Source organism: Anas acuta, chromosome 4 (genome assembly GCF_963932015.1).
Source record: "Anas acuta chromosome 4, bAnaAcu1.1, whole genome shotgun sequence".
Taxonomy (NCBI): Eukaryota; Metazoa; Chordata; class Aves; order Anseriformes; family Anatidae; genus Anas; species Anas acuta.
Genome location: NC_088982.1, coordinates 25,684,184 through 25,756,272, shown reverse-complemented (window position 1 = coordinate 25,756,272; position 72,089 = coordinate 25,684,184). Strand labels below are relative to the sequence as shown.

The 72,089-nt window shown below is 37.8% G+C and overlaps 2 protein-coding genes across 6 annotated transcripts; one reads left to right on the top strand and one right to left on the bottom strand.

The window, feature by feature from the left end:
- Nucleotides 1-40,355: 40,355 nt before the first annotated feature.
- Nucleotides 40,356-54,683, top strand: GNPDA2 (glucosamine-6-phosphate deaminase 2). 5 transcript variants are annotated; one of them, XM_068680250.1, is made up of 7 exons: nt 40,356-40,491; nt 41,500-41,668; nt 41,983-42,080; nt 42,589-42,771; nt 43,108-43,292; nt 43,386-43,560; nt 47,078-47,750. In XM_068680250.1, the coding sequence occupies exons 2-7, from the start codon at nt 41,541-41,543 to the stop codon at nt 47,134-47,136; spliced, it is 828 nt and encodes a 275-aa protein (XP_068536351.1). In that variant the 5' UTR covers nt 40,356-40,491; nt 41,500-41,540; the 3' UTR covers nt 47,137-47,750. The 5 variants fall into 5 exon arrangements, with proteins under 5 accessions (XP_068536351.1, XP_068536347.1, XP_068536348.1 ...); XM_068680246.1 differs by lacking the exon at nt 47,078-47,750 and adding an exon at nt 52,528-54,683 and having other exon boundaries at nt 40,371-40,491; nt 41,500-41,664; nt 41,979-42,080; XM_068680247.1 differs by having other exon boundaries at nt 40,371-40,491; nt 41,500-41,664; nt 41,979-42,080.
- GUF1 (GTP binding elongation factor GUF1) lies at nt 49,611-66,546 on the bottom strand. The gene is made up of 17 exons (XM_068680241.1): nt 66,293-66,546; nt 65,220-65,331; nt 63,683-63,831; nt 63,347-63,427; nt 62,838-62,915; nt 62,352-62,435; nt 61,977-62,041; nt 60,720-60,923; nt 59,102-59,241; nt 57,767-57,890; nt 57,044-57,176; nt 54,739-54,882; nt 53,891-54,024; nt 52,871-52,972; nt 51,969-52,088; nt 51,060-51,096; nt 49,611-50,099 (listed from the first exon to the last, which is right to left on the bottom strand). Exons 1-17 carry the CDS (start codon nt 66,428-66,430, stop codon nt 49,962-49,964), a joined length of 1,983 nt encoding a protein of 660 aa, XP_068536342.1. The 5' UTR covers nt 66,431-66,546; the 3' UTR covers nt 49,611-49,961.
- Nucleotides 66,547-72,089: the final 5,543 nt, after the last annotated feature.

Genomic DNA, 72,089 nt, shown 5'->3' with positions numbered 1-72,089 from the left:
GAACTTTGAAGGAGACAAGTACTTTTCCCAAAAACTAACTACATTTTACGCTACATTATTTGAAAGTCCCAAAATATTTTCTAGATGTGCAAAACAGCTGAAAGGATCAGCAAAGTTTGTGTGTTTTACCGTGTCTAAGCTATTTATTAATGGTAAACTGAAAGTCCAAAGTAACCACCAGAAGCATTATAGTTACTTAAAAATTGAATTAGATTATTGAAAGAATAGATGTCAAGCCACTCAGGAAGTAAATTCTTCTCCAGTTCTCATATCTGAATTCCAAAAATTAAACTTAACTGCTTATACACATTCTGTGTTCACTATTTACTTGCAATAAATGTTTCAGTCTTCAGAAAGACATGCTATTTTGCAAGTTTTGCATTTACTGGAGTATTGGACTATACACATAGAAAGAGTAGGATGCAAAGTGAGTTCTACTTTATTATCTTATGGAGTATTTTTACCCTTGTGTATTAACAATTCTAGTCAATAATATTGAACATTTGTTTTGAATGTGAGTTGTTATTGGTTTGATTGTTATTTTTTTTTCTTTTTTTCTTTAAAGAAAAGACACGTTCTGCATTTAATGTCATTTTAAAAAATTTCAAATTGAATGCTTTCACTCTTGCATTTAGAAAGAAGGGTTGTGCAGCCATGATTGTGCATATGAAGGCTGAAATGCAGACCAGTTAAAAGGACTTCTGGACACACAGCAGCATCCTGGGAAGTGTTGGCATGACTTTGGACAGTTTAGCACACATCTGGTTCATATTCAGGTAGTTTGCTTTCAGAAATTGATGTTCCAGACACAGCCGCACAAAAGTCACACTGCCTCTGCCTCTTAACTCTGACTTCTTCCTACCGCTGGTATTGTATCCCAATTCTTCTGCCACTTCCCCAGCTCTGTGTTGTTCCTTGATTCCAGGGTGCTAAGAGATTCCTGTCTTGCAAAATTATTTCCTAGAGTCAGAGACAATCAACTGTGTCCAGTGAAGTGGAAAACTAATAAGACAGACACCCTGATAGAGCTCCTATACAGTTATCCCATTATTTCTGAGAAAATGGAAAAAAAAAAAAAAAAAGAGAGAGAGAGAGAGAGAGAGGATACTACAGAAATATCCATCATTGCCAGTCACTGTCTTCTTTGTCCATGGGGTAAAGCTAGGCAGGAGTTAGTGACATAAATATTTTGCTGAATTTGGGATAGTTTTGGATGTTAGAACTCTTAAAAGAAAGACAATAAAATTAGGAGTCATTAGTTTTAAGACCAGAAGTTCTGTTTTTGTAAGTCTCACCTAGTAAAATCAGCAGAAAATGTATTTGTACTTTGTGTACTCAGTTGTACAGGATGCTCACAGGATGTACGACTGAGGTCCCCACCCAAACAGAGCTGATTTGGGTGATAAATTGGGAAATTTGTCATACTATTTTCACAAAGTGCTGTTTGTTCATTTTTCATTTTTATCTCAGAAAATATTAAATGTCTTGAAGGAGCCATGGCTTTATTCATACAGCTTGTTGAAGAAGTAAGAAAGCTTGGTGCAACAATGTCTCTAAGGTAGCAGGTGTTGTGAGTAATAAGGTTATTACATGATTTGTATTTGGGTTAAACTGCATAATGGTGAAATGTGGGTGCTACAGGTGTTTCCTGAAGGATGATGAAATGTGCTGAGAAATTTAAGAAGACGAACCACATTAAATCCAGCTTGAAAACAGAATTAGACCCCAAAACATACATTCATGGTTAGTTTTTATTTTTGAAGCATTACTGTATGTTGGTTGGTTACCTAAATTTCCTTCTGCATTCTTAGCTTGTGTAAAGTTGTCGTGGAACATCTGAAGATGTTAGAGGTTATATTTCAATGCTTACACTCCACACACTGAAAAAATTATTCCATTTTTTTCTCTATTTACTTCATCCCATCCCCCACAAGTTCCTGTTATTGCACTCTTCCCCAGGAAAGGAAGAAATACATTTCATGTAGTCATCTAAATAATATCAGTAGAAGGTTTAGGAAAATTTCTTTTTCTGAGCACTGGGGAGGGAGAAAGGAACTCTTACTGCTCTAGTTTTAATCTACCAAAACAGGAAATGGAAACAATAGAACAATAGTCAATGGAGAAGCCAATGGACAACAACGATGTTGCAAATAATTAACTATCACATATAATGTTCTGTGTTTTTCCATTAAATGTTTGCTTTTCACTTGGACATAAGATCAGACTTTTAGAATTTTTTCAACGTGTAATTACAACTCCACGCAAAACGAGACAAATAAACAAACAAAAAAAAGCCAGATGATTATGGGAAATCAAGGTGTTACATTTGATTGCACTTTGGAAATATGAACATCATCTGTCACTTCATTAAAAAAAAAAAAGGTATGAAGAGAAATGTTCTCAACAGACTATGTGCTGAATAAACATTCAGTATTTGAATATTTGAAGTTAAGAATACAGACCTAGCATAATTAAAAATTATCTTTCATTTGTAGGAAATCAAAGAGAAGTAAAATAAGAGCATATATCAAATAATCATTACACCAAAGATAAACAGCATTTGAATTTGTTTTTCACTGAAGATAGATTTCTATCAATACAGGAAAAGAAAAAATAAATAAAATCAGTCTATCCCAGCAGATTATTATCCTTTGAATACTAGCTAATCTTACAAATGTATTTTATATGTTCTAGACATTTTACACATGTGTTTACCAGGAATTTGTTTCTCCAGTGTTTCTATGCACTGCGTTTTTACCCCATATAGATGGGTTTTAAATTTGATTTCTTACAGAAGCAGACATACTACTATTACTGAATGATTTGGATTCTTTTCTGGTGGCTACATGATTTGTGTATATATTACGATTATATTTCATTATGTAATATTGATTATTTATATTTTGGAATATAGTTTGACAAATTGCATATTATTTATTTTGTTCAGTTTTCTCACAGCTTTTTGTTGATGTTGTTTTCTGGTTAATTGGAGATATTTTCTCAGAATTCCTAAGTAAAAACCAAAAATGAATGCAAGAAGGAGAGACATGCTGCTGAAGATTCAGAAGTAGAAACAATGAACAGTGTGCGAAGGAAGTGAGGCACTGAAGCTTAATATAAATCTCCGCAGAGGTGGTGAGTGTGACTGGCAATGATTCAACTCATGGAGCTGATAAGAAAGACAACAAAACTCTAGGATAAATAAATAAAGTGCTAAGTGGAACACAGTTCTGTTGTGAAAGTTATTGATTTAAGAGATTACATGTGCCTCTAGGATGCTGTCTTCTATAAGTTCCTATGGTATAACAAATCATGAATTTTGGTATAGACTTTGACTTTTGCTATCCCAGGAACATTTTTATTGATTTAAGCGAGATTTATCTTGAGTCAGTACAAAACCAAACTTTTATTAATGCATTTTGTTAATCAAGTTGGAAATGTGATCATTTTCTTTCCAAGCAGATGTGGGGGTTTCACCAGAAATCTTCAGAAACTCAGACTTCTCTGAAAAAATGACTTTTGAATGCATTACCAAGTGTCTGGGAATCTGCGTGCAGTGCAGGAAGCTCACACTCAGATTTGGGCACTGCCTCCATCAGAGAGAACTGAGCTGGAAAACTGTTCTGATCACGATAGAGTGAGGAATCAAATGCAGTCTTTTCACATTGGGGCCACCAGGCTGAAGATGGAGCAGACTCTTCTGGAAGCTGATTTGAGGCTCATAACCCACAAAGCTCTAGTTTTGTTTCCAAAGGCAACAATGAAGTCTTGCTTTGTTCCCAAAACAAGTGGGAAGTTTGAAATTGGACACACAATGGAATTGCCATCCTCTGGCCAGGTGGAGACTGAGAACAGGAGGCTGCAATACATGGTCCCCAACTATATTTCTCTTTGAGATAATCCTCAACTGATCTCTCTCTCAGGAGAGATCTGTCAGTATGCCAGTAGAACAGAACAAAGGCAATGAAACTGCATATTTCAAACCTGAGCTAAGAAAATAATACCCAAGTGTAAAGATAGTAGTTGTTCTGAATGCCAAAGAAACCTCACATAGGATAGAGACCAGGTTTAAATAACATGGCAGAGGCCAGCACCATAAATCTGGTTGATGTATTGTAAGTAATTCTTTTCTAGAAAGGAATTTCAAGTAGAATGGATGGAGCAGAGAGATTAACAAGTACTCATTTTTGGCTTGGCCCTATTCCCACCGAAAGTGATATAAGTTTTCAGAGTTTTTAAAATACTCTAAATGAATACTTTTGATATCTATTCAAAGTGACTGGTGGAGTGGAATCAAAGAGGACTGGTAGCTATTTTTCAGCATATTATATACTGAGGTTAATAATATTTTATTGATATAGGTTTCTGCGTTCACTGTATGGCATAACTGTTTCAGGAAAGTAAAATTTAGTGACAGTATATATTTGCTTAGACTTTCATTGTTGCTTGAGAACATATTGCTGAAGTTGAACTGTCAACAGGAAAACCCGAACACTTCAATTCCCATGAATCATTTAAAACCCAAAGAACAGATGGTGTTGAGAAGCAGCACTACTGCCTGCTGTTCCCTGAGATTTGAGGAAGGCCCTGTAGCTTTCCATGGAAAGCAATTTTGTTTTGTTCACTACACATGAGTGTAGTGAACAAAACAAAAATTAGACATGAGTGATTAAAAAAATAACCAAAAATGTCATTTCATCTCCTGAAGAAAATCTAAATCCCGACTGCAAAATCATACTTCATACTTTCTGTCCTCAGTGTGTATACTTTGGATTAAGATACACATTTAACAGACATGTGCAGGATATGGATTTCACATGTCTTAACATAATCATCTAAAAGTGTTTTATTGGAATACTGTAATTCATTAAAAATATATATATATAGCAGTGATTTTCTTACATTGTTTAAATTGCTCACATCATTAGGAAAGCATAACTTGACCCTAGCTACAGTAAAGCTTTTAGCTCTTGGAAATTTCAAGGACTTCAGCTGTAGCTGTAGAATCAGAGGACAGAAATAGAAGAAAATAAGTTTGGCTCACAACCTCTGGAAAAAGTAAGCATTGCTGTAAATGTAGTTAAACTCCTACTGTAGTGCACTGAGTCTGTATGAAATGACTTGGCTTGCCTCAGTTATGGCATCAGATTAAAACTAGATGTCTGAGTCAGATACTGCTTCTGCCTGTCATTCTGAAAGAGGATGTCTTCCTATGAAAGGACCAAATCAGCATCCCTTAGTGCCTTGTTAATCAGTTACTGGATTATTTAGGCAGGTGAAAAGTAATCCCTCAAAAATTTGGGGTTCTTCAGTCATGTCTACTGCCAAAGTGTTTTCTGCACTTCAAAAGCCTCATTCAGCTTGAAAAATTCTAGATATGTACTGTGCAGAAGGCATCTACAAGACATTAGTTTAGGTTAGCTGATTCCAACAGATATAAGGAGATCCACAATGTCCTTCACAGACCAAGAGAAACTCTGCTTTTAGAATTATCCTCGGCAATATTTAAAGTGTACTTAACTAAGAATATAAAGTAGATAAGCAGCAAACCTTCTATCCGCTTTTCTGTAATTTGTACTAGCTTTGCCTATAAATCAATAGACACAATAGATCTCATTTCAAAGCAATCGTTTGCATACTTGCTTGAAGTTGGGATTTTGCTTCAGCTCCCAGTGGTATTCTTCTGCCAGCTATTACCACCCACCCAAGAAGGCCTGGAGGAAAGCAGCCAGGTGATGCTTTCGACTGGATAAATGAGCTGAAATCTGAAACAGCTTCCATGTGTACAGCCCATTAAGATAGGGCATCTATCACTGATTGGTGATTTATTTAATATCTTCCTAATATCAGCAGGGAACTATTTGTTCTTTTACCTTCTTTCTTCCTCTAGTTCTTCCTTACCAGAGAGCAGAGAGGTAAGATGAAAATAGTTTCTTTAAAAAAAGGTAATTTTCTGATCAAAGCCATTCTGCCATACCGTGTTCTTACTTTGAAGTACAGTTTCATTTATTTTTAATACATATATTTTCTAAAGTTTGTTCCAGAATATCTAAATATACATAAGTATCTATTCTCAAACTCTTGTTTAAATATTTAAAATGGGATAATATTAATAATACAGTGAGAGGGGTGTTCTTGAATTGTGGATGCACTATATGTATTAAAAAAATTAATCCAGATTGAAATCATTTTATCAAAAGCACAGGAAATTTGGAGATAGTGACCACTCAGAATCCAATCAAAATACACTTGGAAAATTGTAACTTCTCTTTCTTTTCCTTATAAAATCACTTTTGTATTTTTCTGTGGGGAAAAAATATGATAACACATTACAGTTAATCCCATTCTTACTATAGGATATGCTGCATTGGTGGGAAAGAGAGAAAGAAAAGATGTTTGTTTAACTGATTTGGTCTCTCTGAATTAAGTAGTTTGTCTTCTACTGCAAATATTATGTTCTCCATATAGGACTTAGCTGCCGAAGTCCATGCTTTAAAAACTAATCAGAATTGTCTGTTCAAAATAAAGGAGAAAACATATGAAAGGTTTGCAATTAGTTAAAATACATGAGAATATATTCAAAGATGACTGACCGACTACCACTTTGGTTCATTTCATTTAATGGTAGACAACTTTCTGCCCCATTGCAGGAATACCAGTCTGACCTGGAAACCAGGAATTTCAAAATCTCTCTCTGCGAAGGATAGTGTTATTAAATTTATTTATTTATTGTCATTAAGTTAGGGGTTAACCATTCATTCATTCTGTGTGTCCTACAATATGCCAACTCATGTTATTTAGAATATTGTATTAATGTCCACTTCTATAAGAAACGGCAACAATTAAAATTCTGTATAATTGTACTTTTGAAATCAATTAACTGTCACTGGAGAAACCTTATTCCCAGTCCTAAATTTATTTTACTGGGAAAATATGAAAATCAGGAAAGTTTTGGGAAATACCTTATAGCTTGATTATCTGTATTTTGCATCTCTGTCGTAAACTATGTCATCTGCTTTACTAGAAGTCACACAGTCATTCTTGTCTTCTAGACACATAAAATCTGGGGCAGTGGTGCAAGAAGATGTTAACCTACACTTCAGAAATCAACTAGGGAATGAAGATGCATCTTTTCAGATGGATTTATTTTAATTATTTAGAGTACAGTTGGCATGGTGATTAGCGCCACACATTTGTATATAGATTATCTAACCCCCTCCTATATGTATTTGAAAAGAAAGTTACATTACCATCAGCATCTTTAAAAGAATAGTAATTGTGGACACAAGCCTTTAAATACCATTTTTAACCAGCATCCACAACTTTTAATTTGTCTTACATTTACTTTTGATTATCATCTTTACCTTGGAAACTGTTGACAGTCCAAGGCTGACACTTTTCAGTAATTAAGGAAAGAATCAGTTACAGCAATTTGCAATAAAGCCCTTAAAGATGATGGAGCAAGAAAGCTATCTCTTTCTGTCACTTCTGTGCTGAGTCTTTAGTTTTGTTCAACACTTTTCTTGAAACAGGTTTTAGAAATCAGCTGTAATTTCCCTGATGTACTATATCAGCTACCAGACAGCACTGCAAAGGATTGATCAGATGAAAGTAAATGAAAATTAACGGAGTCCAGGAAGCCAGCTGGGATATATCTATTATTTCTCTTGCACAACAGAATCTGTTCCATGTCAATTTTGAAAACATTTCTGGGACATAATTTATTTTTGTGATATTAGAGGGAATAGCACGGAGATTTTCTGAGACCTTTAAACAAGAAAAAAAAAAAAAGCCTTCTACATTAATCTTTTATGGAACATGAACAAAATGTACAGATCTCAAATTGCAAAAAATAGCACATCCTCTTTAAGAAATGTGTAATTTTCATCCTACACGTATGTCACTTTCAAACCAGAGGGAAAAATCTTCATGAAAGAACAACAGATTGTTCAAACCTTCTCATCGAGATTCACTTGAAGGAAAAATCCCAAACAGCATTTATTTAATGATGACAGTCTCAGTAGTTAAGCAAAATTGTCCATTCTAAGGAGTAACAAGAATCAGTCTGATCGCTATTTACAAGAATACAAAAACAATAGGTAAAATTATTTTAAAAGGAGCTGTTGCTTTTCATATACCAGTTCCTTAACTTTCATAGGGAAGACAGATGGCCTCTCTGACTGGTGTATTGCAAAGGAAATGGAAGGCATATTGGAAAGGGTTGGACAACAGCCCAAAGTAAAAATTGTAATTTTGATATAATGCAGTTGAAACACAGTGCATACAGCAATCATTTGATAATGTCTAGCTGACTGCCTTACTCAGCCTTAATTTCAAGACCTGGAATGTTGTAAACAGATCAAACCAGATGTGTGTTTGTTTGAGAGAAGAGCCTGGGAAATGCATTTTGTAGTTGACCTTGTCTTCCAGAATGCAGCCTCGAGCCCACTCACCTCATGACAAGTTCAACGAACTCGAGTCCATTCAGAAGAGACAAGTTCTGGAGCACAGTGTGTTTGTGAAGATGAAAAAAAAAAATTATCCAGTTTTGCTGTATAGACCAATAGTCTTACAATAGTCTTTTAAGTAGGCTATTGTGTATAGTAAAACAAAGGATAATCATCAGAAGTATTTAAAATTTAAAGCAACTCAAAAGACAACTCAAAATTCCAACTCACTGTATCTCTTTCTTATTTCTTCTTCTGTTCATATCCTCTTTAAGAGACATGCACACCAGAACAAAAAAAAAAAAAAAAAAAAAAAATCTTATCTAATAGATGCTTATTTCAAATACATCTACAAAGACATGTTTCTGATACCATTGAATTTCACTGTACCTTATCCATTATCTGGGTAAAAAGGCCTGTACACATATGTGAATGGGTTGTACAAATCTAACGCTAGTACTTTACAACTTAAAATGGCTTTTAAAAAATAAAAAAAAAAATAGGCTCAGGCTGAAAAATTAAAAACAAAAGAAAAAATACAAGGAGGCTTACAACAGGTTTTCAATATCTAATTAATATTATTAATATTCAAGTGCACTGTTCAGTCCAGTGCCATGAAGAAATTGAGGGGTTTATTTTTCCAACTGTATTAGTGGAACTGTGCTCTTCACTATATAATGTCTTCTGGTTCTGAAAGAATGGTATCAGTTCAGATGCATACTTGCCTTTTTCCTCCAGACCACAAAGACTCTCGGGCAACAGTAGTCATTCATTTGTTCCTGAGGTCATAAAGACTCAAATAAAGAAAACTTGTTTCTTGCTGTTACCATCAGTCATATCTGTGAGGAAATGCATCTATTTCACAAATATATGAATATCCCATAAAGCAAACTGTACTGATTGTACAGTTTCTCCAGGTATCAAAATATCAGATCCAATAGAGACTTACAAAATATAGCCCTAATACTAATCTATAGGCACTAATCTTTATCTGACACAATTTAGCTGTGCCTGAAGAAGACAGATAGAATGCTCTGGCTTGGGTGCAATCATTAACTCATTCAGATATTTATCTGAGTTATCATAAAGTAGCACAAACTCTTTAGCCTAATGCATTTTTCTATGGGAAGACATTGCTGTGTTTTGTAGCTGGAAGAGAGAAGTATTGTGACACAGGAAGGAAAGAATGCCAAGGTATAAATAAATGCAAAATATGAATGAGAAAGAAAATTGCAAGAGGAGGAAGGTGATGAGGCTATAAATATAAAATTAAGGTGAATCAAATGACAAGTCTTAATTTTTCATGATGGCAATTAGAAGCAAGGAAAATGCTGTCAGTCTGGAATTAAGAGGAGGTTGAATCTGGCAGCTCAATTTTCAGATTGACAATCAGCGTTGTAAAACCCAATATAGATTCATTGCACTAATTATTAAGGAGGGAAATACAGATACTAAGTAGTTTCTGAAATATCTTTCAAATAAATCACATGAGGAGTTTAAGGATTTCAAGACTAATCCTATGCTTTACTTGTCATTCACGATAACTGATATTCATCCTACATTGGGACTAATATGTTTGAAGATGCACTTTCAGAAGACTGCTAATATAAGGCATTGCACTTTAAGACAGAATTGCCTTCTATCATTTTTCTGTCTGGAAGTGAATCTACACACTGTATTTTCTAGTATTTTCTAGTTTCTTCCATGTCTTTGCCATGAGGAATAAAAGTTACTGATTTGGCAGTATAGTTGCCAAAGTTGGCAAGATGGAGCTATGCATACACACAAAGTCAACCTAAGCCCCTAGGTATCCTACAGGTTGCAGAATGTGCCTCATATATAAATAGCATACAAATAATTAGTCTATTTGGGAGAGTCCATTTTAAGAAACAGAAAATACAGAAAACATGTGGCACTTCAGAAGTATGGCATATGCTGAATTACGTGAGTAAGCACAAAGGACTTGGACAGGCTCCTTGCCAGCAGCCAGATTTCAGTTTTGATGTGGCCACTGTGCTCTGAGGTGAGGAGAGTTTGTGTCTATGCTTGTAAAATAAATGGACCACAGACAGCATCCAAAACTGCTGTGTGCTGAGGAGCCTGAAATGGAATGTTTACCCTCAAGCTCATGCAATGACTTCTCACAAGACCCAAGGCAGCAAGATCACACCTCTGCTACTTTTTTATAACTGCAGGGAGGAGGAACAGAGATACCATTAGCACATATTTATTTAAAATTAATTAGAAGCAGCTGAGAGTGCAAATGTGGTATGTGATATGTAACAAAGATGGACAAAGTCTAGAACATTATCACTTAGTTTGACATCAATACTGGTAAAAATAACAGACCAAATGATAAGGGAATTATTATGGAAGCACAAGGCAGACAACTGCTAAATAAACATCAACAGCATGGGCCTGTGAAGAACAGATTGTACCTCATAAACCTGAATGACTTTTTTGTTCACACCATGGAAAGAGAGACCAAGCAGAGAGGTGATAAAAGTATTTAGCTTAGTCAGTCTGCAGAGAGAAGCAATAAACTCCAGAAAGACCTAACAAAGATGGGCAATTTGATAATATACCAGAAGATTACAGTTGTGTGAAGTTCATGGAGATGTGCAAAGAAGAGAGCAATTTCAACTACACAGATGCTTTTTGAGCTAGAAGTGGTCTCACCTTGCAGAAGAGGCTGATGTGTTACTGTGAGAACTCATTAGCTCCAAAGTCTATGTGGAAACCCCCCCAAACTCAAGAGTATTGAACAGATCCTGCTGCTACACAAGATGGTTCTATACAGCCTTCCTTAACATATATCTCCCACCAACTTCTCACTACATGCCACCAATTAAATTAATTTTAATACAGGGAATGGTATTCTCTGCTTTAAAATGTGTTTATTTTTTCCTTCCAGAAATGTTTCTGACATTTAAAAATTTAGTATAAAGGCAATTTTAGAACATCCCACTTTTGAAACAGGTACCATCTGGCTATATCATATTTGACCTACCATCTGGCTATATCATATTTGACCTCAACACCTTCCCTCTTATTCATTTCTCTCTCAGTCTGATTGTACAGTGTTATGGCATGGAGGAAAGAAACCAGACACTATTTAAGTATGATTGTCAGCTCATTGGCAAGCCATCTCTTCAGAGGAAAGTAGCTAATGCTGGTTGTGCATCATGTGAGAAAGATTGGCCTCAGAAAACAAACAGGGCTTGCTTCTTGTAGCTAGGCTGCCAACTTGATCAAGAAAGAGACTGCACAGACCAGCAAAAACACCCTCCATATCTGCTCCTTCTTTCCATCCCCACTGTTTTTAGTTCACTTCAGAGCTAGGACATGAGGTCAGCATACAGTGAGGATGGGAATATGCTGCCACTGCACTGAATATTGCAACACCCAATGGCTTTGGTGTGTGACCAGCTGCTGCAGTGGTAGGAGGTGGTGGTGATTTTGCAGCTCCCCAGCTCTGCTGAGTGCCTAGGACCTGGCAGGCCCAGGGGTAGTTCTTCAGTCTCAGTGGGAGAATAAGGGCTCTACTTGGCACGTGCATGCATGCCTGTGGTGGAAGACAAAGCACTGACATCCTGCACAGAAAGGATTGTGACTTGAGGTCATGACCTCAGTGTCATTGTTATATCTGGGAAGTCTTCAGCTGTGGTCGAAGAAAAGGTGTATGAGTTCTTAAGTTTCTAATAGTTGCAAGATATTTACTGAGTTTTTCTGATTTACCTTTTCTCCCTGCTTGCCTCCCCCTTCTCAAGGTGATTTGCCTTAAAGCGTACAGTGGGCTCCTATAGATTTGCAAATATCTCTCTCTGAAATCTTCCAATTAATGATGGGAAGCTGACATGATTTTAGAGCAGATGTCAAGGAGCTGTTATAGTTTCCAAAACTTCTCTGTCTGCAAAATACATTTTTAGACTGTATGAAATTGCCTGGTTTGAGCTTTCCAGTTTGTATCTGCAGATAAACAAGATGCCATAATGGTTGTTGTCCTGTGAAGTGTGACATTCATTTTATACAAGGGTGTAAAAGCATCCTGAATCTCTTTGAGAGACTTCTCCTTTACAAAGCGCTTGGGTAAACAATGGGAAAAAAAAAAAAAAAAAAAAAAGCACTGGAAACATCACTTCTGCTAGACTTCCTCTTTCAATTTCCTTAGCTGCATAGGGACCATAAAGGCTGAGGACAGATTCCTACTCAGTTCCTACTCAGTTGCATTAATGATAGCATCTCCTAAGTGAATGAGGAGTGCTTGAGCACTTCTGCAGAGAGTATAACAAGAGAAGTGCCCCTACAAGCATTGCAAAGGTGTTTTTAATGTCATGATGTTAGAAACATAAGAAAATGTGATTCCTTTCCTAGAAGCATTTCACTTTCTTTAATCACATCCTCCCCATGCAGCCAAGCGATAACAAGGTCTTATAATATTTCTCCTTATGAATTCTTAATAGAGCAGTGAAAAAGATAATATTAACTACAATATTAAGGTGTGTTTTAAGAAGATTTATTTGATTTCTTCTTCATTGGTATTAAACCTGTTTCAGAGTTTAGGGCACAACTGCAGGATCAGATGGAGCAAGCTCTTTTGCATGGTTCCTTAGTAATGCCATCGTCAGAGCTGTGCTATATAATTTAAAACTTCAGCCACGTTTGGCAGGTGGTGATTACACCATCTTTCTTGAATTTGCTGACATCAGCCTCCCTGACAGATGGCTGTCTGAGTGCATATGGAGAGAAGATGATGGATAGCCTATATTCAAAAGGCGGTGATCACTCCAGCAATGAGCTCCATGCGTCATCCAAGTTATACGGAAACTCCATAAATCTTTTTCTTTTCTCATTGTAATCAGACTGATCATGTGCCAGGGTTTAAAGAGAGGGTCCATCCAGGTAGTTTCACAGCTCAAGGTTTGCTGAATTTTGTTAATTATTTGGAACTGACGCCTTCTGAAGGAGGAAAGAAGCAGATTGGTATTTAAGTTTGTTGTCAGATGTGTGTTTCCATATTCTGCAACATCTTGCCATACAGGGAGTATTAGACTGAACAGCAGAGCTGAGAACAGCATTTCCATAATTTTTGTTTCTTTTTGTTAGTCTTAGCAATACCAATACCAAAGGTACTCTTCAGACTGAAGCTAGCATTCCTTTCCCCAAAAATGTCCTTCTTATCGAGTGTCCATTGGCTTCTTCCGAATATTTTCCACCTCTGAGAACAAGTATGATTGTGCAATTAATTCCTCAGTCCTCAAAAAAGATGTCAGTGTTGTGATCCAGTGTCTGACCCAGGCTACAGAAAGGTTCTCAGGGAGATGAGGTAAGTTATAAATTCTTAACCAAACAAGTCTATCCTGTCTTCCAGACACGACCTTTCTCTTTCACAGTGTGAACTGTATTATTGCCTACAGATTTCTAGGGTACACTCAGAGCTGGTAAACCAGAGATTGCTTATTTTTTTCCTAATCTTTTCTGTAGACATGAGTTCGCAGTGCCATCACTACTACAGCTGTTTCTTTTTTTTCTTTTTTTTTTTTTCTTTTCTCATTTGCTAGAAGACAATTAAGATACAGAAAGCTGTCTTCAGCTAGTCAATAGCAAGAATCTGTCCAAATTGTCTTATGAGAGCAGTCCTTTCAATGGCAGAGCTACCAACCATCCACGTTACCTCTATTCAGCCACATAGGCCAGGACAGGGCTTAGAAGATTTCCCTGTTGGCTGTGGCTGTGAGAAGGACTTGTGAATGCTGTGCCCTTAACAACACAATTAAGGTACACCCATGTGCAGTAAACATGAGCTGAAATGTTCCTAGTTATCCAACAGCCACCCTGCAAGGCTAAGGCATTCAGACTCATTCACTCAGCTGCAATACTAGCTTAGAAATATTTTTGTGCCATAAAAACAACCTCAATGACAAAGATATTTTTTTTTGGTTGCTCAGTGTATAAAATATAAAATATTCTAAAGAAACCGGTAAGAGAAACATTTCTGCTTTGGCTCCAGAGTGTTGGTCAGGAGTGGAGTTCCAGCAGGGGCTACAATCTGCCTTCCCAGTACTACACCCTGTTCATCTCTTCTTTTTCTACATTGTTGGTTAAGCAGGATGTACATAAAGAACCCAGGACTGCCAGGCTCACACACAAGACCAGCAACTGCAAAAAAAAAAAAAAAAGAAAGAAAGAAAGAAAGAAGGAAAGAGAGAAAGAAAGAAAGAAAGAAAGAAAGAAAGAAAGAAAGAAAGAAAGAAAGAAAGAAAGAAAGAAAGAAAGACAAATACTTTCATACATGCAATCATCGTAATCATAGTAATTCCTACATGAGCCTTCTAACACTAATGGTCTTGGCTAGACTTCCCCTTTGCAGTCTCAAAGAATCATCACAGAAATCTGTAACTTTTGATTTAACTCAAACTGTGTAACTATTCATGCTGAAATATGGTTTTTTTTGTTGTTTTTTTTCCCTTTAACAATAAAATTAACTAGGTTGTTTGAGCAAGTCACAGTTTATACACATTTAGTGCAAATACGTGTAAATCTCCTTCTGCTCCTTCACCTGCATCTTTTTTGTTGTTGTTGTATGGCAAGGCTAAATGATTCATTGTAGAAAACTTTTTTAAAATCTGCAGTAATTTGATAGTATTTGATAACCTCTAAGACCTCTTGCTCTACAGATACCAAGTCCTTATAACCCATTATCTGTCACACAATTTCTAAATGCTGCCAACTGACTGTCTCCTATTGTCTAGCCACAGTCAGATACAGGCACCATGTGAGTCCATTCTGAGCACTGCATATGAGACAGCATCAAATGCTTTGCTATTGCCATTACTAGGTGAATCATGCCATGCCACATCATTTATTCAGGCCATCAACATAAAAAGCAATATTTCATAGTTCTGTCCTAATAAATCAGATCTGTTAAGTTGAAAATCCAGTAAGTGAATCACTGGCATTGAAACCTAATGGCCCCCAAATGAAATGCTTCATTTTTCAAAGCCTTTAATGGGCCCAGTCATTTCTTATTTCACAGGCTTTAGCAGATTTATCAGCTAAATTAAAAGAACAGCATTGCTGGACATTGAATGACAATAAAAATATTGGCACTGAAAGACCAAGGGAAGACATACTGCATTCTTCTAGACAGTCTGAACTTTACTTCTAAACATTTGAACAGATATTCTGTATTGTTCTTATACAACTCATCTGCACATGGGTGAAGATGTGTAGAGAAAATGTGTCTTAAGAAAAGGTATTAATTTAAGAAAACAAAAAGCCAATTTTGCATTAAGAAAAAAAAGTCTTTAAATGGTATTCATTTACTAAAGTATTTCTTTGTGGTGTTCAATAGTAAGTTGAGCATTCACACTCATACTAAGGTTACAGAAAGACTGCACGAATCCTCAGAGTACAGAGAAAAATAAAGAGATGGCCAGGGCTATCCACTGCCATTAACGACAATCTCTAGATACACCTACACATTGCTTAGTCAAGTACATACCAAAACCGATATGACAGTATTAAGTATTGCTCAAAATCAACAGTATAAAGCAATGCTCAACTCCCAAGAAGTCTGAAAGTGAAACAGTACTAGCCAGCAAGCTACTGCTTCCTTCTGCAGCATAACTGCCTTGGTGGCACAGGTTGGATTCCCATTGTTCAAATCAGCTAGAGGATCTCAAAAATACCTTTTCATGCTTATTTTCTAAGATGCTAATTAATGTTTTATGACTAGTTAGATGCTTCTGTCTTCGTAGATTTGGCCTGATTTTTAAACTGTAGAGATCTTATCTGTAAGTGATACGATTCCTTTTTCTGTCAGCTTTGGTGGATCCAGACCCCCTTAACAACATGCTTGCTCTATTTTAAAAGATGTATACCATTAAAAAGAGGAAAAAAAGGCAAGATTGAAACCATTATCACTATCAAAAAATATAAAGGTAATAGACTGCTCACAATTATGAACAAGTCATTGTTTTGCACATATACATGTATACATATATATATAAATCCTAAATATACCTCCTTCCTAGCACATATATTGTCAGGCCTTGAATGTTTGTGCTGATAATTTTCCAATATTCATGACTACATTGCCTAATAAATTATATGCTGCACTCTCTCTTTGTATTTGCATATATCATTTTTTAGGTCTTGAATTGCAGAGAACTAGAATGATGTGAACTCTCATTTCCCAGCTGGAGCTCAGCTGCGTGTGTCTGGGTCTGTCTTGTAGGTGTCTGCCTTAATAGACAGCAGAGCACTGTTACAAGATTCACTCAAGCACGTAATGGGTACAGCACAAATTATTTGGAATCTCCTGCTTCAGATGACATAAAAACAATCTGTTTTCCTACTGTGCATTGGTCAGGATTCAGCAGCTTTCTATTTTCTGACAGAGCACTTCAGCTGACCATAGATTTTTCTTGCCGTACCTCACATTTCTAATGCTCATGTAATCAGAAAAATAATTGTAGCAACAAATTTAAGCTTGTATGGAAAGATGAGAGATCAGCCTCCTCTTGCCTCATCTAATGAGGTAATTCTTGAACTGCATCACTACTTCCAGAAGACTGGAGCAGTAGTTAAAAAATAAATAAACAAACAAACTAATACTTTAATACTGTGAATAAGAAAGTGTCAGATAATACTTGTTGCAGGCAGAGAAACCAGGACCATACATGTGTGATGGTACCATACTGTTTTTAGGATTTCATTTGCTTGGTATATGGGATATTGTGACTTTACATTTATACTAAACATATTCAGAAACCTCTGGAAACTGGAGGGGGACCCCAAGAATTAAATTTGGGAGTGTGATTTTGGACCCCATTTATTAGGAAGGTAGTGAATTGAGGTTTTCTGTTTCCAAAACAAGTGGCTGGGTATTAGAGAAGACACCAGAGAAGAAAGGAATAACACCTGCTCTACAACCACTAACTCTGGCTGCTGTTAAAATTAAAGCAGCATACTCCAGATTTATCAGTAATTTTCTGATTGTAATTCCTTAATAGTTTGTGGGTTTTCATACCACATAGCCCAGCTTGTGAATCCCATGAGGGTTTCAGCAGGAGCTAGGAGCTTAGTTACTCAGAACAGCCACAGCCTAATGTATGGCCTAATGTTAGGCCTAAAATTTTAGGCCTAGCAAATTTAGGATTAGCCTGTTGTTGTGGGTGGTTTCATTGATAGCAATTTTAGACTTAGAATAAAATCCATTTTCGTTACCAAAATGCTTTTACACCTTTGAGTTTATAAAATAAGCTTGTGTCACTGTGCAAAGTACCAGGCGGTAATTATTTTGCTGGTCTTTTCTAAGGCAGAATGTTTTCTTTGTAAATTTATTGAACAGTATGACTCAGAAAAGCAAATGGAAACATTGCCTTCAAAGGACCATTGGGTCTCCTGCTTACAGTGGAACAACCGGGAAGATAACAAGGAACAGAAAATTGCCATAAGAATTGGTATGGAGGAGAAATATCAGAACAGTGAGAAAATCAATAAAAGAGAGCCTTTGAAAAAGCAGTAGAAGCAAGGTTTGGAAAGGGAAGGCCATGTATTTTACACACATTCTCCTTGAATAATTCCTACTTAAAAGGTAAGTGCTTCAAATTTAATGTCTTTGCCACTTTGTTTATATAGCCTTTACACCCCAATCAGTTACCTCAAATAGGACTTCCAGGCCGATACTCTGAAAACAAACTGATTTCTCCCTGACCATGTTAAGAACACTCTTCTCTGTACATTTGTTGTTTTCTCTGCTTTATCCATCTCATTTATGTCCCTATTGTGTTCTTCACAGCCTCTTCTGTTTCTATAAGGTCTGCAATAGCAACTTCTTTTCATCTGACTGGGGTGCCCATGCCTACCCATTTCAAGACAACCTGAACCTGGCAGCTGGAGAGACTGGACTTGAACTCCTTATGGGAGATTTGGGTTGTGTAGCCTTCCTCCATGCAAGCAGCTGCTACCTCTTAGCCGCAACTGCTGCCAGATCCCCTTTCCTGCTCCTGTCACAGACAGACAGAAGCTAGAAGGAAGACAGGCAAACAGCTGCTGCCCTAACCAAGCCCATCCCCGAGAGACAAGACAGGGAGGCTCCACATCAGCCCTGTTATTCTCAGCACAGGTAGGAGAAAAGACAGTGCCAGCATCACCACAAGTGCTCCCAGCTCCCAGTCAGGCCTGGTCTGTGACCTCATGTCATGCCCTGAGGCTGGGGTGCCACAACACCTACTGTGCCACCCATAATCAGCAGTTATATGGTTATTTTTACTGCTGCATCTTTGGGGTTTGTATGCTGTGTGAAGTCAGAGCATCCATAAATATAAGTCAGACTGTCTCAGAACAGTGTTTTAGGATGATGGGTGTCCAGTTCACTTAGTACCATTCATGTTTGTTAAGTTATATAAGAAAGGAAATTATTTACTACGTTTTTTCATGTACAGAATTATCAGCTTCAGTCAGCAATAGGCACAGATCTAGAACCCAGAAGTTGCCATCTTTTGTGCTCAGTCACACAGCCAAATTTGCTTTCTATCAGCACTTCAGCAGTGTAAATGGCCTTCATTTTAAGTAGACACAACTGGATTTTCTTGCATTTTCTAGCATTTTCTTGGCTGTTGACGTCAAAAAAAAAGATCAAGAAATCTCTTCTTGGTTTTTTGAACAACTCCAAATCAAATTTCTGATTCAAAAAAAAAAAAAAAAAAAAAAGGCATTAAAACTTCCAAATATTTCTCAAATACTGAAATATAAAAGGCATTTTCTAGTTTTTTCATTCTGAAAATCATACACAAATAGAAATGTCATTTCTGAAGGTGAAAATATCTCTTCATTCCACACAGTTTACAAGGAGATTGTTTTCTGCCTAGTCCTCTTTCTTTGTGCTTTTTAGAGGTGATACAGTCTCTGCACAGCAAAGTTACTGTGTAGTGTTTGCTGCTACAAATCACATGCCGAAGCATACCAAGAAAATTTTTAATTTCTTTTTATGATCCTGCTTGTTACTGTAATATTACCAATGAAATCACTTTATAGCTCTGATTTCTACCAGCAACAGACTCAGAAAATTTAATTTGTACTTCAGCAGCCATCAATATGTAATTGTAGCTTCTGTCTGTGTGAACTTTCAGAACATGTAGCGAGGAAAGTTTGACCTGTCTCTTTTGAATGATTTAGCATGTAAACAATCAGAAAAAAGCTATTCCTCCTGTTGTGGTCTCATACCAGGAGGGAATATTTTTGTCTGGAGCTGCCACCTGGCTGGGATTTTGTGACATTTTCTTCTTTGCTTCTGTGCTTTTATCTTGCTTTACATAAGGGGTTATCCAAGGTTATTTTAATGGGGAAAGTAAAAAGTAGACTGGGTCTCTGCTAAGAGCTAAGTTCTGCAGTTCCTGACTTTATACTTGGAAGAAACAGCCCAATTAGCGAAAAGTAAACATTTACATAAACTGGAAAGTTTAACAACAGTAAGAAGGAAGCCATGGAGTATATCCACAGGCATCTCTAGAAAAATAAAATGAAACAACACAACACAGCTTGCCATTATTTAACCATCTATTCCAAAACTTTTGCTACAAACAGCTGATTAAGATTCCATTTTCCCCAGTGAGGGAAGAAAAAAAAAAAAAAAAAAAAAAAAAAAAAAAACAGGCAAAAAACAAACCAAAGCAAAAACCAAACAAACACCTTGCATATCTAACCAAGAACCTGAGCACTGTTTCTACTCTCAATAGACAACACATCTGTCTAGCAGCCTTGAACCACCACAGAAAGACAGTCCTGTCTCCTGCAAGAGATGTCCTGCAAGCTATATGGCACTTGGCAGGTCAGAGAGAAGTCTCTGGCTTTGGGTGTATCTCTGTGTATCTCTTTGACACAATTATTGGGATACACTACTTCTCTAAACTGATTTCAGACTCTCTTAATCCCATTGTTTTAATCTAGATTCAGACAAAGTTACTTAGGTAACTTAGATCCAAAACAGCACAGAATACTGCAAACAAATCCAGCTACTTCAAGCCTATGTTTCCTTGGGGCTCACTCCCATCAACCTATCTAATTTGCAGAGATACAAAACTTTCAATTACTATTTCCTCAAGACAGTTTCTCTCTTCAACACCTCCACTTGAAGGCAACTGTGGTGGTGGAATAATCTTTTTTGGCATTATCTATTTTGGCATTACTTTTAACCTCATTATATCCCTCTTCTGTAGAGTCAAGGCATATTATATATATTTTTAAAACTTTTTATTCAGTTACTTTAACTATGGTAAGTAAAGGATTCTTCTGAATCACTTTTGCTGCATATGTGAAGAGATCACTTTTTAATGGTGCAGGCTTTGATATTCTACTATAGTATATGCATTAAACTACTGCACTTTTACAACTGAAGTCTTGTGGCTTCTATGTTATACATCTTCTATGTTATTAACTTTAAGAATTACTTTAAAACCTAGTCTAGGCAAAGAAAATGAAAATTCAATATTCAATATTCATAACGAATACAAAATTAGGACATTTATTTCAGGCAGCATAATCTTGAGCATTTGCTGTCTCATATCCTTTGACTGCACTCAGAAATGAACGCCTACAAGAACAGTATTATTTCAAAAGATGTAAAACAGATATAGCTGTTTTTCCTACTTCCAGCACATGTTGTGCATCTTTCTTCTTCCTGCAGTCAGTTTCTCATTTGTAAAGGAACGGGACATCCATACACACAGCTGCTCCCCCAGCTTAGCAAATTTAAAGGGACAGATCCTTTGAATTAGCTTGGCTTTCTATGAAAGATAGCTTCACCAACGCAAATCATTTTGCAGTTGCTAAAGAGTAAGAGCAATGACAAGGTTACTACAGATTAGACTGATTTCAAGTATCTTGGTTATGTGCTTTAAGACTTGACATGCAGACTTTTCTTTTAACAATAAATACTGAGAGCCAGGACAACTGTTTAATCTGAAAACTGTAACTGTATGTCAAATCACAGCTTAGTAATTCAGGATCCTTGAAAAAGGAGGAGAAAAGGCTGACCAGCAAATCTCTAGTGGGTACTAGTTTCTCAAACACCTTCATTTTCTCTTTCTTCTAATAATTCACACTGATAGAAAGAAATGACTTCCCCTCCTCTTATGCCCAAATCCTTCCTTATCGTTTTTCAAAGATACTTTTGTAAATATCATTTCAGTCAGCTTAATGACACACAGGTGATCTTTCTACAAATTGATTTGGAAATAACAACAGCCTGTGTCTGTTTTATGCTCTCTGGGCACAAGAGAGTATAAAATGACGTAGTGATAGCATGACTGACTGGCAGAGGACCTTGCTTCCAGAGAGAGCAGGGGATATGGACTGCTGAGAGCTCCCTACAGCCAGGTTCCAGTAACAGGTGAGGGAAGGATCATAGAGGAAGGGGCCCTGCTGTGCACCACTTTCCACACCTTATGGCGTTAATGGAGCTTCCAGATACCCATGAGAGAGAAAATGCTAGGAAGTGGGGAAGCTGAGTTTAGATTTTCTCCTATGGGAATTAGGGGGATGCAATTAGGGCAGGGAGCACAGAACAGAGAAGTAGGGACAGCAGGTGAAAGAAATCCCCTCTGTCCTCAGCCCATGGAGGATTGCAACAAACTCAGGGCCTGTGACAGTAAGGAGATGAAAGGTGAATTTGCTGGATGTGCAGTTACTTTAGGAAGTGGATGTTCCTACCATTTCTATGGCTGGATTAGTGTAAAGTGCTGATAAGAAAAGGCAATTTTCTCAGATCTAGAGATAATAGGAACAGGGGAGGACCTTTCTGTGCTAAACACTTCACTCTACATCTGATTTATTTCAATGCTTAATATATTTGAGAAGTTAAAACCGCACTGGAATGACATTGTGTTGTTAGTATAATGGTATCTACCTACTAACTTTATCTGAATTATAACTGAAGTTTTTCCTTAAGAAGAACCCTCTCTACTTGCACACAAAGCCATGTTCTTCTCACCCCTGAACAGCTGAAGTGAGTGAACCCATCTCTGAAAGTCTGTTCTTTTACTAATGCAAGACCTATCTCTGCAACATACCAGAATTGTTCTGAAGCAAAGACCTAACAAATATGTAGAAATATTTGCCTTTTAAGGCCAATTTCCACCACAAAATGCTAGTTCTATTTTATTATTTTCTTAGCAGTAGATCTAGGGTAAGAGCTTTTTTCCCGGTCATTCCTGCCTCTAGTGGCAGATTGGACACTTCTACAGGAATGATTCTGTGGTAGTGCTACTAATGAATCTGAGAGAAAAAGACAAAACAGTTTGCAAGAGCCAGGAAGAAGTTCTATTTGGTTGTTTTGTTATTTGTTTTTCTTTTTTTTTTTTCTTGCTTGTTGGTGTTTTTTTAGGTTTCAAATTGATCATTTAACAATCTGGATATACAAAAACTGTTAGAAGTGGTGAGGGGGAAGAGTGGAATTTCTGAAAGTAGATTGGCCACCAAAAGAGTCATAACATGGAACTATGGTTTCTTTTGCACTTCTGTAATATAGTAGGAAACTACACCTCAGACAAAAGTCATGGACAGAACTGAATGTGATTTATATTCATAGGTTTTTATTATGTCTCTGTGGATGAGTGTCAGTCACTCACTGATCCTTGTAAATTACATTTCAAAGAGCAGTTGGGCATGCAAATTGGATCTCCGAGGGGAGTTGGTAGCACAGCTTACAGATGGCTCTAGGTGAAGCAAGCAAAAAAGAAATGATTACTTTTTAACTGTAGCATTGCCCACCTCACATACAAAGATGCGATAGATGGCTGTGACTGAGAGCTGTACAAAACGTAAGAAAAACAAATTCAACAAGCAACAACTAAACATATGAAACTAATCCTACATTGAATAGTTGCTACGTTGAGGTTTAAATGTGTACATTCATACAGCTCCATAATGTATGGTGGTTTGTTTTCAAAAGTCTAAGTACTAACAAAAAGTCTAGTACTGACTAAAGGTCAGTATTATCAACATATATTGGGGCAGAATTGCGTATTCCAAGGTATACCTGCCTTAACTTAGGCAGCTAGACCTGGTTTGAACATTCATCCCCTCATATTACTGCTACCTTGTTAGCATCTGTACCAAGTAACATTGATTCATTTACATCATATATAACAATTTTCTCCTTCACCCACAGAATATGCATACTGCATCTAACCTGTGATTGACACTTTCCAAACACCTAATGGCTGTTTTCAGGCCATTATTTCTAGATAAGCTCAGACTACCATTAGTCAACCAAAAGAACTCATAATCAAACTTCTGGATATAGCACAGCAACACTCAGTCTGTGTTGCAAAACCATGAGTTTCACACAGCACTAACCCTAAGCCATATGCCAGCACTGTGCCCTTGTGGCCAAGAGGGCTAATGGGATCCTGGTGTGCATTAAAAGGAGCATGGCCAGCAGGTCAAGGGAGGTGATCCTCCCCCTCTACTCTGCCCTGGTCAGGCCTCACCTGGAGTACTGTGCCCAGTTCTGGGCTCCCCAGTACAAAAAAGAAAGGGATCTCCTGGAAAGAGTCCAGTGGAGGGCCACGAAGATGGTTCAGGGCCTGGAGCATCTTCCTTATGAGGAAAGGCTGAGAGACCTGGGTCTGCTCAGCCTGGAGAAAAGAATACTGAGAGGGGATCTCCTCAGTGTATATAAATATCTGAGGGGTGGGGGACAGAAGGATGTAGCCAACCTCTTCTCAGTGGTTGGTGGGGATAGGACAAGGGGCTGCAAGTTAGAACACAGGAAGTTCCGCACTGACATGCGAAGGAACTTCTTCATGGTGAGGGTGACGGAGCACTGGGACAGGCTGCCTAGGGAGGTTGTGGAGTCTCCTTCTCTGGAGATATTCAAGGCCTGTCTGGACGCCTACCTGGGCAGCCTTCTCTGAGGAACCTGCTTTGGCAGGGGGGTTGGACCCGATGATCTTTCGAGGTCCCTTCCAACCCCTACAGTTCTGTGATTCTAACAGACCGCATTACATAGCAGGCTGCTCTCAAAGGGTCTTTCATTGTGCAACATATTTGTACACAGAACTGTGGCATAAAGACCAAAGGAAACTCTTCATCAAACTTTTCATCAGAGTGTGAAGAGACAAAGCAGAAATACCTAGCAAGACATGTTGAACTCGGGTATCTGGCTTAGAAATATACATCATACAAGTGCCAGAAAGCCTATGAAACATACAGAGGAAGTACAGAAGTTTTATGAATCCTTTTGTACTGAAGCCTCCAACATATGCAGTGGGGTCTACAGTATGTCTCTCCAACAGGTTAGTGTTAGTTATTAAGGTCTAAAGTCAAGATTTAAACTGAATGACAGTGGCAAGAGTGGGTTAGCGTGAACAGTGCATCTAAATGCTACTTGAACTAAGATTCAGCAATAGGCATAGCTGAAGAGCAGGACAGGAAGGCTTAACAGCATTTCACTTGTATGTATTACCCATAAGTTAAAAATATAAAACCAGATTTATCTCTTTACCTGATCATTTCATTCCCTCCCTTTTGAAATTTTCCTAGGTCTTATCTCGCTACCCTTTCAGTCCTTCTAAAATGTAGATTCTGCACTGGGGCCACACTTTCAAAGCTGTTTTCTACATCCCTAGTCCCATTTGTTTCTTTGTTCTCTTCTCTGCTTTTCTCAAATGACCTTCCACACTATGTATTATTCCATTCTTCAGTTTTGCTCACTCCCTGATGAGATGTCTTCATCCTGTATGTTTCTAAATAATTAATATTTTTGTACATGTAGCACTTTGTAACATATTTTTCATTCTTGCACCATTCCAGGAACCTCATTAGCATAATGGTAGGATAGATGCATATTGAACTAGAATTTGATTTAGTGCAGTGCTCTCAGTTCCTATTGTAAGGTCACAATTGGATTTCATTAGAGACTAAGAATAAAGCTGCTGGCATACACTGTCATTGTTTGATTCTTATTTATTCTTTTGGAAAAATATATTAGCATTTAAAATGCCAAGAAGAGTAAATTACTAGGCACTAGAGAGATTCACCTAGCAGGACTCCAGATTGGTCAAGCTCCTCAGCTGTCCTAGTTTATCCTGGGCTACACTGGTACGCACATTATTGATGTACTACGCAGTGGGGATCTTTTCAGACACAAATTTGTTGACACCAGCAGCTGACTGGTGTGCACTCAAATTGGATTCCAAGACTGGCACTGAATCGCGACCAGAGGAGGAGAAGATCAATCCTAAAGTCATTTCTGAAGAAATCCCTGTTCAATATAACAGTGCAAGAGGTGACGACACACCAGTGCCGAATATTCCCCTGACCTCGGGAGCTTTGGATTTGCTTTGTTTTGCTTCTTTTAAGAGTGGGCTGATCTAAGTGAGGCTTGGAGCTTCTACTGCATAGATCTTTGTGCTCTTCTGCTCATTTAAAAAATAGGAACAACATTAAACTGTGTTCTCACCTCTTCCCTCCAGCATATCTTTGCCTGTATACACTACTTGTAACAGTAAAGGTAATCTCTTACCATTCTTCCCAAAACAGAATATTGAATCCTGGAGTCATCGATCTCTGTAATGAGAGCACTGTCCCAAGCTATTCAAGGTCTGCATAGTAAGATCAAGGAGGGGAAGAAAACATAGCTTAGTGTTCCTAATTCTGAAGAGACTGAACAGACCAAAGGAAAGGACCATGGCTAGAGATACATGAGTCAAAAGTCAGCTGCATCTCAGCACAGCACACAGATGACTGCCTTGCATTGCCTCTTAGGGAGAAATATATGGTGTGTACCCAGGACCAGCTACTGGCATGCACTTCACTGCTGGAAAATGTGAAGGTCAAAGTAAAGCCCTAGAAGCAAAACGGCTCTCATCAAGTTTAATACTGGTCACTCCACTCCTTAATATACAGGCAACCTCCGTGCCTTTGCTGCCAACTGTTAAGTCACTATGCTACTTTTACTTTTAACGTTCAATTTATTGATTATTTTTAAACAGAAAGAAACAGTAGATGTAACAACTGAAGTACATACAGCAGAAGGAACACAAGTTTTATACAGGATAGTGTGCATGCATCCATCATCTCTAGGGCACAGAAGTTTATTCTTCAAGTTCTTAATTTAGATAGGCAAGCTGAGTGTGAAGGATTGGAAGATTTCTTGTGTGATAAGATAGTAAATATTACTATTTGCAATTGCCAGTGGTCTGCTGATTTTACATTTTAGATTGATCATCTAACCAATTTTCAATTATCTCTAGGCACTCTACATGTTCAGTTTTTGATGATGATTTACTTCTATTGATCTATTAGAAATATAATTTGCTTATTTCTAAATGGATCTCAAGTCCATTTCAATGCAGTTTTTGTTAGCAGAGAATTTAAATAAACAGCAAAGGCTTCCACCAGAAACTTCAGTTGTCTCCACTTCAGAGCAGCACAGTTGATGAAAAGGCACTCTCTCATACATCCTTGTAGAAATAAAATATTCATCCTATCTTTTCAGTACTCAATCATGATAATCTTCATCTTCACTGCTGGTGAAGTGGAAAGACCTGGAAATGGGTTCTGCTTCCTTCCTGACCGTGCAGATGACTGATTTGTTCTTATCCGAGCATCACCCATTACTTTTCCTAGCTTTGTGGCTATACTGAATCATTTCTTTCTATTCTGTTCTTTCACTGAAATTAAAGAAACTGAAATGCTTTGATGGATCAAACTTAGACACTTGTACTGATGCTTAGAGTTGCAAAGGTTAGAAAAACAACTGTGCCATTTATTTTGCACTCTTGAAAAAAATTTATGGCTGGAAGGGGCACTAGGATTTCTTCTATTTCCTTTTCTCCTTACCTGGTTTTGTTGGCTTTCTGACATATCTTTATTAACTCTTCAACAGTTTGAAAGGAAGAAAAACCATGATGGTGTTTTTTATTTGTTTTGTTTTTCTACTATAAGGTCACAACCAGTATTTTTCTGTTATACTTTATTACAGGTTTGGAAATATTTTTTTTGTGGCTGTAACTTTCTTTTCTTTAACCATTCCTTTCTCACAGAAATGTGGCAAGAAGGAGAATGGTTCTATTAAAAAAAAAAAAAAAAAAAAAAGGGACAGGAATGGGAGAACCATTTCAGTGCTGAGGCAGAAGTCACCTCCCTGTGGGATATCCCTTTCACTTATTTTTTATTCTCTCTTCAAATGCAACTCCTTTTTGGGCATTGAACTAACTCTACATTCAAAGCTTGGATGTCCTACTTTTTTTTCCTATGATTTTGGAGCAATTTCTTCCTCTTATCCTTTGTTAAGTGGGTCATGGACCCACTCAGAAAGTTATTCCAAATAGTTAATGAACTGAAAAGGTGTAATGTGTGCTTAATATTCTCAATATGCAGCTATCCAGAGGAACAGTTAAAGCAGGTTGTTTTTCTTCTCTTATGCAGAAGCAAGGAAAAAAAAACTTTTATCATCAAGACTGAAAGACTGAGTGCTGTTTTGTCTAGGGAAGGGAGAACCAAGAGGAAACATCACAGTGGTCTTCAAACACAAGAAAGGCTACTGCAAAGACAAAAGGAATCCTTCATAGTGTGACCTTTGTGTAATGAGCAAAAGCAATTGTATCAAATTACACAAAGTGGAAATTTAGGTTAGACATCAGACCAGTCTTTACAATAGCAAGGATAACTGAGCACTGGAGGAGACTATAAAATATCCATCAGAGAAGGTTTTAAAAGACAGACTAGACAAGAGTAAGTCTAGAGTGGCAGAGCTACATCTGAAGCTGAGTGATAAATCAAATGGTCTCTTAAGGTCTCTTCCAAACCAATATTTTTTAATGACTTTGTGATTCTACATAGACTTATGGCTTATTCATTCCCCTTGAAGTAAAATTAAAAACCTAGAATTATTTAATCTGTATTCTATTAATACAAAACTAAACAACACATACTGCATTTTTTTTCCTCCTGATCAAAAGCACAAGTGGGAAACCTGGATATATGTTTTGTACCTGGAGGTAAAAATTGTAGAATTACAAGTATCTTTCCCCCTGTCACTCACCTGCATTTTTTTGGCATGAAGACCTATCGCTACAATTTCCAGAATATCTTTTGTCTCCAAGTGGTCCAAAACTGTCCCTGGTATAGAATGTGAGGTAAGTGACAGAGACAGCAGCAGAATGATCAACAAATGTAGCTGTTTTATTGAAGACTATATGAATAATTTATCATATATATTATGCATTTGTTCTTATGACTGCATAGCTTCAATGACATCAGAAGAGAAAGGACAATTCTATGACAAAAGAAGAAAACCAAGCACTTCCTTGAAACATGATCAAAAGATCTTGATTTCATGGTTGGGCTGCTGTTGTCTGAAAGGATCCTTATCATAGCGCGTGTTATGTAAGCCAGCACTGGCAGCAGAAAACAGTGGACTAAAAAACACTTTCAAAGAGATGTATACCTTTCATACATTGAGTTTACAGAAAAAAAAAGATCACAAAAAATATGCAGAAAAGCATTTAGAGAGAACACAGACACCTAAATTCACAAGAACAGCTCAGAAAATTTCTGCTATTATAGCCTCAGCTCTTGAGAACTGCAGAGCACAATTTCTAATGTCTTTGTTGTCATTTTCTGGATGAAATTCATTGCAAAACAGAAATTCAGCATTCAGAAGCGAAGTCTCCTAAGTGTCCTGTTTGCTGGGCACACGTCTGTGCTCTAGCATTGTTGATGGACTCTTAATTGGCATTCATATACATAGAAAAAGTCCACTTTTGAGACTCACCATAAAGTGATTATCTGTGATAAAGGTGGTATCTTTTTATCCAGATGTAGAAAGCAGTGTAGGATATTGCTGATAGATCATACCAGAACATGCGCATTACTGGGAGATGAAAGGATTCGGGCACAGCAGGTCAAATCCTGGTGAAAACTCTGGACTGCCTCATGCAGACCATTTATGTTCACATGAGTTTTCCACATGGAAAACTGTATCTGATTTTCATAGAAGTTCTGAGGTCCTGTGTATTTTTCTCTCATATAATTGTGAAAACAAAATCAAAACCCAAACAAAACTCTTTTTTTATATAACACTATTTTTTTTTTTTTTTTACTTCAGAAATACACTCCAAGAATAATATGAGCATCCCACTTTCAGCTACTGTCTGTGCCATAGTAACATCTTGGTGACATAGCATTTATTGAAAATGACAGCTTGACAGATGACAGGGCAAGCCCTTTAATCCTTGTTTTTTATAGCATAGTAAGTTCCACATCTGATGCCAGAGAACATTCGACTCACATAAACAAAGCCACATGCCCTATGAAGCTTTCAGATTCCTAAAGATACGATGGAGGTCTCTCTGCTACTGTAAAAAATACTATGCTCTCCTAGATGGTTAATAAAACATCTCTGGTATGATATATATTACATAATATAGCATCTTCCTTTCTTAAGAGCTAGACAGAAAGAAAATCAAAGTGTGTAAGAAAATGTCAGATTTTGAGGAGAAATTGATAAAAAATTCCTCCCATGCAACTGCCAGGAAACAGCAGCTTGCCAGTGTAAGAAACTACAAGAGACAAAATGGCCTTTTCAAGGAAGGGACACCTTTTCTTTATATCTTCATCTTTTCTTTATATTTCCAGTTTGCACTGCTTTCCCACAGCATTGACCACCATGTTCTTAGCTGGATTCTGATGTGCCAAGAATGCTTCCCATATGTAGATAAGTTTACAAAGCCAGCAATTTATTTTTTTTTCCATAAGAATAAAGAACAACTGTACTGTGTCCATCTAGCCCAGCATGTTGTCTTGGAGAATTCAATGAGAGCAGTTAGCAGCAGAAACATACTGGAGAGTGGAAAAATGTCAGGAAAATGTTTTATTGCTCCCCCAGTACCACAGTAACATTTTGTATTTGCATTAAAAAGCCTCATCTTCCCTCTATCAGATGGTCCTGTTGCTTTCGAAAGCCTTGTAAGAGCTATAGACTGTAAGATAAAGCCCAGCACAGCTTTGCAACTCTTTGTCATCTCACTAAATAGGTCTCTCATGGTAAATGCCCCCCATTTAACTTTGTCTTCCCCTTCTTAAGAGCCCCTGTGCTGGAACATTAAGTTTGCCACACCTCCCCTTCTTCTCTTATATCTTCTTACACACAGAGCTTAACACAACTCCTAGAGCACATAATAATACTGCTAAAAATGGTGATTTGGCCATAGGGTTGTGGAATGGGTGGAGAAGAGACAAGGGCAAGAACAGCTCAAATTTTCAAAGAACAGGTCAGGCAGAAAAAAGTGGAATGGGAGAGGAAAAGCCTTTGTGAAAGGCCCAGCTCCTCTGTCTAGGAGTAGCACGAGGGGAGGGGGGGGAGGTTAATAGTCACAGTAGTCCATGAGGTACGCCCATTTATGTAGGCTACTGGGAAGGTTTTATGAGGGAAAAAGGAATTTAGCATGATGGGTATCATTTGGTTTTGAATTGAAAGCAGCTGAAAGGATGGAGGTAACTCCCTTATTCTTAGTCAAAGAGCAGTAGACATTTCCCCAGAACCACCAGAGAAGGCCTTCATTAAGCAAGAGCAGTGATCTGTATGCAAAAAGAGTCTGTGCGATTTGTTCTCAGCGCACTCTTACTATACATCAGTGAATCAGTTAAGAGCTGACTCCTTCCATCCGTTTCTGCCTTCTGAAGTCACTTGTTTGTGGATTCATGCCTTGCCTAAATTGAAATCAGCAGGAACATCTACTCCTAGACATAATCTGGCTGTGTCAGTTGCCAACAGCAATTACGGAAACTCATGGGGAACATTGGCTGCAAGTTACCGAAACAGATGTCGGTTGTAGCAACACAGGCATGAGACTGAATTTCCGAATGCAAGCAGTCCTACGTGCCATGTGGAAGTTCCAACAGCTCCAGCCTCAAATCAGACCAGCAGCTAAAAATCACACTTTGCAACCACCGTTCACATTCAGAACACTCCCTGATTTCATTTGCCTTCTAGAATCATATACATTTCTCAGTATGAAAATGCCTTTTTATTTCCTGTGCTGGGAACCTTACCAGAGGTACAGAAAGCAGCGAGGTGAAGATGTGACAATAAACAATTAGAAACACAAGCTCGCTCTTACTACAGGAGGATAATCATCGTAGTAAGAAAACTAATAAAATTGAGATCAATAATAGATGTAGATTTTTTTTTATCTATTGAATTTTAAAGAACACAGCAAGAAGCATTTCTGCTAGTTTTGTGTTGCCATCACTCACAAATATGCACCCTTTTTAATTAATCTCTCTGAAAATAGGAAAACATTTTGAAAAATGCTGAATACACTGATCAATGTAATCCATAAGAGTATGTCCACTTCATGTTGAGATCTGGTCTGAGCCTCCCCCACCTTGTTTTCTATTCACAATCCTATTATCATGAGCACAATCACCAATCTCCAAAGTAAAAAACCCTGTGGTGAGAACAACATTGACTTGGCAGTGTTTTAGCATAGCTTCATAAACAGCACCTATCAGGCCTTGGATCTACATTTCTTCAAATACTTTACAGATCTGCAGGTCATCCCAACCCCCAGACTGTCTCTTCTACCCTCCTGATGTATTCTTTGCCCCTCAGGGAAAGCTACAGGAGGTAATATGCAGCCTGTTCTCTGCATTATCTAAACATCCTGAGGGAGTGCTGGAGCAGCCTCAAGAAAATAGTTCCCCATGTATTATCACTTAAACTGCTAAACGCAGTCAAACAACTTGAAACTTCTTAAGAGAGTTCAGCACAAAACACGTTTTCCACTAGCAAGGAAAACATTTACATCACTGATAAAATGCAACTTAAATGAAATGGGATGGGACACTGTCATACATATTGTCTAACTTAATGAAAATAACCTGATTTTAAGCATACTGAAATGCCAATAAGCAGTATGACAGCTTGAGAAGGCTGGGACTGGTTTATATGTAGTTTAACAAATTACTTGCTGAAAAGTATCTTTGGTGGTTTCTACATAGTTCAAAGCAACATTAGGAGAGGTTCTGTCCTTCCTGCCAGAGGATGTCAAGCACGGTAAAGCCACAGAGAGGAACACTGTGAGAGGAAGGTGGAATGAAGATGAGTGTGATCTTCAAGGAGGACCCACTGATGATGGAGGGGCACATACACACATAGTCCATAAAGTCTTGCGTGCAAACTGTGTCAACCAAAGACCAGTGACATTCTGTAACTCCCTGTTTGGGTGAGTTGTTCAGCCATGATCAAATCATGCTTTCCTCCATGCCTACAGGGAGACTCTTTTTGTCATATTGTCTATGGGTGCAACTCCAGCTGCTAAGAGCTCAGCAAACAGTAGTCATCCTAAGCATTTGCCCAGCTTTCCTGCCTTTCCTAGTTTGTGACTATGTGATTTGCCTCCCTGTGCCCCTAGAGGATATGGGAGATGCTGGAGTGACGGATCCTTTCTGTATGCTCTGCTTACTACTGGCATAGTTTCAAGCCTCCCTGATTGCCCACTAAGAACAACATTTAAAGCCACAGATCATGTCAACCACAAATTTATTTCCCTTCCCAAACTGCACTATCCTTGAAGTGCATGAAGACATGCACAATTTTTCATATTGTCTTTTGTGACAGTACTACCCTACCTGTAGAATATGAATAGATTTTATGGGTTTTGATATAAATGGGTTACATTCTATGTATTTTTAGATCTTCAAAAAAGAACACGTAAAAAGTGTGGCTCTACAAGGACTTTGTTAAAGAAATCAAGGATGTAATATTAGAGAGTCAGGGACAATTCTGGCCTCAGGTCTTTCCACTCCTCTGCCTGCTGATCAACATCTCCTTAGCTTGAGAGGTGGCAACAGAAATCAGCTGAGCCAAACCAAATAATAGTCTAAAGCTGTTTATAATAATAAAAGATACTTTCTGGAGGCTTTATTATGTCCAAATATCCTCTCTTACCCCATGTTTCATCACATGACCACTCAAAACAAGCAGACTAAGATGTCTTTATGATATGTAAATAGATTTTTTAGGGAATATTTAACACTGGATATATAATAATTTATACCTCTTAAAATTCCAAATGATGCTAACAAATTGATGAAAATGATTGTACCTTTCAGTGACACAGTCTGATGGATGTTTTGACTGGCCTCAGGCTGGGGAAAGGATGGGTGGAAACTACCACTGGCATGCAACTGGATTTTCATAGGAGACCCTCTGATCCTCATATGACAAAATAATCTTGAAAAAATATATATATATGCATTTAGAGTGAAAAAAATAAAAATAAAAAAAGTTCATAATCAGGGCTCACCTTTAGATCACCCTTTTGTCTCTTGAACTGCAAGAAGTAGGCACGTACACAAGCACAAATAATACAATCAGCAGAGAACCACTTAGCCTCTGGGGACAGGCAGTCACTAGTGTCTGTAGGGATTAAAAAAAGAATTCTCCAGGGAGAAGAATTTGCTTAGGCTTCCTCTGTTTTTTCATTTATTTTTAACAACCCCAGGTGGGGCAATGACCATTATCTTCCCTTTCAGGAAATAACGACCAAGGTAGGACCCAAGCTTCAGAAACCAAAAAAGGGATAACCCTCTTTTAAGCTCTACCTGACAATGCGTTGTTACAGCTAAGTGGATTCAGAAAGCCTCTGGTTAGAACGGTATCATAAAAAACATGAAGTCAATTCAGGTGAATACCCATCAGTAGTTTGCTACACATTCTGCAGACTCGGTGCAAACAGACATCCAGACTTCTGCTCAAGACTAGCCTGGCTGAATAGCCAACGTGACAAAGGGTACTGAAATATACAAAAATAAGATTTTATATAATGGAAGAAAACAACTGGAAATATTATATATGAATTCCATTTTAGGGATTCTACACTTTTTATAAATATGTTTTTGTTGTTGTTTGAAAGGAGCAGAGAGTTGATAATTACTGCTTCATGCCAACTGCAGAAGCAAAGAAAGGAGGTAATAAGTAAAACCCGTTGAGACTACGAGGTATTTAACGTTGAGTAGTTAACTAACTAATGCCTTGCTCCACCGAAAGCAGACTTTAAGGCAACAAAAACCCACGGAAGGCGGCGACTGGAGAAGAGAGGACCCGCAGGCACAGCAGCTCAGCGCCGCTCCCGTCGGAGCGCTCCGGGGCATGGCGCCGTCCGTGAGGCCGCGCTGCCCCCTGCCGGCAAACACGCTAAAAAAAAAACTGCCAAGGATAATATTTGGAAGGTCTATTAATAAATACAAGAGAGGATAAGTCCAGAATACGTTTCCTGAAGCTGCTTTCCAACTCTGGTCTTTCGAAACTTTTTAAAAACAAAACAAAACAAACACCCGCGCACACACACAAATAATAATATATGTTTTTAAATGCACCAATTTTTTTAAATCTGTGTTTGGTTTTGTGCAAGCACAATGAAAGCGGAACACGTTCATTAGCACCAGGGGGACTCTCCGAGTTTCTCAGTCTTTATAAATGGCATACACACAGACATTCCCAAGCTGACCCACAACAGGTGGCCTATGTATAAGCTGGTAAAACAGTTCACTGGCTGCAAAACCAGTGAGCCTATTTCATGTGTGCACAGCTGGGACGGGGTGGAGGATTGAACATACCCTGTATATTTCTGTGCCTGCATATCTCTGTAGCAACACTTCCTACTTCTGCTGCTTTCTCCCTGGCCTTGTGCAGCACATGGCAATATGCCTACAGCCCGTAAGAGAGAGCTTTTAAAAACATCTCCTCAGATCAGCAGCCTCTGCTGGATACTTAGTGCTGCAACCCCCTGTCCACAGTGGCTGCCGACGTAGTGCAGGATGCCCACACTCAGCAAACAACAGCAAGGGAGGGCCCCAGGGGACAGGCTGGGCATCTCCACATCCTGAGTTGCACGCAACACCTCTTCCTGCTGTCCTGCACTGCCCGCAGTGGAAAAACGTTTTAGATGGAGCAGTCAGCATTGGGGTCAGGCCCTCCTGTTCCTTTGTACTTCACCCTGGCTTCCCTATCCTTTCAAAACATGCTGGCAGGGGAGGCAGAGAAGTGCAAGCAGCTGTCTATTTGCCTGACAGTATATTGTGACACCGGACTACAAATACACTACGTGCTTGCGTTGTGATTTCCTGAGAGGAGATGATCAGAGTATTGATTTCCCCATTATGCATGCAGTTAAAGTGGAAAGTCTGTTCACGTAAGAACCTGAAATGACCGATGCTAGCTAGGTTTTGGAACACTGCCACCTGGGCTGCCATTCATCTGACTACATATTCATGTATTCACTCCACATAAACATCCACATTCAGGTTATTCACATTTTTTGGAAGATGTTTAAGATTAATATGAATTCAACCACCCAGAACAGATGCCTTATTTCCCCCCATCACTCAGCAGATCACATTCTAGAAGTCCAGGCCTGCAGACGGTGGGAATCAGCCCCCCCCACCATGCTTTAATCAGGCTGCCTAACTGGGCAGATAGGAGTAAGCACACTGAGCAAATGCCCATATCCAAATCCCTTGTCATTCACTCTTGCTCCTTCTCAACAACTGTCACTATACCCCTTGCAAAAAGGCCTCTAAAACAATCAGTCTTCATGATGTATAAAACTTCTATGAAGCACGAGACCAACCAGAGATTCTCTGTAGATCAAATAAATAAATTAATTAGTAGTGGCTTCCCATCAGATAGCACTTGAAGTAAGGGCACAAATTTCATCTTAGACCTGCGAAGGACGCTGCACTTGGTACCTTTTCTTTCTATTGTATGCATTTCAGCCCAGGTACATTCCTGGAAAGGCTCAATCATTCACTGCAGGAAAGGAGTGGATTAGGAGATAAGAGACAGATGAGAAAGGACAGAGTTGGAGAACATCTAAGCTATGCACTCTGAAAGGAATAAACTTGGACAACAGCTGAGAGCACTGCCAGAAGTTTCACTCAGCAACGTCCTTGAGGACATCAAGAATGTCCCATGCTACAGGGCACAGCCAGACTCAGATTTAGGCACTCATACCTACGAGGCAGCCAACACTCCTGTCAGTAACAGGGGCAAGATCTGGTCTGCAGGGCATGTAGCAGGCAGCCGTGCCTGCTGGTTCAGGCAAAGAAGCTTGAAAGAGATGCTTAGGGAGAAACAACCTGTCACTGCAGACATATTAGAAAATGATCATCAGCTCTCTTTATGTGGATTAATGAAGTTGTACTGAGTAGGAAACTCCAGCACTGAACCCCTACTTTGAAGAATGGAAGAACTGAAGAATTTTCCAGCAAAATAAGGTAAAATGGTGATGGTATGATACTTACACCATGCACCTCCCTCCTCATCACCTTGAATGCTTACTCTGTAGAGATTGACTCTTATATCCACAACCAGCTGGTGCTGCGTAACTGCCTGTTTTAGTACAGATTGTACCAGAATCCATGTTAGAAACAGCACATGGTGAGGAGAACAGAAACTGAAAACAAAAGCACAGGGTGCTAATTGGCAAAAGCAGCCGTTGGTATTTTCATGGTATCACAGAATCTGACGTTTCCTATTTTTACTGGAAAGTGGATCCAGTTGGATTGCTGCATAAAGCACAAACCCAAAAGACATTGCATGCCATACACTCCCCGGCTCACAGAAATGTGGTGAGACCTAACAAAGCGTGTTTGGAGGAAAGCTGTGACAAGCACAGGGATGCTTTGTGAGCAGTAAGCAATGCTTCCAAGTGGATTCAGCCCCTTCTTGTTTATGTCTGGAAGACAAATGAAGTTATCAGAAATACAGTAATCTTCAGTCACAGAAATACAGAAGTCTAATTGACCCTATGGCATTAAGCAGAGTACCTGGGGCAACTTCTACTCTCTTCAATTCTTTCAAAGCTCCAAAAATTTTTTGCTGCATGTCAGTTTAGTACAATGAATGTAACTGCTGCCTGTTCCACAAGCCTGTCTAATTTTTAGTATACTATGCAATCTGTCTTTGCAAATCTCCCTGTGACTTCCAGGCATTGGCTAACCAGCAGGGACTTGAAGAGAAAGCACTGGGTCACTGAGTGACTCTCTGTGGGACTGTAACCAAAATTTGGGCAGCTTTTTCTGAATCCCCAGTTTTCTGCAGCCTGAGCAGATCCAAATTTTTCAATTGCAAGGTGCACTCCGTGCTTACTGAAACCTAAGTGGACCTGCAGAGATGAGCTGGAAATATTTCGCACTCTGGATATCTGCAAAATGGTGACCACTTGTTTCAGCTCTACTAAGGCTGATATTAAAAGGAGATCCCTCAGCTAGTCCCTCCTAGATGGGCATCTGCTTATGGTGCTTGATCAGTAAGAAAGATGGGAGACTATTCTGAAGTGCCTACATGGTGATATGTTATTATAAATAGTCCATTAGAGTCATTTCCCTTCATGGGCCTCAGTGTTGGGCAGGTTCCTTTATTCTTTGAACTAAAAAGGAGGGAATCTGACAGGATAACTACTTTGTTAAAAAATTGGATTCAGCCTTCAAAGTTCAAGTGACCCTACTCAGGTAAAGTTCAATGCAGCTTGGTTACCAATGAAGTACACCAGTTTAAATTCGTAAAAAAAAAAACTACCTGCTCATAGCGGATATATAAAAATCTGATCACCATGACTAGTAAATGATTTAATAATGAACAGAAGGGCTCATTAAGACAAAAAAAAAAAAAAAAAAGTTCCCAGAAGCAAAAGAAACTGACATTTTAAGTAATGTGACAGACAGATTTTAAGAAATCTCTAGTCATGCTACTCAAGGGGCTGAAACCTAATAAGGACTAATTAAGACTTCACCTAATTGCCTGCAACAACTCAGTGTATGTAGTGAATTTTGCATCTGCTAACAATTAGAAGGGAAAATCTGAAGAATTACTTGGGGAAAAAGTCACCCTACTACCCTACCCATTAGGATACTAACAAGGAGAGATAGAATTGAACATAGTCACAAAAGATGAGAAATTTGTTGGAGAACATGTCTAGAAAAAGCAGTTGATAATTTTGCCATGTTTGCTAAAAGGCAATAAGTTGTTTGGAAGTTAGAAACAGCAAGAAAAAGTGCAAGAAGTTCCAACAGGTGAATTGTGTATTCTCTTACCTCCACAAAAATATGCAACATGGGGAGCCTATTATCTGAATTTTATTATTATAAAATAAATATTATCTGAAAAGTGCTGAACATAGTGCAATCTCAAGGTGCAGAAACCAGCAGAACTTGTCTGAAAGATCTCAGATTCTTACAACTTCTTCAGAGTGATAAACAAAGTCAATGGACTATAGCAGGAATAGATGGTAGGGTCATAACTGCAGGGTAGGGCTAGGAATGGGATCAAAGAGATGGGAATATTGAAAGTTGAATGACTTGGGAATGCCAAGGGAAACAGAGGTAACACTAAGTGATGTTTTGTTCTGAATAAATGCATTAAATAGTCTGCTGTATACAGATGCAGTTTACCTTGAAAACGTTACACGTGCTCCACATAGGTAGGAAAGAACAGAACAGAAATATATGGACAAAACTTGGTTGTTATACAGGATCTGAAAATCACAAACTCCACAGTAATATTCTCTAAAATATTCCTGGCAACACTGAGAGAAGTGGAGGTTCAGAGCATGATTCAAGAAATGGCGTAAGAAAAAGCATTCTTTGTGGCCCAGGAAACTTTGAGATAAATACTACAGGAAGAACAGGCATGAGCAAAATCAAAGGGGTGAGAAATTGCTGATATTTGAAAGTTAAATTCAAATAAAATATTTTAGTTTCTGCTAAGCCCCAAAGATTTAAGACTTATTTTTGTCCTGAAGTTGCAAATGAACCTTCTAAAACCTTGGCAAACTGTTAATCCTTCCACATTACCATGCTGTAGCGAGATTACCAGAAATACATATCATTGCTCTCACGTGAACATGACTACTGATTTTAAGTTTTCCCTCACTTCTACCAGCTTCCCTCACTTTAATCACAGTGTTTTTCTTAGGCAGTTATACTCCTGCCCAGTAGATTTACCCTGGTCTTATAAGACCAAGACTCTCAATGAACCCTACAGCATGTACACATAGACACAATAGCGCTGCTTGCTTTTACCTTTTCTTCAGTTTCCCCACTCAGTTTTGAAGCACCCTTCAAGATTAGGAGCCCTATCGCAACCAGCAACAGCCACCATATCATAACTGTTCAGAATACAGACCAGCTACGTGTATAAATTGTAGAATCATAGAATGGTTCGGGTTGGAAGGGACCTTAAAGACTCCAATTCCCCACCATACACAGGGATGCCTTCCACTAGATCAGGTTGGCCAAGGTCCCATCCAGCCTGGCCTTGAACACCTCCAGGGATGGAGCAAATCTGCCTTTAAACCAGAAAGAAGAGAAAGCAGTGGTTGCTGTACCCATTATTTTCACAATAACAATTATCAGCAGCTTTTACCACTGCCTCAAGAAAGTTCAAGTGAAAGGAGTTGAAGTAAAAAGAGCAGTTTCCCTCCTGAAGACCCCAGAGCTTCCCTAACAGCCCTTTTGCCCCAGACAGGGGCTCTGAACAAAAGCCTTACCATAGGGCCCTATGAGGAGAGCTGGGGGTCAGCTCCTTCTCACAGATAAAAGCGACAGGACCAGAAGGAATGGCCTCCAGTTGAGCCAGGAGAGGTTTGAGGTTGAAAACGAGGAGACATTTCTTCCCAAAAAGAGCAGTTGGGCACTGGGACGGGTTGCCCAGGGAGGTGGTGGCGTCACTGCCCCTGGGGGTGTTTAGGGAAAGGCTGAACGTGGTGCTTAGGGACATGGCTTAGTGGGTGACACTGGTGGTGGTGGAATGGTTGGACCACTTGATTTTGGTGCTTTTACAACCTCTGATGGCCCGCCCCGCCCCGCCGCAGCCGCTGCCCCGCCGCATGCGCGGAGGCTCGGTCCCGCCCGCCCGCTTCCGCTCCTTGCCGGCTGCCTCCGGGTCGCGGCCGGCCTGCGGAGGGGCGGCGGTGGCGGCGGCTCCATCGCCCTTCTCCCGCTGCCGCTGAGGCCTCTCCCGGGGGTGAGCGGTGCCGGGGCAGGGGCGCATTTGGTGGTGCGGGGGGAGGATTGGGCCCGGGCGGCGGTGGAGGCGGTCGGTGGGGCGTAGGTCTGTCTGTCGGTCTGTCTGTCGGTCTGTCTGTCGGTCTGTCTGTCCCGCGGGGGCCCGCCTGAAGCGCCGTTCTGGGGCCGCCCTTCTCCTGTTTAACATCGCCGCGTCCTGGTAAAGCTTTGGCCTGCAGCCCTAGAGTTGCGGGGGCTCAGTTTACTGGGTGTCCTCCTGGAGGAGGCGGTGTTTGGGTTTTTCGGTACCTGTACGGTAGCGTTTCCCATGCAAAGGTGAGTTTGGTTTGTTATGATTTTACGCCAGCAAGAGATGCTGTGCCTCCCTGCCTTTTATGAGAGCAGCAGGTACTGCCCTGCTGAGTGCTACCGTACCTTAATGCGTGTGTCTTCTGAAACTGGTCTCCCATCTCCGGTTAGCTACAAGTAGCATGTGTTAATTGTGGCTTGGCACCTAGGAGGCCTCAGGCTCCTGGCAGTGCTGTGGGGTTTGTGCTGATACCAAGCACGCTATGGTCTGCAGAGAAAGAAGAGTTGGTTTTGACATTTTTGATGCTCAACTGGTAACAGGAAACAAGGTTTAATCTCAGCGTTTGTGTTTCTTTGCTTTATATTTCAAGCAGAATATATTCTTTTTTTTTCTCGTAAAAGTGAGAAGACTGAAATTCAAAATGATTTGCTCCTATTTTGTTTGAACTTTTCTTTATGAGTACCTTTAAATTAGTGTGCAACTTTTAATGCATCTTTTTGACTGGAATGTGTCACTTGTAGCTTGTTTTTTGAATGTCTGGCAGTCCAGTTTGAACTGGAACTGCAAGACTACAGTACACTGCTGTAGGTAAAATACCATTTCTATTTAATTAGTACTATACCTTGTCATTATAAAAAAGGACTTTTACCTGTCTCTTGTCCAGGAGTTTTACAGCTGTTGATGTGGTGCTTATTTTTAAAACTTTATTTTCTCTAGGTTTAAGTTCATTTTTACCATACAAGCTCCTCGCTGCCATAATGAGGCTAGTCATTCTTGAAGATTACGATCAGGCAAGTGAATGGGCAGCAAAGTACATCTGCAATCGTATTATCCAATTCAAGCCCAGTCAAGGAAGATATTTCACGCTTGGTCTACCAACAGGCAAGTCTTATTCAAAGCCTACGTAATTGACTACACTTAGAACTGTATTTACATCACTGCTAAAAGATACTGTATTTAAAAGAACACAAACGTACTTCTGATAATGCTTCAACATGTTTTTCTATTTTAATAGGGATTTGGTTCTGTGTAAAAAAAGTGGTGAAAAGGTTTGAGAAACTGATAAATTGTAGATGAGAAATAACAGAGTTCTTTTAATTATGTTGAAGAGCATCATAGCAAAATGTGACTATAACGATACTTAAATAGACAAAGTGTATGGATATATAGAACAGTGGAAAAACTTTGTTTAACAGGGAGTACACCCCTGGGATGCTACAAAAAGCTGATAGAATATCACAAGAATGGAGATCTTTCTTTCAAATATGTAAAGACGTTCAACATGGACGAATATGTAGGTAAGCTCTAGTGCTAATTATTTTAGAAGACAGTATGCAATTGTGTTTTTTTTTCCTTTATTAACAGTTGTACACTTCCACAAAGCACAAGACTAGCATTTTATTTTTATGCTTCTCCATTAAACCTGGGGACATCTGAAGCATTTGATCTGTTTATATACCAAAATGCAAACAAGTAACTAGTCCGCGTGGATCCTGGGCTAAATTAAGTAATCACAAATCACTTCCTTCCTACAGAAAGTGTTATTCCATAGCTTTATTACATTTGTTTTGAAGACTTAGTACTCTTAGTGATTTGATATATACCAAGTAAAAGTAAACAAATTGTCTCTCTCATTTATATCAACAGGAAGTCTATCTTAGTATAATTTCAAATACTTCTTTGTCTCATTTCTTACTGCTCAAGAAAGCCTTGTCTTGCATGCCCCATATTGGCTACACATAGGCTAGAATTAAGGCTAATTGCTGAAGTCTTGCAATACATTAATTTGATTTTAAATGATTTCAGGGCTTCCCAGAAATCATCCAGAGAGCTATCATTCGTATATGTGGAATAACTTCTTTAAGCATATTGACATAGACCCAAATAATGCTCATATCCTTGATGGGAATGCTCCAGACTTACAGGCAGAATGTGATGCATTTGAAAAGAAAATTGAAGAAGCAGGGGGGATCGATCTGTTCGTTGGAGGTATGAGGAAATGCTCTGTGGTTAGTTATGGTTTAAATAAATATATTGACTCTTTAGACGTGATCTTCAGAACATAGCTAAAACTACTTCTTATTGTAGTGTAAGAAAATTCTGTGACTGACAAAGAATTGGTATAGATACCAAAACAGAATGCTTGGTGTCCAGTTTTCTAATGATAACGTAGTTTAAGTTTTGAACGCTTTTTTTTTTTTAAATTGAAAATGAGAAAGCAAAACAAAAGAATGAACCCTAAAACCTTTTTATTCTTTCACAATGTTTGAGAATATTTGTTGACTCGCAGGTCTGGAATGATTTGCTCTCTTTAACTTTGAAAAGGCATTGGTCCAGATGGCCACATTGCATTCAATGAACCCGGATCAAGTTTGTCTTCAAGAACAAGATTAAAGACTTTAGCAATGGACACCATTTTGGCAAATGCTAAGTACTTTGATGGAGACTTATCTAAAGTACCAACTATGGCGCTAACAGTTGGTGTGGGTACAGTGATGGATGCTAGAGAAGTAAGAATTCATTTAGTTCTAGTTGCATGTATCTGTTTTCAAGACTTGTTTGTGTTGATATGAGGACTGAAAGTAGAGACCTTTGTTTTGCAGGTGATGATTCTTATAACAGGTGCACATAAGGCTTTTGCATTGTACAAAGCGATTGAAGAAGGTGTCAATCACATGTGGACAGTTTCTGCTTTCCAGCAGCACCCTCGTACTATCTTTGTGTGTGATGAAGATGCTACTTTAGAACTAAGAGTTAAAACTGTGAAGTACTTTAAAGGTGAGCACTGAATCAGAAGTTACCTATATTAAAATTAAGTAAGTCTAGCCACCATAATGTGTCAGAAGGCCCAACGTATAATGTTATTTATTCAAAATACTAAATGTTAACTTATGTCTTGTGAGTGGAAAAGCACTAGGAGATGTGACTTATGTTACTTCCATCTGAAAGGACAGTTGCTTGATACATTCTTGACAAATCTCCTTTGAATAGAATATTTCCTTTGCTTCCTATTGGACATGATAATATATAAACTTCAGCGTATAAGATATAAGACATATATAAGACAGCAGCTGTCTGGTATTCCAGAATACTGATTTTAAATAGAAAGTGGAAAAGTTTCATTTGCGTTGTTTTCTTTTAAGCCTGATAAATTTTATACTGCTTTTTTATGGTGTCTTTCTATGGTGTCTTAAGTGTCTTTTAAGTGCTATCTAGTAAGCTTCAGATGTGTGATATGGGGTTTGAAGTCAACTGAGGATGTTTTTCATACAGTGCAAGTTGCATAACAGTCTATATTGATTGTTAATGCATTGCACTTACTGTGATCTTTATATCTGTAGTAAGTATATTGAGGCAGGCTTAAAGTTTGGATTTTTGATATTAACATCCATGAATATGGTTACTTCAGTTTAACTGAGTCTGTAGAAGCTGAGAAAAATAGTTTTCTCCTAACTATATTAGCACAGCAAATTGTGATTGTATATGTCAGTCATCTTACTGGAATGGTTATTCGTAGTAGCTGAGGCATCTGACGTCAAAGCTATCATTGATGACCTTTTTTTTTGAGCATTTTATCACTACTGTCCTTAGGTGCATTAGATTATAAAATCTGGCTTTACTGTGGTTTGATCCTGATACCACTTGTAGCTAACTCTAACTTTGAATTTCTCAGTATATTGCTGTTTGCTATGTATTTGTGAGAGGAGTAGTCTTCCCCTGTGTCACACTGCTAGATAGTACTTAATGTTTTCAAAGATAAACCTCCTTAACTGCTTGGGTGAATTTTAAACATTATCCAGTGTTCATATAAACAAAAGCTTTGCTTGAGAAAGATATAAACTTACTAACGTACAATTATTGATGAATGATGCTGATATTAAACATTGCTTTAAAAAAAAAAAAAGGGCTACAGTATGTGAATGTGCTGTTGTGTCACAACATATAATTACTCTGTAAGCACATACAAAGTGACAAAATTCTTATTGTTTTGACTGGCTTAATTTTTCCTGTTCATAAATCAGTCAGGTTTTCTTGCTTTAAGGTAGAGGACAAATCAAACCTGGAATTATTTCTGAATCTTGATCTCCAGGTTGGACAGATCTTTGTTTTAAGAAAGCTGGGTAGTTCTTGATGACTGACTGCTAGTCATGGTAGCTATTTACTGCAATTTTTTACTATTTAAAAAAATCTCAAGGTACTATGTGAAACTTCAAATTCTTTCTGATAATAAATCACCACCCTGGCTGGTAACTAGAATAGCTCCCCTTCACTGTTTTTTTTTTTTTAACTTGTTGAAACCGTTAGAAGCTAAAGTTATCAAGGATATTAAATGTTCTTATTGAAAGGGGGAAAAGTAACCTTCTTTACCTTTCCCTTAATTTACTTGCTTGCAGAAGGAAGCAGAAAATAAACTTTGAATTTACTAATCAATCTGAAGAAAAGTTAATTCAGGATAGCTTTTCTGTACTTGTATATGCTCCTAAATTTCTGTGTAATATTTTAACTTGATCTGGGTTGAGTAGGCAGCAAGACTGTTCATTTGAAATAATTGCTTTGGTATCTATCAAGTAAGGGACTCTGGTACATACCTTTGTTTTAAAAAAAAATCAACTTTTGTTTCTAACTGTACTTCCTGAAACACATCAACTAACAGGATTTAAATATATTTCGTTACATATGGAAGTGGCAGTACTTTGTAGGCATTTTTCATGCCTTCAGGAAGTGGGTAATTCTTTTCTCTTTTTTTAGAAAAGAAAAACACTGGTTGGAAGTGCTGTGCTTTTAAAGTTCAAAACATGGTTCCAGATTGAGTAATGTGTGAAGCTGTTACTGCTCTTTCAGTACAAATCCCTTTTGTATCAAATTTGTACTTAACATTTTCCCACTTACTGTCAAACTCCTAGAAAACTTTAATGACTTGATCTTTCCTATGTATGTCAGACAAATAGTTATCCTTCATGAAATTTAAGAAACTCTTCCTTTGCACCTTAGTTATGTTGATTTCCAAGGGTTGTGGTATTTTGTCTTGTTTTGTTTTAGCACAAAGATCTGCAGCTAAGTCAGTCATTACTTCCAGAGACAAAAATGATTGAATGTGTCACTTAATAGAAAAAGGAATAGTAGATTTGAATTTTATTTTAATTAACCACAAAAATTAGAAATAGATGCTGCATAAAATGTTTTTTGCTGTGGTCACCTAAAGTAATGAGCTCAGACTGTACAGTTATTCAAGCTTTGCTGCAGTGATGGGAAGTTTGCCACAGGATACATGATATAGCAAAGGTATTGGTATATTCTTTGCCACTGATGATCACTCAGATGTGCACTTACTGTCAGACTTCTTCCATGGTTTTTAAGAAAATCTCTACTTTTAATGTTGCATATTACTTAAATTTATAGTTTTAGAAGTTAATCTTTAGTTTGGTGCTAAACTGGACTCTTTGCAAAATGTGAATGTTGTACATTCACCTTACTAGTTTGTAAGGTGAAATAAAGTTTAAAAACATACTAGTGACTGAATAGCATGTATTGGTTAACACTTGGTAGGTAACGCTTCTACTGAGTTATAACCAAATAACGTAAAACACTTTTTTTTTCTTGTTAAATTGTTCTATTTTTCCCATCACTCTCCAATATTTTCTGAATAGAAAATAAAAGCAATATTCCAAGTCACAACTGTGGATAATTTGTATATGACCAGAAAAAGAATAGGAACTAGTCAAGTTCTAAATCAAGTTCCCAGTTGAACTACTCAAGTTCTAAATTTGCATTAATAGTCTGTTTGATTTTTGCCTGTCTAGGACCAGATATACATGATTACTTACAAAGATACCACAATGCTAGACTGTTGCAACTCAAGCTGTAAAAGTATTAGTATGTATACATCTAATTTTTATGACAAAATGTGATATAAAGAATTTTATGTTGCTATTATAGTTTTTAATACAAAAGAGTGATGGGTGGATCTCTCATCATGTGTTCAGTTGATTTGGAAGTATTCCAGATCTTTTTGACGGGTTTGTTGTCGTAGCTGTCTTGTCCCTGTTCAGTTTATACTGAAGATGTCAATAGTATTTAAGTGAGATATATATATATACACACACACATGCACATATATGCATGCTGTCTTAACTTATTTACTTATGATTTTAACCTACCTTGAATAGCCATTCTTTTTTCAGTGAACTGTTTAAAATGTATAATTTGAAGTAAAGCCCAAATAAAAATGTGGATAGAGAGACATGTTGAAAAAGTATAACAATTGTAAAGCTGGCATTGTTGCTTTCCCCCCAAGGTTTAATGCATGTGCACAATAAACTTGTGGACCCACTGTACAGTATGAAAGAAAACTGAAAGAAGAATTGAAGAAGAACTCCATGTGGGTCAACAGCAACAGTTTTAGGTAGCAGATGAGTTCACTGCTATGCAATATGTTGAAAACTGTTTAAAATGGGGAATCCATGTACTGTATTTTTTAAAAGGTCCAATATCTGTACATTCACATTCCATCTCTATTTGCTATGTCATGCATTTTGCTTTAACATTTGGAACTCTGTTGTTGGCTGTTACAATAACTAAATGGAACAGAACAAACCTGTGGGAGACTGCATGTTACATTTGGGGGTGGGGGTGTGGGGGGGCGCAGAGCACTTATTTTAGCACAGCAATGTAATGCATCTGTTAGAGAAAATACTTTATTTCTAAGAATTTGTAACTTTGGCTCCATTAGTGCAACTACACTTTGCATTTGTGTTTATAGGCAGAATGGTTTTGGCCTTTGTTAAATACTATGGACTTGTAATAGCTGTACAATTTCTACTATGAAATGTTTTGTTTACATGTATCTAATGCACACTGAGCTTTTGCACTTGGTTGCCTTAAATTTATCTTATACAAACAGTTTTGGGGCATCTCAAGTCCTGCTGTACAATTCAGGCAAATAAAAAAAAACAGTGCCTATAAATGCACCCAATTGTTGAAAGTGTCATAGCTTATTCCAGTTTCAAACATTAAACTTCTGTCATAGCACTTTCTCCTCTCACGTATTTCAACTTAACGTAGGATTTTTCAATTTTTCATAATTGAGCTTTATCCATAAGGAAAAATCTTAAGTGTTCCTTTCTGGAGGTACATGTTTAACTGTATCAGCTGTTACCATTAACTGCCTGCAAAGAGGTTAATTTCTAGGAACATAATGTCTACTAGTTTAAGTTATCATGTATTAAAATCATTGTTAACCACTGTAATAATTACCTCTCATTGTATCACTATAAATATTGAACTGCTACAAGGAATGTTATTTCCTACTTTGAAAAAGTAAAATGTAAATATAAAGCTATCATTTCCAAATTGTTTTGTTTCTAATGTAAATTCTGAAATGTGCAAGTACTTCAAGCTTTAATGGAGAAGTTAAGTATATATCTCCTTCCATGTAAGAAAGAGGTTAAGAACTTAATGTAGTTTCTTTCTTTGGTCATTTGTTTTGGATCCCCAGTGGTAGATAAATATATTTAGATGAACAAGAAAATTCTTGAAGTTCACGATTTTGGTTGTTGTTCTGCGTCCTGCTGCCAGTTTTGTGCTTAACATAAAAAAAAGAAATAAGAAAAGGTGATGCCCTACAACATACTTACTGAAGAGCAAAATCTTTCTTAATTACTAACAAACTTCCTTTAAACGGATCTTAAGCTATCAAGTACATTTGCAGCTTTAACTGTGAAACAGACTTTACCACTGTCAAAAAGTTAAATGAAATGTTTAAGATAGGTATATGCTTATACCATGTAGGTATATATTTAATACCAAGTAAATATGAAATTAGTGGTTTGACCAGGTTTCTACTTGAATTCTTTTTTTGGTGTATTGTGTGTGTATGTAAAACTCAACTTTGGTTTGTACTGAACAGTTGTTTTGGAACAGTTAGTTCCTCAATAGAGGTCAAGTGTGAGTGGAAATTTACTTTTATCGCAGCCCATCGATCCCTCTGCAGAGCTTTTTTCCCCTCAAACACTCCCATGTCAGTTGGTATCATCTGCAGCCTTACTACGGCTGCACTTAATCCCTTCATGTACCTCATTGATAAAGACATTAAACAACATTGGCTTGAGGAATAAGATCCTAGAAGAAGGACCCCTTGTAACCAGCTGCCAACCAGATTTAATTCCATGACCTTTTGGGCACAACCACCAGCCACATTTTTACCTACCGAAAAAGTACACCCACACCCTGAGCAGCCATGTTCTCTTGGAGAAGGCTGTGGGAAACAGTATCAGTAAAAAACATCCACAGCCTGTTCCTGATCCACCAAAGAGGTTATTCTGTCATAGAGTATCAGGTTGGTCAGGTAGGACCTGTCTTTCAGAAACCCCTTTGGACTGGGATGTCCAATACATGCTATATATACAGAAGGTAAAACAAATTAAGCAAGCTATGGAATTCTAGATAAGAGAATTCCACAACCCCACTTCAGTCCTGAAGATCTATGAATGGAAAAGTCTTGAATCCTTTAGGAGGTGGGCAGGTAGCTGTGAACACTGTATAGAGCATGGTCATTAACTTGTGTCCCTGATTGCTTGGTGTACATTACCAAAAGCAACAGAAAAATAAATGCATTTAACTAGTTTTTATAAGTAAGAACTCAAACTTTAACACGAAGAACATAAATTGCATATTGACAGTGCACTGGCATTAATATTTTGTTAGGATATGTCCAGAAGTAAGTTGTTATAGCCTGAATCACTCATAGTTGTAGGAAAAAGCTAGGAGTATAGCTTTTCCTGCTATGATTTCCTGAAAAGAACAACTTCAGCAAATAAAAAAGGAAGTAATATTTTTGTGGCAACAACTGTTTTAATAAAGTATTTGAAATAATTTAAAGGTAGGGATAATTTTCTGCCAGATTTTTCCTGTTCTGTCATACAAAGGCTTGCAAGTGTTAAGAATATCAAACTTGGGTGGAAGTACAATGATAACTTTTAAATTCAGTGAAGTAAAATGAAATAACTAACTTCATGATAATCTGCAACAGTCTGGATAAGTACAAAGCTTATATTCCCACGTATTTAATTTACATTTACATCATTTTAAGAAAATTATAAATTAATCACTCTGTTATAAAGTATACATTAATTCAAGTATGCTACTGTCTGTAAGAAGATAATCAGCTGCATGGCAGTGATCTATTTGTCAGGCTGTCTCTTTAAAACACGTATAAAGGCATCTCTTGGTACTTCCACATTGCCAATTTTTCTCATCAACTTCTTCCCTTCTGCCTGCCGTTTTAAAAGCTTCATTCGTCTTGTAATGTCTCCACCATACTAAGAAAAGGAAAAATATTTTATTAAGCTTAAATGCAACTACAGTATACCACAGTAACACTAAACTCAAGGGCTTAACCAATACTCAGAAAGCCTTGTTCTATTACAAAATCTTGTTTTATACTGCAAACAGTTATCACAAAAAACAACACTAGTTACAAAGAATAGGAGCACCTGAGCACTTTCATTTGGACAATTACAGGTAAATTCAGCTATATATATGTTTTTAATCACATAAGCCTGGCTGACATTACATACAACTTTGGTTGTACCTAATAAGGTATCCAGATATTTTTGGAACAGCAGTAGGATGCCAGCTCTAATACACTGGGTATCTTGACTACCACTTACATCTAGATAAATTGACTGAACCCTTAAACAATGTTAAACAAACACCATCCAACATCAGTTGTCAGAAGAACTCTTAACAGTTGTGAGAAAGGGACAGTCGCTTAATCTTTAACATGTTAGCTTGAGATCTGAGGACAAGATAATTGAGGCATCATGTTTGTTTCTTTCCCTATAGTTTTGTCCAGTCTTGTCAGCATTATGATTTCTTACTGAAAACCTACACAGAAGTTTTGTTGCAACCAGTCTCTAAGGAAGCACTTCATTATAATTACATTAATCATCTGAAAAAAAACTAGTTAGGAAATGTGTGAAGTTACACATTGTGTGTCTACTACTATTAGTAAGATGTTGAGGAGACAAGAGTGAACACAGACACTAGGAAAACTTTGAAAAGGCCAATTACTCCTGATCCCCACTTTTACTGGAAGCAACTAGATGTTACACAAAGTTAGAAGTAAAATTTTAAAAAAGTGTCTGTCAATATTCTATTTGGAACGCAAGCAGAACATGTCTTTGTGGGGTTTTGTAAGGGAATATATAGCCCATCTTAGCAAGACTCTTGGGTTTACATATATTAGAAATAATAAAAAACAAAAATAAAAAACTTACACATTTTGCCACAACATTTTTCCTGTAAGCTTTCAGTCTGTAAAACAGAATACCATACATACATTAATAGAGTAGAGCATCTCCTGTAAAGCTGAAGAGTGAGTTGTCAAAACGCTGAGCATTGCTTTTTTGCTAGATTTTTAAAAAGCACCAGAACCATTTCCATATTTTGTATACAGAAGATGAAGCTTTAAACAAGATTTAAATTCACATTTCTCAATTTGAGACATTTTCCTTCAGGTACATAACATGTATGTAAAATTTTATTTGTGTTTATTTAGGACTTCTGCTCTAACTCTTAACATTCAGGTTTCCTACATGCACATGTAGCACATGAGTTCTTACAGCATCTCTGCTTGGATCCCCACTTTTAATTTTTTTAAGCACAATTTAAATTTAATTTAGACATCAACAGCAAAAACATGACATGAAACAACAGTGAAGTAAAGTTTGTTCTAAAAGTGAGTGCTGTTTAGAACTGTATGTGCTCAGCCTGCAAGACATTTCCTTTGCAATAGCACAGTTCAGTTCTTTATTTTGCTGACTCGGGCAGAAAAATCAATTATTCCAAAGGCAGATAATCTTTTTCAACACTCAATCTTTTTCCACTGCCAGAGAGGAAGTGGACACATGTGGCAAGTTATACTTTGGCCATTAAGTGCTGACCACAGGCAATTTAAAATAACATTGTATAAATTTAAATGAAAATATTTAAGTTCTTATTCATAGTGACAGCTCAAAAGTATGTTTTATTTTTTCCCAAGAGGTCTGGTAGCACATACAAGGAAAATACAATTCTACAGTAAAAAAAAAAAAAAAAAAAAAAAAGTATTTTAATATGTAAAACTAGGCAGGACAGTTCAAATTTTAAATAGCTTTAAAAAAAAGGAAAACAATGGTTTCACTTACGTTTCTCTTGCAATTATTTTCTTGCCAATAGCAGCCTGAATGGCTATTTCAAACAATTGTCTAGGTATAGCATCCTTTAAACGTTCGCACAGGAATTTACCAGTAGCATAAGCTTTATCACTGAAGCAGAAAGTTTTCAGAAAGTCAGTAACTCCTCAAATATATCCATAGAACAAAGTGTTTGAGAAGAGTTATAACAAAGGCTTTCATTTTGTCTTCTAAGTTAAACTGACCAGATAACAAATTTACTTCTAAGGAGTCGTCTCTGTATGTCACCAATTACAGAAGGCTTTCACATGTAAGTTTAAAATATTTGTAATAAATACCCCAATCATCTATCACACTGAAGCTGTACTGAAAAAATTCACAGCTTTAAACGCTATTTTGAACTAGAGGGGAATTTCAAGGGGAAATTTTATTTACCGTTTCTGTAATAAGTAGATCATTTGACTTTTCATACCTATATTTTAGAAATATTTTCTTATATTACAATGAAAGTTGAGTGGTGTTTTAACATACTATAGCTACCTGCTAATCAAAGTTATCCAACCATATTTAGCTTATGCATATACATCAGATTTTGGAAAGAGAAAAGTGACAAGAAGTCTAGAGAATTACAAGACAGCATTTGAAGAAGGACAAAAAACAATAAAGTTGATCACCATCCCTTTCCAATAATCCTGAGAAGTTACAGAAAGGAGAACTAACAAAGACATTGTGAGAAGAAAACAAAGGCTGGAAACAGAAAGGCATTATTTTCACCAGCAAGTAACTCACTCCTGAGACACTTATGTAAACTGAATCATTTTAGCAAGCATTTATCATATATTAGTAATACATGTTTTCATTGTGTATTAATAAGAAGTCTTAGTTCTTTAGAATAGAGAATCCAGACAACCTACCAGTGTATGATAGTTGCCAGTTCTTCAACTGGATTTCCATTTAGAAGAATATCCATTTTGATAAGGTCTGCTGCCTGGTATCCTGCATCTTCATAATCAAAACTAAACAAAAAGTAGCTTAAACATTAGTGATGGTTTTGTAAAAAATAAATTCTGCATTCTTTGTTCAATAAATTTTAACTTTTATAAACAATTCTTAATGCAACACTTGAGCATAATGTTTAATAGTCTCACAGTAGGTCACTGTTATTCAAAACAACTCACACTTCAGTGCAGATAAATCTCATCTCCAAGGCAGCAGAGGTCAAGTTTACTTTCCAACTACTAACCAAGGCAAAACAATCCAATATCCACACGCTTATTGCAATCTCTTCAAGATTATATTCAAACACTTGGAAGTGTCAGTTGGAAATTCCTTAAAACTCCAGTCAACAAAACCCTTCAATACAGCCTCTAAACACTGAGTATTGTAGATGTCAAATGACTCAAACGCTAACGTTAGACTATTTTCTTCTTCTTACCCCTCTCCTTTGATACACTGTTTATATGACCCATATTATCATAATCTCTGAAAACTACATTTCCCTCTGAAAAAAGGGAAATTGTCCCCCTCTACACTGTCCTTGTGAGGCCCCACTTGGAGTACTGCGTCCCCAGCATGAGAAGGATGCAGAACAGAGCAGGTCCAGAAGAGGGCCACAAAGATGATCAAGGGCTGGAGCCCTACTCATTACAGATGAGAAAGACCCATGTAGAAGTGAGTGACATTCTGTAAGTCATACTGGATAAATAAGTATCACAAATGCAGATGATTATTAGGTAGTAATGCATATTAATTGTTTTTCAGATTTATTTCCACTCTTCTTCACATTGAATCTAACATATTAGGGTTGAAGTAGAACTAGATTTGCAGCACTAACAAAGGAGTATTTTTTTTATGCCCTTCCATGTTTTCTTTTTTCCACTTCCTCCTCATGGTTCAGGGCAGAGGGAAAAGGAAGAGGGAAAGAATATAGTTACCTTGCATAGCCAGAAGACAGAGACTTAAGAGCATCATAAAAATCCACCACAATTTCGTTCAGTGGAAAAAGGTATTTCAGCATAACCCTGTGTTCATCAATGTACAGCAGATCTTTCTGGACTGCTCTACGGTCCTAGACAATAAAAAATATTTCAGGTGACCTTGAAACATTTTCTACAAATAAATGCAGAGCAGATTAAAATGAACAACTATCTGTTCTTAAAAATATTTTATGAATTCCTTTCAATAGATCATGTAATTCTCTGTGCTAACATATAAAATACAAAACAGTATAATTGTATCTTAAAATGTTAGAAGTTAAGAAAAATACTGTGAACAAATTATATAAAGACAATAGACCTAGTAGTTGAAATAGTTTTAACTAAAAATATTTCAAATGCAGTTTGGGAAATGCATTTTACCATCACTATTGTAACTGTACTCTGCAGAGAAACACTGTAAAGCAATATGAAGCCTCAGTAAGGGTTGACAAGTATCTTATTTCATTAATTTACTTCTAAAAGATCTAAGATCTTACTCTCCTGCTACAAATTCCATTCTTTCAGAAAAAGAAAACTAGCTATGAACTTTTCTATTACACAGTGCTCAAGCAGATACTTGATTATCATCGAGCTTGAACTTTCAGTACAATTACTTATATTTCCATATAAGTAATTTTACACAGTGTAAGATACAGTTTAAAATATTTTCCTTCAAAATAATTTAGTAATTACTGTCAAAGATAGCAATATATTAGATAATAGTGACATCTAGAATCTTCACTTTTTTAAAGTATGATATGAAGATTTTAAAAATGCCTATGACAAAACTAAAACCGTACACCAACCTGACACAAAACAATTATTTTCCCAATATATTCTTGAGGTGTTACAATAGTACCAAGAACAGTTGGCTCCAAATATTCAGATACTGAAAGTTTATCGGGAAACTGAGCAGGGTTGATAATGGTAATCTCTGCTTTACCATACTCCTGAAAAACAGACAAACAAAAAGCAACCGATACTGTTATTTCACAAGCAGAGTGAATTACATACTTAAGAAATTAGACAAATACAGCATTGGAAAAGGCTAAAAAGTGTTTCAATTATTTGGGGACAACTGTGAATTATGGAACCCAAATTCACACGAAGTACAACTTTAAAAGGAGACTTCTACATCACATACAGCAGTTCCTGGATTAGCATATCTTTAAACATGTCACCTAGATCATCAGTTGCATAATGAACCAGAAAAACTGTTTTCTCTGAAATCAGTGAAAATGAAGACTACAAGAACAAAACACGATATTCCATTTCCTCTTTTTTTAAGTTCTGTATCAATTTCAAAAGGTTAGTTTCACGCATTAATTTCATTCAGTCCTTAAAAAATAGGGCATCTTTCCAGTTTTAGCTATATAAATAGCACAACTTATTATGTACAATGGTAATTGGAGTCTGTATGGATCAAAAGTACAGCATTTTATACAGAGCTACATATAAATGTTATGGCTGGGAAGTCATCAATGAGGCAGCTGTTGTCCAGCATTTTTGGTTGTCCTTCACTGATACCTCTTATTTATTGTCCATTGTTAAGTTCTCCCACTGCCCTAAACATGAAATCATTATTCTCAATCTCTTCAGGTACTAGCATCAAAATTTTTGACACTAAAAGCTTAGAATCCCATGCAGTATAAGGAAGTTGGTCCATGTAATAACTTTGCAGGAATAGCTTAAGAGAAAATACAGTGTTAATATTATAATAATAAGTTTAATTAGCCTAGAAACTATTATTCTGTTTTAAACACAAGTATACGTAGAGTTCAGAATCAAACGACTGAAGATTAACTTGTTTAGAGATTATTAGAATTTAATGTTTCAATGTTGGATTTACTATTAAATAACATTTTTTCACTTCTGAGCTTTGAGAAGAACTGTAATAAGTTTGAATCTTGACAGTATAACACTCTGGTCTCTGTATCCCTCAAGCAAAGTTGGAAGAACTGAATGAATACTGTTTTCTATATCTGGTTCCTGAAAGTGTTTTTGGGAAAAATGATAGAAATTACTGTTCATTAGGATAGCCATTTAAGCATTTTATCCATTTTTTTTTTTAAACAGAAGTGCTCAGAGCTAGCCAGTGGTATTCACAAAAAACAGGCTTAGAACTTAAACAGTGGGCTTAGAACTTAAGTTTTTGATTCCCGTGCAGGTGTTTTCATTATCTAGCTTTTCCAGTTCAACATCCCTTTACGAACAGGAGTTATCCTTCTGAAATATAGACAAAAGGAAGGTTGTGTTTCTTATTTGTATGTGTATATCCCACCTGCACAACAAAGCAAGTGATTATATCACTTTCCTCAGGAAGACAGTGTTTTTGAACAAGGACCCAACATTCTGCACTGTTTGAAAACTTCATTCCAGTGTCCCATACCAGCAACCAAGAATCACCTATGCAACAGAGGCGTCAACTGCTTAATTCATAGCTGCTACACTTCCTTAGGAAAAAAAAAGTTCAAAATAACCGAAGAATAAAGTTCTGTGTCTCAGAAGTATCTGCAAGGTTTCTCATTCAAGTTCGGAATTCACAGATTTTCTATAGTGTTTAGAAGAACGTTGAATATTAAGGAGTTAGCCTATTTGCAGTTTCCTCTGTCAACAGATGTTCTGAAGTCCAGCTTTGTCTGCCTCAAACATGGGAATTTTCACTGCAATCTGTTCAATGAGCTTTGCATATAGCTGTATCACTGTGATAAAAAAACTGACTCATCAGTTCCTGCTGCCAATCTGCAGTAGTGTTACAAGCTATTCCTAAAAACGTTAACATTTTCTGACTGGTAAGTCTCAAGATTATTTTCCCTGCTTTAAACTCAGCCCAGTCAGTATGCACTCAAAAGAATATAGCAGAAAATATTGCATTGTATATAGTGTGCTATATAAGGTATATTGTATATTGTGTCCTCTGTCTTCAAATACAGGTGTACAGGTGAGCACTTCAAGTGCAAAGAGAAAAAAGTTAAAACCTATTTTAACTTAACATTCTTAAGAAAACCATTAAACATCTATGTTTTTAATGTTTACCATAAAATAAAGTACTAGTCTATGTAAGAAAGTGTACATGTTTATTAGGAGGCTTTTAAGCTGCTGTTTACTTACCTTTATCAACTTTGCTGAAGAAAGAATAGCTTTATATGGAACAGTAGGTGCAGTCAAAATAACAGACATATTATATTCTTGCTCCAAACGTTGATTAAAAACTTCCATGTGTAAAAGACCAAGAAAACCCAATCTGGGGAAAAAAAAGAAGTCTTGTCGGTCTATTTCTTTATCACCTGAAATTTCAGAGTGCTTTTTTTCTTCCCTCTGATATGTTTACACAGATAGTTTGGCAACATCAGGCACAGGAAAGAACATCTAAGAGATTAAATAGAAGTCCTAAAAATGAATACAGTCTCTGAAAACAAACAGTATCACAACAAATTACATACTCCATGTGAATACGAAACATTAGAAAAACAAATGCTTTTAATCTTTACCTATCATTAAACTGAATTAAAGCTTCTAATCTTTTAGAAGGAGGCAGTTCTTTACTCTGAGGGTAGTGAGGTACTGAAATAGGTTGCCCAGAGAAGCTGTGGGTACCCCATCCCTGGATGTGTTCAAGGCCAGGCTGGATGGGGCTATGTATGGGTAACCTGGTCTGGTGGGAAGTGTCTCTGCCCATGGCAGTGGGGCTGGAATTGGATGGTCTTCAACGTTCCTTCCAACTCAAACAATTCTATGATTTTGAATTCATTTTAGTTCAATTTTCAGTTGACTTAAATCTGCATTCTCAATTTCTGAACAGTTCCAAAAATGAAAAGAGTATAAAAGCCTCACCTCCATCCAGCTCCTAAGGCAAGGCTACTGTCACGATGAACTGTCACACTGGAATCATTCAATGTCAGCCTTTCCAAAGCACTCTTTAGATTATTATATTCTGTTTGATCTACAGGATACATTCCTGTCAAAACATATTAGACACAAGTGCTGTGATGGAGAGCTTTATCTTTACTTAGTCACACTTGTAGTGTGTACCTTTCAAATATGCCTCTTACCATGAACACAATAATAAAATCAGGAATAACTTACTTTGTTCTAACTAGAAATTTAACTTTTTTTTTTTAATCTGAAAAATATTATGCTATTGTACTTTAAAAAGTCTTTGGAAAAAAGTTTTAGATCACCTTGGAGAAACAGAAATTAACATTCAAACCATAATAGTACAATAATCATCTAATAGTAGAATAATCATCTAATCCTTCACAGCTGTGAAAGATGCAGAACTGAGTTCAATTTTGCGCAGACCTACAATGTAAACATACAGCTTCTGCATAAGAAAATGAGCAGACAAATATCGCAGGGATGTCCCTTCAACATGTCAGAATGAACAGAAAAATAAGAATGCCATTGCTAACATTTCTGTAATTTTTTAAATGAATAAAAGCAGTTGTCTGTATAACTGCTGCTTGAACTAGGTTCCACTTTTCACATCATGTGTTCACATGATGTAGATTCCTCTTCATCAGGATGCAACACATGTACACACGAAAAAACACATTATTTACAGGATTACACTTTTCCCTTCTATATACACACACAGCATATGTAGTAGTTACTGAAGGTGGCAGCAACAACTCAGTAGAACTGACTGACCTTAGCAAGTCAAATATTTTTTAATTACCTTGAACATTAGCTTTGGTACTTTACCACATTTAACAAAAATGAAAAAGTTGCTATTTCTTTAAAGAAATAGAGGTTCCACAGTAAGTATACAGAAATTAATTATTATCAAGATGAAAAAGTCTATTCCAAGAAAGCGGAATTCATTTTTCGAAGTGTTAATCCTTTTCCAGCTACGAAAACTACTGACATTAGAAGCAATAACCATGGCTAAAAATACACATTAGTCTCGTATTCATCTAAAACCAGCCTGCAATTATTATTAATCTTACCTGTTAAATCACAAACAGGCAAAATTACACAAGGGAAAATTACACAAAGCTATATAAATGGTGTGTGCCTCTGCAGCTTAATTTTGCTACAATTCTAATCCTTATAACACTTAATATATGCAGACATTAGAAGCTCTAATAGCTTTTAGAAGCCTTAACAGCTCTCCTGCTCTTGCTGCTGGAAAAAAAATGGTTTCCCTTTAATTAGTTTACTCCTCACCTGCAAAAACCATTGGCTTCGCTGACTTGAAGCCAGGCAAAGGCTCCACTGGCTGTTTATGCATAAACAGTGTGTCTCCTATTTGGGCTTCTGTTACTTCTTTCATTCCAGCAATCAGGTAGCCCACCTGTCCTGCATATCTGAATAAAATTGGGATTATATGGACATGCTTCTTTGCATTATCACTATTTCCACTATTTTTCCCCAGTCCAGTCAGGTATTCAAATAAATCACCCCCCATGCAGAGTCCAAAACCACATTTATGCTGTTTCTGCTCTGAGTTGTTAACTTCATCTCAGGGGATGAACTACGTGTTGATTCAAGTAGATGTATTTATGTTACCATTAAACAGCACGTTTACTTCTGGACTTTGAATTATGTGCTATTCCCAATTTGAAAGCTAGAGCTAGTCAAGGATCTAAGATGCAGAAGGCAGAACAGTTCTTAGCTGCCACCACAGCAACTCTCATACACTAAATGGGAAAAACAAAGACAAACGCCCTCCATCAGTACGCTACTATGTTGAGGAATCCATGGCAGATAAAAAAACAGAATTTTTTTTTATACGAAAATTAACTCCATCCTAACAGCAGTCCCATACGGTGCCGTATTTTGGGTTCATGACAACAATGGTGCTGGTAACGTAAGTCTTCTCACCCCCCTGCCCCAATTCTCGCAGGTGGGTAAGAGGCTGGCAGGTGTCACAGCCAAGGCAGCCAAACTGCCCAAAGGGATATTCCATGCCACATAATGCCATGCTTACTAAGAAAAAACAAATTGCATAATCTTTTCAAGATGGCCACTCACTGACTAGCTGGATTATCAGGCTGCTTGTGGGTGGTGGTAATGACTGATTTTATGTTACTTTCCCCCCCCCCACCTTCCCTTTCACTTATTGTCTTTATGTCAACCAATGAGTTTTCCCTCATTTTCACTTCTGATTGTCTTCCATGCCCTGCTGGTGTTGGGGAAGTAAGCAAGTGGCTGATTTGAGTGTTTAATTGCTGGATGGGTTCAACCCGCCATACATAGTAACATTGTCTCTCACTTGAGAATCCCCCAAGAAAGTCAATGTGTACTTGGAGAAACTGATAAGGCTTCTCCACTAATTCTGAAGTGCCTGATTTTCTTCACACTGGTGCCATGAAAAGCCAGTTTCTGGAAGCTGCTGCATTCATGGATTTAAAGTTTTCCACCCTCAAAATATGCTGCATTAATTACTAAGATGAAGCCCCATTCCATTCTACTCTCAAACAAGATAGTTTCTAGAAATAAACTGGACAGCTAAATAAGAGTATCAAATGCTAGTTTTAAAAAGAACTAGCTGTCCAGATTTTACATGTACTGCAGGTACATGTAAAGGTACATGTACAGGTACATACAACGGCTCCCTCCCCCTGGTAGTGCCTGAAAAGCAGTCCTTTAAAGGTTGTGTCAGCACACCCACAATGAAAAAGACTGACATTTAGCATTCAATTGTAAACAATAAAAAAATATTTTTAAAAAGGAATAAAAAGCAGAAAACCCAGCCTCACTATTCAAAAACAAAACAGAAATGCAGGATTTTGCATCTTACATCAATTTATGATTTTTTCAACTGAAAGAAATTTTTACTTACAGTTTATCTGTTGGCTGTTCATTTGGAGTCAGAATTCCTACTTCATTAACTTCATATCTTTTCTTTGTGTGTGCAGAAACAATTTTATGCCCTTTCTCAATCTCCCCGCCAAAGAGTGCAATGTTAGCTATGACACCTCGATAATGATCAAAAGTGGAGTCGAATACTAAAGCTTTCAATGGATCAGTAGTATTGAAACTGGGTCTGCCACAAAAGATTTAAAACAATACAGTTAGATTTATCATTCAATATGAAATGAACTAGCACCCCCACCCCAAAAGCATCCATGTTAATATAGCTAAACTATGGAGTAATTTTCAGTAAACAAACACATACCAGATCTCATTTCACTGTTTCACTATGTATTATGCAGCAAGTCTTTACATTTAATTTTTCCTGTGTGCAGTAGTAGTATAAATAGAAGAGAACCAAATGCATACCCATCATTCCCATTTCACAAGTGAAACTGATGCATAAAATATTTTATTATTTAGAAACAAGATCTGTTATATTCCAACAATCAGGCTTAAAAAAAAAAAAAAAGTCCATCAACACTTTGTTATCTTTTGTGGAAGCTTAAGCTTGGATTTCATTGTGACTTCTTTTAAACGATAATTAGCTAATAATTGTAGTTCTCATATTAAGTAATAGAAAAAAGCAAAATGCTGGTTTGAAACTTAACTGTAATTCAGAAGTTTTGTCATCAAATTCCTAGATAAATTTAACTTTAAATAAAAGTTAACTTTAAATATTGAGTTCAGGATATGAAACACTAAACTCGGTCAGACTTAAATTGCCTGTATCACTGTAACACCATAACATTCAAAAGAAATAATATACCCTCAAATACTGAGCTTCAGGGGAGAAATCAATGTCTTTAAATGGAAGCTATATGTTCAATGAAAACATCTTTAGTGGCTTTCCTCTCAACTTTCATTATGAACTGAATTCATTTCCCTCCCCTGCCTCTTAAGAAAAAAGGTCTTCCCTGCTGACATCCATTATTACTTTAAAAACTTCACCATAGATACACACATTCATTTTTTTAAAGGTATCTTAAATGTGAAGTGCCATTTTTTTCTGATTTACCATTCAAAAATTAGATTTCTAGCTCAAAAATTAGATTTTCCCCCCACCATCTCTTTATAAAATATAGACCTGATTATAAGTTAATAGTAAATGCAAAGCTACTGCCAATATACTGCATAAATACAACTCGTGGTTCCCTAGATTACCTTACAAGGTATTGTAACTTACGGTGGAATCTTCTCAATGACCTTTTCAAGAACTTTTTCAATGTTTGTCCCTTGTTTAGCAGAAATCTAAAACAAACCCAACAGTAATTTTATCAGAAATTGTGTTTTTCACTTATTCAGTATCCATTAAAAGCATCGTCTTTACTTAAGATAGTTTTGCTGGTCATAGACAATACTACCCATACAAGCAATCTGAAGCACAGGATGCTATTACTATAAAATGCTTACTTGATTATAAATGCCTGTAATGAATCAGATAAATACATGCAGACAGATGACAGCCTGTTGAATTATTTGTGTGTACACAACTTTTCTTAGCTAGAAAGTAGATACAGGTATACTAGCAACTATATTATAAGCCTTTAAGAGATCTTACCCTTATACATTCATTAACAGGGATATCAAACAGTTTCTCAATTTGTTTTTCAACTCTTTCAGGGTCTGCATGCTTCAAATCAATCTGAAAAACAACAAATTGCTAAATACACAGGCAATGGCATCTTATGCACAATCCAGCAATGTAGTTCCCAAGCATACAAACAAAGGAATCTTCAAGTGTATTCACAAATACTAAACGTTTTTAGAAAAAGATCTGTATCAAGAACTTTTCACTACCATGTTTAAGAACTGTGCAATTTTTCATTGTTGGTTACAAAAATGCTTCTGCATGTATTTTAGGAAATAAAAATGAAGTTTCCAGTATTTACTGTAAAGTATCAAAGACAACAAATACAAAAGTTCTTATTACATACTAGTTATTTTTTTCATTATATGCTCCGATTTAAGGACACATTTCTTTATTTTGTATTCAGTTGTATCTCATACAACTGAACTATTTAGTACGAAATTAAAACTGCATTACCTTGTTTATGACAGGAATTATTGCAAGTTGTGCTTCAAAAGCAAGATAGAAGTTTGCCACCGTCTGAGCCTGAATACCCTAGAAAATACACATTAAAGACATTTAACACAGAATCTCCCTGTTTCTTTTTAAGCATATTGCATATTCTTTTTTGGCATATGCTACCTACTCCGTCACTTGGGTGATGCAAAGTGGTTTATTCATTATACATATTGCTGAGAAAGAAAATTCCCAAGTATCATTTCTCATTATCTGAAAGCAGAAAAATTAATGTGTATGTGTAAGTACATTTTTATAGATAACAGTTATTTACAGATAACGCCGCATTAAGGAAAAAAGAGCATTCATTTGACCATCATAAATGATGGTACAATCATAAATATACCATAGTAAGCATTATCTAAACACTGTTAGAATATGTCCATATTTAAAATCATTTCCTTAAATAAACTTTGGTTTCCTTAAGCAAACTGCTGAAATTCTAAGCAGAAAAGAAGTAAGAAATCCACCTCATTTGCATCCACTACAAGTATAACACCTTGACAGGCAGACAGTGACCGGGATACTTCGTAGTTGAAATCTACATGGCCCTGTGGAAAAAAAAAAAAAGTTTATTACTTCACATATTTCTGGAGTCCTTTTCAAAGGCTTATATATTGCAACAGTTTAATTTGCGTATCTGTCCATCTAAAACACAATTCAACAAATAATAACAAAAAAAGAAAAGCTAAAAAAGGGAAAGAAAACACTGAATAAACACAAAAAGCCAGAAATCTGATAGATCATTTTTAAATATAAAGACGTTTAGCTTTGTGTGATTGAAACACTGTTTGTACTTAACTTACTGGCGTGTCAATAAGATTTAAGAGGTAGTTTACTCCTTTATGATTGTAGAAGAGAGATGCAGATTGTGCTTTAACTGTAATTCCCCTTTCACGTTCCACTTGCAGTTTATCCAGCACTTGTTTATTACGGTCAGTTTTAGCAATTGTTCCTAAGATGAAAAAAGTTTAATTAGCCTCATTTAAGAGACTGGCTCTGCAAATAATACACTCTTGAAAATGCCACTAACCAGAAGAACATGGGACTTGCAGCTTCCTGAATAAACAGGATACAAAACAGTATGTTAAGTCTAAATTAGATCTTCAGGAGTAGCTAAATAATTTTGATGTTTAAGTAAACTTTAACTCTTATCACTGGACAGTAGCTCCATGGCTCCAAACAGTGTTCATCTCAAGGACAAAAGGAACATAATCACAGAGTCTGGAAGACCCAAATTCAAAACTCCATTCTATAGCATTCTATAGAAAGTAAAACTGCCCACAGTGACTTTTATAAGGTAATAACAAAGAATAACTTTGATCTAAAGCTTCTCTCCCAGGTTTTGTTTTGCCTACTCCTTAAATGAGGAAAAGCAAGACTCTTCCAAAGGGTATTTCTGAGTAGCTAAGTAAAGCTCTGCTCGTATATTGGGCTCTTCTTGGTAGACAGAGCAACTGCTTTATAGCTTACCTCAAAGCACCCTCTAAGGTAACGCTTTGTCTCTCTCCTCCAAGGTAAGCCTAGTTTCTGTGTCAGTTATATCTATAGAGATCCCTTAGCACTTCTGTCATACTTTCATTTTGTAAGGGGATTTAGTTTTCCTTTCCTGAATAACGACACAAAAATAAGAACACTGAAGAGGAGGAGGAGGCCAAAATAAATACCTCTGAAGAAGAAAGCAACACAACTGCACTAACACTTAGGGTGGAGGAAAAAGCAAGTCTATGAATCAGTTGAGAGCCCATAAAATTTACACTTGACTACTAGCAGTTATTCTACACACTAAATCTAAATCAAAACAGAGCTGTACTTATACAGGATTATCAGCTTCAGTACCAGTGAGCTGCTCCACCAGTTGTCTACAGTTTGCTTTCAAGAGGGAAGCACACTTACATATTAAGTAAAAACAGTTAGTTCCTCCTTTCAATCGCACTTCTGAAAACTACTTTAACCAGAATGCCTAGGTCATGATCGGTCCCCTTCTGTCCATCCCAAAAGCTGGCAGTATGCCTTATACTTGCTGTGTACTGGTCTAATGGATGACCAGTCAGGAATGACAGGAGTACCATCTTAAGCTAGGAACTACACTCCTTTTCAATCTCTTTCCAGAATACATTCCTTTCTTGAGAAGATTACACACTTTCTAACCCCCACTTTAACTAGATCTCAACCAGAAAGAGACGTACTTTATATTCACATATATAATTCTACAACATTTGCAGCCTGAAAGTACAAGCAACCTACTGGTAAGAAGAACAAAGGTAATAGCAAGTTTAGTAATAAAGCTACAGAAATTTACGTATCAAGAGAAGGTAGTGTGGATGAAATTAGAACACTTACCTGTAATTTCCAGCAGTCTGTCTGCTAATGTACTTTTACCATGGTCTACATGAGCTATAATACTGAAGTTTCTTATGCTTTCCACAGGATATGTTGACATATCTATTTTTTCCTGAAAAACAGAAATTTCTTTTCACAAACCACAGATACGATCTCTATGTTCAATATGACTAAGCCTTTAAAAGAAATGTAGTTTTTCTCTAGAATACGCACAGGTGGAAAACCTTAAATTATCATCAGTGTTTAAAATGCTAGCATTTTAGTCATACATAAATATATATTTATTACTGTGATTTACTAGTTTATTGATCAAAGTGTACACAAAAATGTGTTATGAAAAGTAGTATGTTCCTTTGAATATAAGAAGTTGGAAAATTTAAAACAGTTTGTTAAACTCCTTCAGAAGAATGCCGTGACATTACCTGACAATTCAGATAGCAACGACAGCCTCATGATAAGAAGCACCTTCGTTGAAAAGGAAGCTAGAGGTAACATGCACTTTGGCTAATGTAAAAATAAATAAATAAAATTAGAAAAAGTCTGACTACCTTGGCTCAGAAGAGGTCCAGCACTAAAACTTTCCTTTTTGTTACTCCTGCTCATTACAGGTAATACAACACCTTTAAGACTGGCAGCTTTGCTTTTCAAAGCTTTTGCAAGACGTTTTTTCATCAGGTACCAGGTGACTCCTAGTAACAACTGCTGAAAAACTGATCCCTAATTTTAGAGATACACTTACTCATCTCTCTTACCCAGACCATGCTTACAGCTCCAGGCCTGACAGAAACTGACGTCTGGAGATCTTTACCAAAGCCTCGAGACCTATGCTAGAATCAGTGCACAGCATAAAGGCACGTTATATGTTTTAAGCACTTGCAGGATGCCTCGGCTTGCAAGTCCAAGTCCTCCTACTGCCAGACTGAAGGGGTAGGGCTCCTGCAACGGGAAGTCTGACTGGAGAAGACACCACCTGTTTGGAAAAACCGCCTTCTACACGCAGGGACATTAAATCCGGGACCCGCTGCAAGCAAACCCCGCGCAGGCTACTTCGCGGCCACGGGGAGGGGACTCACCTTGCCGCCAGAGCTGTAGGGCCGCCGGCACGCCGCAAGCCCCGCAGCCAGCCACGCCGGCGAGCCCCTCGGGGCGACACCGGAGCCGGGGCTGAGCAGCCGGGCCCACCACGAGGCCGCCCGGCTGCCGAAAGCCATGGCGCCCGCCGCTGGCTCAGCCCCTCACGGCGCTGGCTCAGCCGCCATGGCGGCCCGCCTCCGCTCCATCTCCTCAGCGCCGCGGCTCCGTGACACCTCCCGCCCCGGCTCCGCCTCACGACCCGCCCGCCGGCGCCTAAGATGGCCGCCGCCACAGGAGCCGCTGGAAGCGCCCCTAGGTGGTGGAGGAAGCTACATGGAAAACACCTCCGCCTCCTGCCCGCCCCTCGCGAAAAAAAAAAAAATAAAAAGTAGTTCGGTCCCGCTGCAGTTACCGACAGAATCATAGAATATCCTGAGTTGGTGGAAGGGACCCACAAGGATCATCGAATCCAGCTCCTGGTTCCACACAGGACCACCCAAAAATCAGACCCTGTGTCTGAGAGCGTTGTCCAAACATTTCTTGAGCTCTGTCAGGCTCTGTGACCGCTGCTCTGGGGACCCTGTCCCAGTGCCCGGCCACCCTGTGGGTGCAGAACCCTTCCCTAACCCCCAGCCTGACCCTCCCCTGTCCCAGCTCCATGCCGTTCCCTCGGGTCCTGTCGCTGTCCCCAGAGAGCAGAGCTCAGCGCCTGCCCCTCCGCTCCCCTTGTGAGGGAGCTGCAGGCCGCCATGAGGCCTCCCCTCAGCCTGCTCTGCTCTGGGCCAGATAAACCAAGGGACCTCAGCCGCTCCTCGTATGTCTTGCCCTCTAGACCCTTCACCACATCTATTGCCCTCCATTGGATGCTCTCTAATTGTGTTACAACTTTTTTATACTATGATGGCCCAAACTGCACAAAGTGAGGCCACCAGTGCAGAGCAGAGCGAGACAATCCCTCCCCTCAACCAGCTAGCAGTGCCATGCTTGATGCATTCAGTATATGGTTGGCCCTTTTGGCTGCAAGGACATGCTGTTAGCTGTTATTAAACTTGACATCAACCAGAACCCCCAGGGGTTTTTCCACAGAGCTGTTCTCCAGCCTTTCAACCCCCATTCTGTACATTCAGGCCTGTCAGCCTGACCTGAGTTCCAGGGAAAGTTATGGAGCAAATCACCTTGTGTGAGATCACACGGCACTTGTGTGGCATCCAAAGGATAAGGCAAAGTGGTGGGTCCTACACTTTGGCCACAATAACCCCATGCAGCGCTATAGGCTTGGGGCAGAATGGCTAGAAGACTGTGAAGAGGAAAGGAACCTGGGAGCGTTAATTGATGCTCAGCTGAGCATGAGCCGGCAGTGTGCTCTAGCCAAGAAGGCCAATGGCATCCTGGCCTGTATCAGGAATAGTGTAGCCAGCAGGACCAGGGAGGTGATTGTCCCCCTGTACTCTGCTCTGGTGAGGCCGCACCTCAAGTACTGTGTTCAGTTTTGGGCCCCTCACTACAAGAAGGACATTGAGGCCCTGAAGCATGTCCAGAGAAGGGCTACAAAGCTGGTGAGGGGCCTGGAACACAAGTCCTATGAGGAGCGGCTAAGGGAGCTGGGGTTGTTTAGTCTGGAGAAGAGGCGGCTCAGGGGAGACCTCATTAAACTCTACAACTTCCTGAAGGGGGTCAGCCTCTTCTCTCAGATAACTAATGATAGGATCTGAGGAGATGGCCACAAGTTGCACCTGGAGAGATTTAGATTAGATGTCAGGAAAAAAAAAAAATATCTCAAGGAGTGATCAGGCACTGGAACGGCCTGCCCAGGGAGGTGGTGGAGTCACCATCCCTTCCCTCGCAGTGTTTAAGAAGCACCTGGACGAGGTGCTACGAGATGATTTAGTAGCTTATTGGGTAGTATTGGTGATACAAGGATGGTTGGACTAGATGATCTTGTAGGTGCTTTCCAACCTTGTGTTTCTATGATTCTGTGATACAGCCAAGGTTGCTGTGTCCCAAGTGCAGAATCCAGCATCTGCTCTTGTTGAACTTCATGTAGCCGGTGATTGTCCAGCCGTCTAATTTGTCAAAATCTCTCTGCAAGGCCTCTCTACCATCAAGGGAGTTAACAATTTCACCTGGTTTAGTGTTGTCTGCAAAGTTAGTATTCATTTGAGTCCTGTACCCAATGTCTTAGCAAGAACATTCCTCGGACTTCTTTTCTGTAGCTCTTTTTCTAAGCTCCATGAAGTACTCAGAGAGGGAGAGAGCATAAATTTTACTCATTATAAAAATGATATTTTGTTTTATTAATCTCAAATATTACAAGCATACCACAGAACTGTCTCCATTATTTTTTTGCTTTTGCTAACAGTCCTTTTTTCATACCTTAGGAACTCTGCTACTGTAACCGTTACTGGCTATTCTTCAAGCACAAGGAAAATGTGTTTGTCTTTTTGTCCAAATTCTAGCTTTCACAACAGAGGGGCCTCTAGCTGTTAATACTGATTTTAGAATTGCTCTTCAGATATGCTTTATGCAGGCAGTTCAGCAAGAAGCAGCAAAGAAAAGCTCTGGTAGGTTAAGGATCAAACTAGAGGGTTCCATTTTGAGCTTGACATGAACCAGCAGTGCACATTTGCACCTGAGAAGGCCAACTCCATCTTGGGCTGTATCAACAGAGGCATGGCCACTAGATTAAGGGAGGTGATTGTCCCCCTCTACTCTTCCCTTGTGAAGCTCCAGTTGTAGTGCTGCATCCAGGTCTGAGGCCCCCAGCACAAGAAAGATGTTGATCTGTAGATACAGCAGGCCCAGATGGCGATGATCAGAGGAATGGAGCACCTTTCTATGAAGAAAGGCAAAGGGAGCTGGGGATGTTCAGCCTGGAGAAGAGAAGGTTCGGGAGTGACCTTATTGCAACATTTCAGTACTTAAAGGGGGCTTATAAAAAAGATGGAGAACAACTTTTTGCTCGGGCTGACAATGACAGGTCAAGGGGGAATGGCTTTAAACTAAAAGAGAGGAGATTTAGACTAGAGGTTAGGAGGAAATTCTTCATACAGACGGTGGTGAGGCACTGGAAAAGGTTGTGGATGCCGCATCTTTAGAGGTGTTCAAGACCATGTTAGACGAGGCCCTGGGCAACCTGGTCTAGTGGGAAGTGTCCCTGCCCATGGCAGGGGGATTGGAACAAGATGATCTTTAAGGTCCCTTCCAACCCAAGCCATTCTATGATTCTGTGAATTCTATGATTCTATGATATTTTTTCCTGAAATACTTATTTACAGAGGGATCTGTTGTCTTATATGCCTGCTGCATTGTCAGCATACAGCTTTCTGGCCTTCTCAGTTGTGCTTTGTAAAATTTTAGGAACAGAAGAATGGTGTTTTCTCAGAGCTGCTTTCCATGCGTTAGTCTTTATCAAAGACTTCCATGGGTTAACATTGCCTTTTCCAGATATTCTTTTAGTCTATATTTTTCCTAATTTAGCTTGTAGTACTACCGGCATTTTTTTTTTGTTTGTTTGTTTTTGGTTGGTTGTTTTTTTCTCATTTGAACATTTTGCATTAAGGTTTCACCGACTTGGGAAAATATGCAGGCCTAAGGTCATTCCTCAGCTTACATATGCTGGCTTTATCTTTCTCATTTGGGCAATATAATCAGAATTTCAGCTGTAGCTACATAAAATATTTTGGAAATGCCAATAGGTCACTTAGCTAAGAAAACTACAAATGTATTTTTCAGATTCACAATCTAAAGTCATGCCAAATAAAGCAATAGTGTATTTTGAGATTAAAACCATTTAAAGGAAGTTTAATAGCAGAATATAAATACGAAATTCATAAACTCATTTTAAGTTACAATTATTTCATTTCAACAAGCTGCATAAAAGTATCTGATAAATAGTCCAGACGATGCAAGACTTCTTCTATGTATATGAGCCAGAGAGCATGCAGTAGGAGCATGCATTTGCTAGGATAGTTTACTATGCTGTGCTGATCACATTGAACTCAGGTAGTAATGGGATAGAGACCTTTAGCAAATTCATGAAAATGTATAGGGAAGGAGAAGCATGTTCTTGAATGTACAATGAGTGTTGACAAGATCCATGAATCCAAAGCCATGGTCCATAGCATACAAAGAAGTATAGTAGCCATTTTTGGATAAAAACTTTGTTCTGGCTCAACATAGGATCTTTGATGCACTGCAGACATTGACTTACCAAAGTGTAGTAACAAAGAACTTAAATACATAGCAATCCCGTAACTGCTAAATGGATATTATCTTCACTATCCTAAGACGGGAATACAAACAAATCTAAATCTTTATTATATAGTCAAATTTCTTTATTAGTAGAAATTAAACCATGCTTTATAGAATATCTTCAAATGTCACCCTACAGAGCAATGCAGACAAAGTTTGAGGAATTGAAAAAAGGAAAACCCTTCAGAGGTAGCTAAATTGCACGTTCAGACTAGCAGCATACGTTTTTCATTATGTGTAATGACACGCACAAAATTGTGTAGTCACAAAAATACCTGCAGAAGCAAAAGTTATTACAAACCAAATAGTGTGACTAAGGTTACACTTACACTCCACACCTGCTCCTTAGAGAACCTGCACACCAGGCTGGCTGAATATATCTGTGGTTCAAGGAGGTGTGCTGGAGAGGTTGCTGTATGAGCTCAGATGCTGCATCTTCATGCTGGAACCTCCCTTGGTGGCATGGTGTCAACAACTATGGAGTGAGTGCTGATCCATGCAGAAAGAGATTGGTCCTTAATAGTGAGCTATTGGCAACTTGACCTATTTTAGTATTCTGAAATAAATTAGGAAAATCAGGAATGGACCTGCTTTTCAAGTATGACTCCTAGTCATGCCACAACAATATATTAAACAAGTTCAGATCACTGATCTTTCATTAAGCCACAGTAGAGCACAGTAAAAATGACAGAGAGAGTCACCTGTCTTTACCTTCATTTTTCAGCTTGCACAAATACGTGAAACAAATGTAAAGATTTTTTAGCTATTTGCTTTGAGCTCTATATGTAATGAAGTATATTTACTAGAACACTTATGGAAAGACTTACAGTTCAGCAAAATAATAAATGTTAAAGTATTTACAGGACAGCATATTAGTGGCATAAACATGAATTTTCAAGTGATCCATTTATGTGTCAAAATGTGATGGATGGATGTACACAATTAACATTTCCTGTACTCCAAAAGCCATTAGTTATAATGAGGGTAAATTAAATGTAGCTACCATTAGCTGTATTGACTAACATTGAAGCCAACTACATAGAATGATGAATTCAAATATTTATCAATTTATGACTGAAAATATGAGAAGAAAAAAAAAAAAAGAGAGAGAGAGAGAGAAAGAAACATAAATTTCTTGTGTAATTCCTAAGACAAGAATTTTAGTATAGCTAAGCATGAATGCAGCATTGCATGTCTTATCAATAATTATTTCAGTTTAAGAGCTAATATAATTCTGACATAGTTTCAGATCAGTCAGTATTCTGTGTTATTTCCTGGCAATTGTGCTCAATAGAAGCAAATATGTTCTCTAATTGATGTGGTATCACAGCCTGAATTTTAATAGGGGCTGTATGTTTTCCTATAAACTGACAAAATTGCAGAAGTAAGCGTTTACACATTCAGTGATTTTAGTCATCTGCTAAACTTCCTTAAGTGTGACGGTCACACAGAATGGAATAGCATATCACAATGCAGTGAAGAATAGGAAAGGTAAACAAGCATTCCCTCGATAGGAAAATATGAGCTGATAAAATGCAGCCTAGG

Excerpts from the sequence above, each read along its gene's own strand:
- GNPDA2 (XM_068680246.1), top strand. The coding sequence starts at position 41,541 with ATGAGGCTAGTCATTCTTGAAGATTACGATCAGGCAAGTGAATGGGCA. Across the intron at positions 42,772-43,107 it reads GATCGATCTGTTCGTTGGAG|GCATTGGTCCAGATGGCCAC; the intron begins GTATGAGGAAAT and ends AACTTTGAAAAG. Across the intron at positions 43,561-52,527 it reads AACTGTGAAGTACTTTAAAG|CTTATGCATATACATCAGAT; the intron begins GTGAGCACTGAA and ends AACCATATTTAG.
- GUF1 (XM_068680241.1), bottom strand. The coding sequence starts at position 66,430 with ATGGCTTTCGGCAGCCGGGCGGCCTCGTGGTGGGCCCGGCTGCTCAGC. Across the intron at positions 62,916-63,346 it reads TTGTAGTGGATGCAAATGAG|GGTATTCAGGCTCAGACGGT; the intron begins GTGGATTTCTTA and ends TGTATTTTCTAG. Across the intron at positions 54,025-54,738 it reads AAATAATTGTTTTGTGTCAG|GACCGTAGAGCAGTCCAGAA; the intron begins GTTGGTGTACGG and ends TTTATTGTCTAG.